The 72,089-nt window shown below is 37.3% G+C and overlaps 3 protein-coding genes, 1 long non-coding RNA gene and 1 pseudogene across 39 annotated transcripts; 2 read left to right on the top strand and 3 right to left on the bottom strand.

The window, feature by feature from the left end:
• The first annotated feature begins 25,698 nt into the window (after positions 1 to 25,698).
• LOC147499619 (large ribosomal subunit protein uL24z pseudogene) lies at positions 25,699 to 26,295 on the top strand (annotated as a pseudogene). Its single transcript, XR_015195972.1, has one exon. The product of XR_015195972.1 is annotated as a large ribosomal subunit protein uL24z pseudogene (transcript).
• A 4,581-nt stretch (positions 26,296 to 30,876) lies between these two features.
• Positions 30,877 to 34,076, bottom strand: PTAC16 (plastid transcriptionally active 16). Its single transcript, XM_086561408.1, has 5 exons — positions 33,492 to 34,076; positions 32,497 to 32,952; positions 32,318 to 32,386; positions 31,792 to 31,850; positions 30,877 to 31,653 (listed from the first exon to the last, which is right to left on the bottom strand). The coding sequence occupies exons 1-5, from the start codon at positions 33,894 to 33,896 to the stop codon at positions 31,119 to 31,121; spliced, it is 1,524 nt and encodes a 507-aa protein (XP_086417534.1). The 5' UTR covers positions 33,897 to 34,076; the 3' UTR covers positions 30,877 to 31,118.
• Positions 34,077 to 38,580: 4,504 nt separating this feature from the next.
• Positions 38,581 to 45,760, top strand: LOC147499617 (uncharacterized). 29 transcript variants are annotated; one of them, XM_086561398.1, is made up of 11 exons: positions 39,636 to 40,071; positions 40,389 to 40,539; positions 40,640 to 40,876; positions 42,117 to 42,245; positions 42,899 to 42,991; positions 43,080 to 43,189; positions 43,663 to 43,881; positions 43,995 to 44,123; positions 44,625 to 45,004; positions 45,099 to 45,240; positions 45,350 to 45,760. In XM_086561398.1, the coding sequence occupies exons 9-11, from the start codon at positions 44,824 to 44,826 to the stop codon at positions 45,366 to 45,368; spliced, it is 342 nt and encodes a 113-aa protein (XP_086417524.1). In that variant the 5' UTR covers positions 39,636 to 40,071; positions 40,389 to 40,539; positions 40,640 to 40,876; positions 42,117 to 42,245; positions 42,899 to 42,991; positions 43,080 to 43,189; positions 43,663 to 43,881; positions 43,995 to 44,123; positions 44,625 to 44,823; the 3' UTR covers positions 45,369 to 45,760. The 29 variants fall into 29 exon arrangements, 20 of the variants coding, with proteins under 20 accessions (XP_086417517.1, XP_086417529.1, XP_086417519.1 ...); XM_086561397.1 differs by having other exon boundaries at positions 44,559 to 45,004; XM_086561390.1 differs by having other exon boundaries at positions 43,995 to 44,249.
• Positions 45,761 to 58,636: 12,876 nt separating this feature from the next.
• Positions 58,637 to 63,631, bottom strand: LOC147499616 (uncharacterized). Its single transcript, XR_015195962.1, has 2 exons — positions 63,496 to 63,631; positions 58,637 to 58,861 (listed from the first exon to the last, which is right to left on the bottom strand). It is a non-coding gene; the product is annotated as an uncharacterized LOC147499616 (long non-coding RNA).
• A 543-nt stretch (positions 63,632 to 64,174) lies between these two features.
• On the bottom strand, positions 64,175 to 71,843 carry LOC147499615 (splicing factor PWI domain-containing protein). 7 transcript variants are annotated; one of them, XM_086561383.1, is made up of 16 exons: positions 71,691 to 71,843; positions 71,521 to 71,610; positions 71,318 to 71,440; positions 71,073 to 71,240; positions 70,919 to 70,990; positions 70,649 to 70,828; positions 69,959 to 70,020; positions 69,785 to 69,832; positions 69,537 to 69,593; positions 68,932 to 69,414; positions 68,721 to 68,846; positions 68,365 to 68,616; positions 68,129 to 68,267; positions 67,843 to 68,040; positions 64,800 to 65,054; positions 64,175 to 64,716 (listed from the first exon to the last, which is right to left on the bottom strand). In XM_086561383.1, the coding sequence occupies exons 1-6, from the start codon at positions 71,709 to 71,711 to the stop codon at positions 70,766 to 70,768; spliced, it is 537 nt and encodes a 178-aa protein (XP_086417509.1). In that variant the 5' UTR covers positions 71,712 to 71,843; the 3' UTR covers positions 64,175 to 64,716; positions 64,800 to 65,054; positions 67,843 to 68,040; positions 68,129 to 68,267; positions 68,365 to 68,616; positions 68,721 to 68,846; positions 68,932 to 69,414; positions 69,537 to 69,593; positions 69,785 to 69,832; positions 69,959 to 70,020; positions 70,649 to 70,765. The 7 variants fall into 7 exon arrangements, with proteins under 7 accessions (XP_086417509.1, XP_086417508.1, XP_086417511.1 ...); XM_086561382.1 differs by having other exon boundaries at positions 70,649 to 70,773; XM_086561385.1 differs by lacking the exon at positions 69,959 to 70,020 and having other exon boundaries at positions 68,129 to 68,276.
• Between the last annotated feature and the right edge of the window lie 246 nt (positions 71,844 to 72,089).

The following is a 72,089-nucleotide window of genomic DNA, read 5'->3' as shown; positions in this document are numbered from 1 at the left end:
ATGCCAAACCGATAGAAAATATATTCTTTAATAAAAAATACAACGGTCTTGTGGTCATTGCTACGGCAAGCTAGGGCCTCTATCCATTTAGACACGTAGTCCACGGCAACTAGAATATAAATGAAATCGTGGGAAACTGGGAAAGGACCAATGAAATCAATGCCCCAAACGTCAAAAACTTTCTACTATCAAGATTGGATTTAATGGCATCATATTACGCCCGTGATTCGGCCCAAGTTGTTGGCAAATCTAATACACGCCTTGCAATGCACTTGGGCATCCTTAAAAAGGGTAGGCCAATAAAATCCACATTGAAGAATTTTAGCGCTGTTTTCATCCCACTAAAATGGCCACCACACTCTCTGTCATGGCGAAACAATAGAACTTCATTGTATTCCCAATCGGGAATACAACGACGACGAATAATCTGATCCGCACAATACTTAAAAAGATAGGGCTCATCCCAAAGAGTATAACTTAACTCGCCAAGAACTTCTTACGCTCATTTCTTGACCAATTATAAGGCTTAACATCAGCCGCTAAATAATTTACAATGTCACCATACCATGGTGTTTGAAAAAATAGCATACGATGCTCATCGAAAAGAGTCCCGTATGGACTCGAATCACCGATCATCGCTTTGTGAGTCTAGATAGGTGGTCGGCAACTACGTTTTCGACCCTCTTTTGTCCTTTATTTCTAATGTGAACTCTTGCGGGGAGAAGGATCCATCGGATTAATCTCGCTTAGCATCCTTCTTCGCAAGAAGGTACTTAAAAAAAGCGCATGGTCCGTAAACTAAGGTTTTAGAACCAACCAAATAAGGACTAAACTTATCTAAAAGCATAAATGACGGCTAAGAATTCTTTTTTCGGAAGTTGAATAATTCCGTTGAGCATCGCTTAATGTTTTACTAGCATAATAAATAACAATGGACTTATTATCTAGTTTTTGTCCCAAGATCGCACTAACCGCGATAGTCACTAGCATCACACATGAGTTCGAAAGGTTTAGACCAATCGGGAGGTCAGTATAATTGGTGCAGAGGTTGCAGGCTGCTTTTAAAGTTTCAAAAGCCTGCTTACGCTAAAATTAAAATCAAAGATTGCATCTTTCAAAAGCAGATTAGTTAAAGGCCAAGCTATTTTCGAGAAGTCTTTAATAAATCGCCTATAAAACCTACATGGCCTTGAAAGGCTCTAATATCATGGACAGTCCGCGGGTTTAGGTAGAGTCGCTATCTTATCTAGTTTGGCCTTATCTACTTGATGCCATCACTAGATACAATGTGACCTAGTACTATGCCCTTTTGCACCATGAAATGACACTTTTCCCAGCTTTAAAACGAGGTCTTTTCTTCACACCGTGTCAAAACCTTAAACAAAGTTAGACAAACAAATTGCGGAAGGAGTCTCCATAGATAGAAAAATCATCCATGAAAACTTCCATAAAGCTCTACCATGTCACTAAATATATGAAGCATACACCGCTGGAAGGTTCCAAGAGCATTACAAAGGCCAAAAGGCATTCGCTTATAGGCATACGCTCCAAAGGGACATGTGAAGGTAGTCTTTTCTTGGTCATCAATATCAATAATAATCTGAAAATAGCCCGAGTAGCCATCCGTAAAACAATAAAACCATGACCAGCTAGGCGCTCGAAAGCATTTGATCTATAAAAGGTAAGGGAAAGTGATCCTTTCGTGTCATAGCATTTAAATGTCTGTAATCAATACGATCCTCCATTTCATAGGGCCTTGTGGTGACAACATAGTCACCCTTCCCATTTCGCACCATGGTAACTCCCCGATTTCTTAGGAACTACATGAATGGGGCTTACCCATTCGCTATCGAGATGGGGTATATGATACCCACATCGAAAGTAATCGTAAGACTTCTTCCCTAACCACCACTTTCATGGTCGGGTTCAAGCGACGCTTGAAGGTTCATGAGAAGTCTTCGCTATCCTCCAAATGGATAATGATGAGTGCAAATATTATTAGGTCAATTCCTTTAATGTCGATTAGGGACCAACCAATCGCAGACCGATGTTCCTTAATCACCCGGATTAAACTTGTCTCTTCATTCTTAGATAACGAGAAGATATAATTACCGGATGACTACCATCCGGATCGAGTTGAATATATTTTAACTCTGGGGGAAGGGGTTTAAGCACTTGGGTGGAAGGAAAATCAATAGATGTTTCGTCGGGGTCCTCATTTTGCATAATGAATACTTGCTTAGGTAGCAAGTCTTCATACTCAATATGTGGAGCAACCGGCGTCTACAATTGGGGTGGACTCAAGGATGGTGTTGGCTTCTCTAAGTAGAGTCATTTACAAAATCTGAAGTTCCAAAAGAAAGGAATTTGTACATATTGTTTTCAGGAAACGTGTTGTTAAAATAATCTTGAGCTAAGCTCTCGATCATGCTAACCTCCCCATCTATAGACGAATCTGGTAATTGTTTCATCATTTTAAAAACATTTACCTCAACCGTAAGATGGCCAAAAGATAAGGACATCTTATCATCGCAGCAATTTATAAGTCGCGCTAGCGGTTGCTAAGAAGGGGCTTCTAAGATGATCGGTACAGAGTCGCTAGCTTACTTCCCTCAGACGAGGATAACAAAATCAGCAGGATAGTAAAAATCATGAACCTTAACAAGCACGCTTTCCACTACACCCTTTAGGATACTTAATTAACCCGTCCGCTAATTGCAACGCTATTTTTTTGTAGGTTGCATTTCCTGTAGACCTATTTGCTTATACAAATAATATGGGGAGTAAGTTAACACTCGTCCCCGTGTCTAATAAAGCCGTCGCCGTGGTAGGAATCTCCTAAGGTGCATTTTACAAAGAGGATCTACCGTGGTCCTTTGTACTTAACGATTCCATTATTTTCGATAAAGTTGAACTGCTCAGTTAAAAGGCGCCTTTAGGTATGTTGGTCTTACGCCTAGTAGTGCACAACTCTTTAAGAAACTTAGCGTGGTTAGGGAGCTTTTAATAGCTTCGAAAAAGGAAGGTTTATCGTTAGATTCTTGAAAACGCTCCTAATCTCCTCAAAGTTTGTATCCCCGTTTAGCATGGCTAACTTCGAGGAAATGGTGGTTTTGCTTTATATTTAGCGTATGGCTCGAATTGATGTGTTACCTTGGCTTTCGTTTCTTAGGTTGTGGTTTAACCGGTACCTCTACAAAGGGTAGGCTCTTCAGTTTCTATTTCGGTATCTAGTTCGATATCCGTGTAGGAGTAATCATGGGATAACTATAGGCATAGTTACTTTGTTATCAACCACTCTTCCGAGCGAGAGTGGTGATGGCATTTAGGTCGCCTACTATTGTCGCTTCCGCACTAGTATTACCGCTTACCCTCAAAGGCTGTGGTTGGTTATTTTAGGGTTTGGTATCGCTTTGTCCCGAAACACGCTTTTGGTTGGGCTTTCTCTTGGGCTAATTGTTGTATGCCCCGATTTATGGATTGTAAGATCCGCTTGATTTGATTGAGTCATTGATTGAAAAGTTGTTGGGTAACCTCGTGATAAAGCGCCGATACGGTCCGGTTGTGTAGGTGTAGTAGTCACGTGGTGGTGTGACCGAACTATCTCACGCTGATTATTTATGGGTGGATTGTGATAGTTACTATTGTTAACCTAACGATACCTCTATTGGTATTATAACTATTATAATTACCCCGACCTTGTGCTAAACCTTGTCGGGTTGGCGCTGGTTGTTATAATTATTATAATTTCCCCAACTTAGTCCCCGGCCTTGCCTAGGTGGAGCTTGATTATAGTTGTTTGCTTTGCCTAACATTTTGGTTATTAGACCCTCGGAGGTGAAACTTGTTGATTGTTTCGCCAACTAAAGTCGGATGATGTCTCCATGGGGCATTAGGAATAGGATAGTTATTAATGGAGTAAACATTATCTTGCTCTAATTGTTGTTGTTCATAGGCTTGAGAGGACAATAGAGTCGTGGTGCTCGTGACTCAAACGGACATTACATGGGTTGGAGTTAACATTCATGACGGGGATAGGCTTTTGTTGAATAGAAATAACCTCTACCTTTTAGTTAGAGATTCGATTAAATTTTTAAGTTCTCGATCGGGTTTCATCTCAAACATACCAAATCCTTAATCTGCCGAAGAAGAACTAGCAGAGCGGGGATATCATCACTACCCCCAATTGTTATTAAGTTTAGTTTGTTCTTCTTAAAATTTGTAAGCCTCCGAGGCTCCTTTACTTAGGAAACTACCCCATTCATTATGTCAAGGACTTTTTATGGTGATGTTGAAGTCCTTTGAAAAGGCACGAACTAACGGTCTTTTACTAGGTTATGGTGTGGACACTCTATAAGCGATCGGTGAAACGATTCCAAGCCCTCGAAAAATGATTCGTGAGGATTCCGGCCGGAAAAATGAATCTTGGAAAGCATCTCATCCGCCTTTAGGGGGGTAAAATGTTCCATAAACAAATGAACAAGTTTAGCCCACGAAGTCCATAGAATTAGGCGCTTTAGCGCTTAACTAAGACATCGCCTTATCGGGCTAAGGTGAAGGGAAATATACTCGCTTTAATTTGTTCCGCACCAACCGTAGGATGATGGAATGTTGTAAGGACTTGTTCAATCCTACGCATGTGTTGGTAAGGTTTTTCATGGCCTAAACCATGGAAAACGGGTAACAAATTAAATATGTTTGTGGGAATTCGAAAATCCCCCACTGGGTCTGCTAGATAGTTGCAAGATTTTGGGTCATTGCTCAAAGCTTTGTAGAAGTCGAAGAGAGGAGTCTCTCTTTCTTCAGCCATTATGTCAGGTATGGTTGGTGGGATAGTAGTTAGAGGTGTAGTGATTGGTATACTCGATATGTTTGTTTGTTGACGGTTAATTACGTTCAATGTTTTTCTCGGACCAGACCTTAATCTCATGCAAGTCTAAGTCTAAACACGAAAACAATCCAAACAATCTTGATATATTAGTATGAACCTCTAACTGGAGATGCGAGGTATGGAAGAAAGGAATACCTGATAGCGCCCTTGCTTCGCTTTATGAATAGCGCCTTGTTTACATGTGTTTAGTGTAAATAACAAGTTAGAACACTGAAAAACTTAAAAATCGGGTTCAAACAAACCTCAGAAATCCGGAAAATTTTGTTGGGGCGGGCGCTTCGAATAATAGCGCGGTCATGCCTCCCTTGTTCAGATGACTTAGCTGGTCGCTACCGGTGTGAGGGCGGGTCGCACTCGTGGTCCAAAGAAAATAGCTGGTCACGGGTCCGAGGGCTGGTCGCGCTCGTTCCGTGACTATAGGGCGTGCGCGCCTTTACAGCGCCGTCGCTACCAAAAAATTTGTCGGTATTTTTCAACGCTGAAACGGATAACCACAAAGATGAATCAAACAAGGGTGGGTGGGTTTAATGGGACTTAAAATGACTAATTCTACTATGAAAACAATGCTAAAGTGCAACTAAGATGGCAGCAGCCCATTTGATAATTGATAAATTTGAATAGCTTACCTACTTAAATGAACGATGAAACTCAAAACGTAAGTAAACTAAAACTATTTATGATCCTATATGCTTATCAAAGATTTCTACTCTCAATCCTATGAGATACAGTGGAGTAGGAAGTTCGCTCCACTCCTAGTGCTCTAGCATGGAATTGTTTTCTAATCTAATTAATCGGTCTTTAAGTCAATGAGAGCTTTACTGGCGGTGTGTTATACTACGATACCTATATGAAATTGATTATGTTGAATCTAACTACTTAATGCTATGGCAATATGATTGTTTTGAATCTAGATAAAGGATTAGAGGGGAATTGAATCCACCTCAAATCCAACTTAATAACCTAGCATAGATTCTTGTATCTCGATTCTTACGCTCTTCTTCGGAAAGAAATTTGAGTTCTAATCCCTAGTGTTCATGGCATTTCTACCGAAAGTACTAAACTAGCATGTGAGGTCGCCCACCCATTCTCATGGCAAATCACTTACCTTCTAGATTGGAATAGACTCTACAATGCTTCTACACTATACCACTAAGTTTTCATCAAGGCTTCATGAACCCTCTAATGGAGGTTTTAGCCTTGAATCATTCCGCAATCATTCCCATATGAATCTAAACTAAACATATTATCAAGATTCAAATTTACTAATCTAATTAAACAATGATTAAATTATAATTAACAACTAAGAAATGGTAACCAACAATAATTAAAACTAGATCTAATAGATTGAAATAACACAATTCGAAATTGATAAAATAACTATTTTATTTATCTAATCAATCAAGAACAATGATTCAAAGACTTAATCTAAAACAAGAATTGAAAATGGGACTAAACTTAATTTTATTAATTAAACTAGATCTAGAATTATCTATATTGTTTTAGGTCTAACTAGCTACCATTAACAAAGAGCTAAGCTTTTGTTTTTATATGTCCAGATCCAAAAATCGTGCATGGGCTTGGAGCCATGTTTTGGGCCAAAGAATCAGGCCCAAAACCCAATATTTTCAGTCTAAAAAGGCCTCTTCAGCTGCAGTTGGCTTCAACAGACTTTTCGTCCACTTCTGCTCCTCTGATTGGTCAAGGCTTGGACCATTGAAAAGCTTTTTCCGAGCTGGTTGTTTTGACATAAGGTAGGCCCCATTCCGAGGTCTGAGTCCAAAGATACGACAATCGGAAGTTCTGCTAACTTGTGTGCTGTTTCTGCCCGTGTTGACTTTTCAGCTTTTAACCGGGCTTTAGGAAGGCTTTGTCTTCTTGAATCTAGGCCTTTAATCACGAAACTCCTTAGTAATCGACCCTTGCTCTTTTATCTCACTAAAGTAGCACATTTCTGCACATAATGGACTTTGAAACCTGAAATGCATAAAAACACGTAATCAGTGTTAACTCTTAATTATTACTCACATAATTGGTCTAAAAGTATGACTGTTATAGGGTTAAAACTATAGTTTTGGGCTCTTATCAGGATGCAACAACTCTGTTGCAAAAATGTGTTCCACCATCACTAATGATGGCTTTAGGAATGCCAAAACGACAGAAAATATACTCCTTAATAAAAAATACCACTGTCTTATGATCATTGTTACGGCAAGCCATGGCCTCTATCCATTTAGACACGTAGTCCACGGCAACTAGAATATAAATGAAACCGTGGAAAACAGGGAAGGGACCCATGAAATCAATGCCCCAAACGTCAAAAATTTCTACTATCAAGATTGGATTTAATGGCATCATATTACGCCAGGATTCCCAAGTTGTTGGCAACGAATACACGTCTTGCAATGCACTTGGGCATCCTTAAAAAGGGTAGGCCAATAAAATCCACATTGAAGAACTTTAGCGACTGTTTTCATTCCACTAAAATGGCCACCACACTCTTTGTCATGGCAGAACGATATAACTTCATTATATTCCCACTGGGAAATGCAACGACGAATAATATGATCCGCACAATACTTAAAAAGGTAGGGCTCATCCCAGTAGTATAACTTAACTCTGGCCAAGAACTTCTTACGTTCATTTCTTGACCAATTATAAGGCATAACATCAGCTGCTAAATAATTTACAATGTCAACATACCATGGTGCTAAAAAAATAGCATACAGATGCTCATCAGGAAAAGAGTCCGATATGGACTCAGAATCACTATTATCGTCGTTTGTAAGTCTAGATAAGTGGTTAGCAACTACATTTTCGACCCCTCTTTTGTCCTTTATTTCTAATGTGAACTCTTGCAGGAGAAGGATCCATCGGATTAATCTCTGCTTAGCATCCTTCTTTGCAAGAAGGTACTTAAGGGTTGCATGGTCCATGTAAACTAAAGTTTTATAACCAACCAAATAAGGATGAAACTTATCTAAAGCATAAATGACAGCTAAGAATTCTTTTTCGATAGTTGAATAATTCCGTTGAGCATCGTTTAAGGTTTTACTAGCGTAATAAATAACAATGGACTTATTATCTAGTTTCTGTCCCATGACAAAGACCAACTACATAATCACTAGCATCACATATGAGTTCGAAAGGTTTAGACCAATCGAGGTCAGATAATTGGTGCAGAGGTTAGGGCTTTTTAAAGTTTTAAAAGCCCGCTTACGCTTAAAATTAAAATCAAAGATTGCATCCTTCAAAAAGCAGATTAGTTAAAGGCCTAGCTATTTTCGAAAATCTTTAATAAAATGCCTATAAAACCGCATGGCCTAGAAAGGCTCTAATATCACTGACAAATCCGTGGTTTAGGTAGAGTCACTATCTTATCTAGTTTGGCCTTATCTACTTCGATGCCATCACTAGATACAATGTGACCTAGTACTATGCCCTTTTTCACCATGAAATGACACTTATCCCAGTTTAAAACGAGGCTCTTTCTTCACACCGTGTCAAAACCTTAGACAAAGTTAGACAAGCAATCAAGAAGGAGTCTCCATAGATAGAAAAATCATCCATGAAAACTTCCATAAAGCTTCTACCATGTCACTAAATATATGAAGCATACACCACCGGAAGGTACCAGAGCATTACAAAGGCCAAAAGGCATTCGCTTATAGGCATACGCTCCAAAGGGACATGTGAAGGTAGTCTTTTCTTGGTCATCAATATCAATAATAATCTGAAAATAGCCCCGAGTAGCCATCCGTAAAATAATAAAAAGCATGACCAGCCTAGGCGCTCGAAAGCATCCGATCTATAAAAGGTCAAGGAAAGTGATCCTTTCGTGTCATAGCATTTAAACGCCCCAGAATCAATACAGATTCTCCATTTCATAGGACCTTGTGGTGACAACATAGTCACCATTTCCGCTACGCACCATGGTAACTCCCCGATTTCTTAAGAACTACATGAATGGGGCTTACCCATTCGCTATCGAGATTAGGTATATGATACCCGCGATCGAAAATCGTAAAGACTTCTTCCCTAACCACCTCTTTCATGGCAGGGGTTCGACGACCGAGGTTCACGAAAGTCTTCGTGGTTATCCTCCAAATGGATGCGATGAGTGCAAACATTAGGGTCAATTCCCTTAATGTCGGCTAGGGACCAACCAATCGCAGACCGATGTTCCCTAATCACCCCGATTAAACGTGTCTCTCTTCATCCTTAGATAACAGAGAAAGATATAATTACCGGATGGCTATCATCCGGATCAAGTTGAATATATTTTAACTCCGGGAAGAGGTTTAAGCAATCGGGTGGAAGGAATGTCGATAGATGTTTCATCGTGGTCCATTTTGCATAATGAATACTTGCTTAGGTAGCAAGTCTTCATACTCAAGATATGGAGCAACCGGCGGGTCTACAATTGGTGTGGACTCAAGGATGGTGTTGACTTCCTCTAAGTAGGAGTCATTTACAAAATCTGAAGTTCCAAAAGAAAGGAATTTATACATCTGGTTTTCGGGAAATGTGTTGTTAAAATAATCTTGAGCTAAGCTCTCAATCATGCTAACCTCCCCATCTATAGACGATTCTGGTAACTGTTTCATCATTTTAAAAACATTTACCTCAACAGAAAGATGGCCAAAAGATAAGGACATCTTACCATCGCGGCAATTTAGAAGCGCATTGGCAGTTGCCAAGAAGGGGCGCCCTAAGATGATCGGTACAGAGTCGTTAGCGACTTATGTATCGAGGATAACAAAATCTGCAGGATAGTGGAAATCCTGAACCTTAACAAGCACGTTTTCCACTACACCCTTAGGATACTTTATAGACCTGTCTGCTAACTGCAACGTCATTTTTGTAGGTTGCATTTCTTGTAGACCTATTTGTTTATACAAATAAAATGGGAGTAAGTTAACACTCGCCCCCAAGTCTAATAAAGCGGTCGTCGTGTGGGATTCTCCTAAGGTGCATTTTACAATAGGACGTCCAGGGTCCTTGTACTTAACAATTCCATTATTTTCGGATAAAGTTGGGAACTGTTCAGTTAGAAAGGCATCTTTAGGTATGTTGGTCTTACGCCTAATAGTGCACAACTCCTTAAGAAACTTAGCGTGGTTAGGGAGCTTTTTAATATCTTTGAGAAAAGGAAGGTTTATCGTTAGATTTTTGAAAACGTTCCTAATCTCCTCAAAGTTTGTATCCCTGGTTAGCATGGCTAATTTCTGAGGGAACAGTGGTTTCGCTCTATGTTTAGCGTATGGCTCGACTTGATGTGTAACCTTGGCTTTCTGTTATTTAGTTTGTTGTTTAACTGGTACCTCTATAGTGGTAGGCTCTTCAGTTTCTATTTTGGTATCTAGTTCGATATCCGGTGTAGGGAGTACGGATGGGGTAACTATAGGCATAGTTACTTTGTTATCAACCACTCTTCCAGAACGGAGAGTGGTGATGGCATTTAGGTCACCTACGATTGTAGTTTCCGTACTATTATTACCTTTTACCTCAAAGGCTGTGTTTACTATTTTAGGGTTTGGTATCACTTGTCATGGAAACACGCCTTTTGGTTGGGCTTTCTCTTGGGCTAACTGTTGTATGCCCTGATTTATGGATTGTAAGATCTGTTGGTTTGATTGAGTCATTGTTTGGAAAAGTTGTTGGGTAACCTGTATAAAGGCGTCGATACGATCCGGTTGTGTAGGTGTAGTAGTCACAGGTGGTGCGACTAGAACTATCTCACGTTGATTATTTATGGGTGGGTTGTGATAGTTACTATTGTCCACCGGAACGATACCTCTATTGGTATTATAACTATTATAATTACCCCCGACCTTGTGCTAGACCTTGTCGGTGGTTTAAGCTTTGGTTGTTATAATTATTATAATTCCCCTGACCTTGTCCTTGTCTAGGTGGAACTTGGTTATAATTGTTTGCTTGCCTAACATTTTGGTTATTAAACCCTGGAGGTGTAACTTGTTGATTGTTTCGCCAACTAAAGTTGGGATGTTGTCTCCATGGGGCATTAGGAATAGGATAGCTATTAATGGAGCAAACATTATCTTGCTCTAATTGTTGTTGTACATAGGCGAGAGGATAATAGGAGTCAGGGTGCTCAGGACTCAAACATAAATTACATGGGTTGGAGTTGACATTCATGACGGGGATAGGCTTTTGTTGAATAGAAATAACCTCTACCTTTTTAGTTAGAGATTCGATTAAATTTTAAGTTCGATCGGGTTTCATCTCAAACATATACGGGCGCCTTAACCGTTGGAGAAGAACTAGCGAGCGGGGATATCATCACTACCCCCACCATTATTGGCGCTTTAGTTTGATCTTCTAAAAATTTGTAAGCCTCCGAGGCTCCTTTACTTAGGAAACTATCCCCATTCATTATGTCAAGGACTTCTTGATGGTGATGTAGAAGTCCTTTGAAAAAAGCACGAACTAACGTGTCTTTTGCTAGGTTATGGTGTGGACACTCTATAAGCAGATCGGTGAAACGATTTCAAGCCTCAAAAAATGATTCATGAGGATTCTCGGTAAAAAAAATGAATCTTGGAAAGCATCTCATCCGCCTTTAGGGGTGGGTAAAATGTTCCATAAACAAATTGAACAAGTTTAGCCTACGAGTCCACAGAGTTAGGCGCTTTAAGCGCTTAACCAAGACGCCTTTATCGGCTAAAGTGAAGGGGAATACCCTCGGTTTAATTTGTTCCGCACCAACCGTAGGATGGTGGAATGTTGTAAGGACTTGTTCAATCCTACGATAATGCCGATAAGGTTTTTCATGGTCTAAACCATGAAAAACGGTAACAAATTAAATATGTTTGGGGATTCAAAATCCCCACCGGTCCGCTAGAACGATGCAAGATTTAGGGCTATCGCCAAGGCTTTGTAAAAGTCGAGAGAGAGAGTCTCTTTTCTTCACCATTATGTCGTGTGGTGGGTGGATAGTAGCTAGAGGTGTAGTGATTGGTATACTCGATAGACTTGTTTGTTGACGCTGACGGTTAATTACGCTCGGTGTTTTTCTCCCACCGCACCTTAATCTCATGCAAGTCTAAATCTAAACACGACAACACTCCAAACAATCTTGATATATTAGTATAAACCTCTAACCGAGATGCGAGGTTTGGAAGAAAGGAATACCTGATTGCGTCCTTGCTTCACTTATGAATAGTGTCTTGTTTACGCGTGTTCAATGTATATAACAAGTTAGAACACTGAAAAGCTTAAAAAATCGAAGTTCGAAACAAACCCTCGCGTGGAAATCCAAAATCATTCAAATTTCGAGTAGCGCTGGTGCTCCCTTTGGGCGCAGGTGCGCTCTGTGTAAACTCAAGTTACAATGTTTGAGCTGGTCACTCGGTTTTGGCGTGTCACTAGTGGTTCCAAGCTTTTGCAGTGTCGTCAATGTGGTTTTTTTTTCGCGGAACTTTTCAATGCTGAAATGGACAACCACAGTATGAATCAAACAAGGGTGGGTGGGTTTAATGGGACTTAAAAATGACTAATTATACTATGAAAACAATGCTAAAGGTAACTAAGATGGCAGCGGTGCCATTTGATAAGTATAAAAATGATAATTTACCTACGAAATGAACGATAAAACTCAAAACATAAGTAAACTAAAACTTAATACGTGCTTAATTTATCAAGTTTTCTACTCTCAATTCTATCGAAATAGAGTGGAGTAACAAATTCATTCCACTCCTAGTTCTTTAGCATGGAATGATCTCTAGTCTAATTAATCGGTCTTAAGTCTAGTGAGAGATTTACGAAGGGAATTCTATACTACAAGGGGAAAACAATTAACAAGTTACTTAATAACGAAATGAGAGAATATTAAGGGTTTGAATCTAGATAAAGAATTAAAGGGAATTGAATCCACCTTAACTCGACTTAATCCTACTAACAAAGACTCGTCGTGATCCATATTGAATGCTTTGCATATCAAAATAGTAATTATAATCCCTAATTATACATGGCATTTCTACCAATTCATAACTAGCATGTGAGCGATTAAACCCATTCTCATGGTGAATTAATCGGTCCTAGAGTGAAATAATTATCACGACGATTCCTAAGTTTAACAAAGATCAAGCGCCATCAAGGCTTCTTCAACCCCTCTAATGGAGGTTTAGCCTTGATTCATAGCACTATAATTTCCCATTGAATTATAACTAGACATCATATAAAAATTCTATCTTTATGCAATTTATCTAAACAATAATTGAAATCTTAGGTAATAACTAGGAATGAATAACAAGTAATAAAGGAATTTAGATCTAAACAATTGTAAATGACAAAAATCGAAATTGACAAACTAACTATTTTATTTATCAAACTAATGAAGAACAATGATTCTAAGAGTTTAATCTAAAACAAGAATTGAATTTAAACTAAACTTAATTTAATTAATGAAAACTAGATCTAGAATTATCTATAGTTTTAGGTCTAACTAGCTACCATTAACAAAGAGCTAAGCTTTTGTTTTTATATGTTCAGATCCAAAAATCGTGCATGGGCTTGGAGCCATGTTTTGGGCCAGAGAATCAGGCCCAAAACTAAATACTTTCAGTCCAAAAATGCCTTTTCAGCTGCGGTTGTCTTTGACAGACTTTTCGTTCACTTTTGCTCCTCTGATTGGGCCAAGGCTTGGACCATTGGAAAGCTCTTTCTGAGCCGGTCGTTTTGACATAAGGTAGACCCAATTCCGAGGTCTGAGTCCAAAGATACGGCCTTCGGAAGTTCTCACGACTTGTGTCTTTTCAGCCGCGTTGACTTTGACTTTTCAGCTTTGACCGGGCTTTAGAAAGGCTTTGTCTTCTTGAATCTTGGCCTTTAATCACGTAACTCCTCAAAGAACCGACCTTTGCTCCTTTATCTCGCTAAAGTGGCACTCTACACATAATGGACTTTGAAACCTAAAATGCATGAAAACACGTAATCAGTATTAACTCTTAATTATTACTCACATAATTGGTCTAAAAGTATGACTGTTACAGGGTTAAAACTACAGTTTTGGGCTCTTATCAAATATGAACCCCCATAGATACCAGTTCAGCAAGAGACCAAACAGAATTTCACTCCTGTCACTAACAGAAATGCTCGAGGTATGAAAAGTATGTAAATGAGCAAAATTCGTTCCAAGCTCTAGTTGAGAGTGAGGATGAGATAGAAGATGATATATCTGAAGGGGTCCATGTGGAATACTTCAGTGATCATTTACCCCTGAGGGATGTGGTGGTAAAAGCTAAGACTCGAGCTCAAAAAAGAGCTGTTGAGCTTGAAAAAGAAAGTGCGAGAACCAGAAATGAGAAGAGCAAGGATATCCACATCAGTGAGATGAAGAAAGGTCGCACCCAAAAGGTCAGGGAAGAAAAAACATTAGATGGGTTCGATGACAAAATTTTGCGCTTGGAATATCATAGGGCTTAATGATTTCAAGAAAGCGGATGAAATTTATAGTTTCATTTTGAAGAATAAATTATGTCTCCCCGGGTTTGATGGAAACTAAAGTAAAGGAGGCGTAAGAGTAGCATTATTAGTAGTAGGTGTGCACCTAACCGAGTTTTGTTAATAACTACAAGAGCAACCTTAACCGGACGGATTTGGGTATTATGTGATCCGAATCTTGTATCAGTACACAAGCTGCATAAAACCTCTCAGTTTATCCATTGTAAGGTGTCAGTGCATTGTAACTCCTCCAGCTTTTTTGCAACTGTTATCTATGCCAGTAATAACAGTCAGGATAGGGTGGGACTATGGATGGATCTTAAACAGCTACACCAAAGCATCTCTGAACAATGGTGTTCTTGGGTGATCTTAACAATGTTCTTTTTTCTCATGAAAGGATTGGGGAAGCTATGCAATCGAGGGAAACGATACCTTTTGGGGAATGTCTAGCTGATACAAGGCTGTATGATTTAAAAGCATTAGGGTGTTTTTACACTTGGACTAATTATGGGTCTGGCAGTAACAGGAAATGGTCAAAAATTGATAAAGTGCTTGTAAATGTTGAATGGTCAAAAGTATTTGCATATGCCACGGCTGAATTCTTAACTTAAGGTATCTCGCACCACTCACCTATCTTTGGGTGCATCCGGGTTGAAATGGAAAGGGGGAGTTTCGCTTCGTTTATGCAATGTCCGACACTTCATAAAGAGTTTAAGGAGGTTGTACAGCAAGTTTGGGATGTTGAAGTGGTTGGTAGTCCGCTTTATATCCTGGTTCATAAGTTGAAGTTGCTGAAAAACAGATTGCGCAGATGGGCCAGAACTCGCATGTCGGACATACATCTTAAAATAGAGGCAGCAAGAGAGGAGTTGAAAGAAATACAAAGAAAACTTCAACAGTTCCCTCAGGATGCTCAGTTAACTAGGCAGGAGAAAGAGGCTAGAGATAGGCTCTGTACCTTGATAGAGATGGAGTATATGGATTTAAAATCCAAGGCAGAAAATGATTGGCTTGATTATGGGGATAAAGGAAACAAATTCTTTCATCAAGCTATCAAGGAAAGAAAGAATAAAAACTCCATTTGGGTTATGACTGATATGGAGGGTGTAAAACATGAAGGGGGTCAATGTCTCAAAAGCTTTCCTTCAGTTCTATCAAGGTCTCCCTGGGTGTTCAATCCCAAGCTATGTGCTCGATGCTTTGTTACAAAAAAAGATCCTATCGTAAAAGTGGTGGATCAAGAGACAGCAGATATGCTCTCTAAAGATATATCAGATGAAGAGATTACGAAAACTCTTTTCTCCATGGAAGATGCAAAAGCCCCGGGCCTGGATGGGTATAATGCTTTTTTCTACAAGCAAACATGGGATATAGTGGGTAGTGATTTCCTCAGAGCTATCCAATCTATCTTCAGGAATAACAATATTCACAGAGGTACAAATACGACTTTCCTGTGTTTAATTCCAAAGAAAGCTATTGTTTATAAGGTTGATGAGTATAGACCGATTGCTTGCTGTAATGTTACTTATAAATGTGTTGCCAAGGTTTTAAGTAACATGATGAAACATCATCTGGAAGAGTTAATAGAGCTAAATCAGTCGGCTTTTATCCCTGGAAGGTGTATACAACACAATTTGTTGCTAGGGCATGAGCTTCTCAAAGGATATACAAGGAAGCATGGTCCCCGAGATGTACAATCAAAGTGGACATTCAGACACCGCGGTCACCGGGAAACATTGATACTAATCCTTAAAATATTTGAATTTCCCGAGAAGTTTATCAAATGGCTTGTCATGTGCTTCACCTCTCCTTCTTATTCTATATTGGTGAACGGATGCCCGCAGGGGTATTTTGAACGCAAGAGAGGGCTCAGGCAAGGAGACCCAATATCTCCATATATGTTTGTGTTGATCATGGAACTGTTGGGGGGCCTCTTAAAGTAGGGTTTGAACTCACGAAGTATTATTCCATATTCAAGGTGTCGAAGACTTGCCATCACTCACTTGAGTTTTGCAGATGATGTTCTTCTTTTCTGTAAAGGGGAAACAGCGTCTATTACCGCAGTAAAGGAGTCCATTGATTGCTTCTCCAAGCTTACAGGTCTCAAGATTAACTCCATGAAAACTTATATGCTCACTGGTAGCATGACAGAGGACTAGTCTTCCTGTAAAGTACCTCGGATTACCTTTTATCTCTGCGAGAATAAGTTCCAAGGACTGTCTGCCTTTGATTGAAAGAATATCGGTTAGAATCTCAAACTGGAAGAATAGAGCTTTATCTTATGCGGAAAGACTACAGCTTATATAGTCTATTCTTTCTTCTTTCCACATCTACTGGGCTAAGACCTTTATATTGCCTATGAGAATTCTTGATAAGGTGGCCAAGTTGTGCAACCAGTTCCTCTGGGCTAGAGTGTCTATGCAAAAAAAGATGCATAAAGCCAGTCATGCAAAACTGAGATTACACAAATCTGAATGGGGGGTTAAGCATTATGGATCCGCGAGTGTGGAACAAAGCGGCATATTGTGGTCTAGTCTTTAAAGTGGCGAGAGCTTTATCTTATGTGGGAAGACTACAACTTATACAGTCTATTCTTTCTTCTTTCCACATCTACTGGGCTAAGACCTTTATATTGCCTATGAGAATTCTTGATAAGGTGGCCAAGCTGTGCAACCGGTTTCTCTGGGCTAGAGTGTCTATGCAAAAAAATATGCATTAAGCCAGTCATGCAAACTGAGATTACACAAATCTGAAGGGGGGGTTAAGCATTATGGATCCGCGAGTGTGGAACAAAGCGGCATATTGTGGTCTAGTCTTTAAAGTGGTGAGAGCTTTATCTTATCTTGGGAAGACTACAAAATTTTATCTGATCCCTATTCTTTCTTCTTTCCACATCTACTGGGCTAAGACCTTTATATTGCCTATGAGAATTCTTGATAAGGTGGCCAAGCTGTGCAACCGGTTTCTCTGGGCTAGAGTGTCTATGCAATAAAAGATGCATAAAGCCAATCATGCAAAACTGAGATTACACAAATCTGAAGGGGGGGTTAAGCATTATGGATCCGCGAGTGTGGAACAAAGCGGCATATTGTGGTCTAGTCTTCAAAGTGGTGAGTAAAGAGGAATCTTTATGGACAAAGTGGACCTGGGAATATCAAATAAGGAACAAGCATTTTTGGACCATGAGGATACCGCATGACTGTTCTTGGACCTGGAGATGCATTCTCAAACACCGAAAGACAGCTCGAAACTTCATACGATGTTTGATAGGAGATGGTGAGGGGACTAGCTTGTGGCATGATCCCTGGATGTCATCAAAGCTGTTGATCCATGATAATCAAGCTCGAAACTTACTGCAGGATTTTCCAGATGACGCTAAAGTGAGTGAAATGATTACCAATGGTAGATGGAATGAGGTGGTAGCACAGTTACTAGAAGGAGAGCTGAAAGAGAACATACTGCAGAAGATCATCAACCCAAACATAGGGAACGATCTAGTTGTGTGGACTCCTTCCAGCAGTGGTAAGTTTACCTCTAAATCTGCATATAAGGCTATAAGGAAGGTCAGAGAGAAAGTCAAATTTCACAAGCTGGTTTGGGGTAAGTTCACAGTCCCAAAACACTCGTTCATAACATGGCAGCTGTTTGCTGGGTGCCTAGCCACTCAAGACAGGTTGATACAATGGAGGATTATCACCACTTTGAGTTGTTGCTTCTGTGAGGCCCATCCCGAAAATTTGAAACATCTCTTTTTCAACTGTGAGTACACACACAGTGTGGGCAACAGTAAATTAGCGTATGGGGTTACAAGCCACTATTAGTGATTCTACTTTAGAATGGCAGAGTATTTTTCGGTTAAGTCGGCAAAGTTCGGTGAAAAGTGAGATAATCAAAGATGTTGTTTGCGCCACAACATATGGGCTCTGGAATGAGAGGAATAGCAAGAAGTTCAAACAGAAATCTCATGCAGCTGCCACACTCTCTAGTGATATTATCGAAAGGATGCGAAGCTACCTCCAGAGAGTGATAAAAGAAGCAGAAGATACACCGAAAACTAGGAAGATCATTGCCAGTATCGGAATTGTATTACCGCTGAAACAGAGTACTCCAATTATAGGACAATGGGTGAAACCACTTCTTGGAATGATAAAGGTTAATACTGATGGAGCAGTAAATGCTGAAGGAACGGGATATGGTGGAGTTCTAAGGGATCAGGAAGAGGTACTAGTTATTACCTACATGGGCCACTCAAATCTAAGATCGGTAATTATCCAAGAGCTAAAATGAGTTGAAGCTGGGCTTTTAGCAGCCCAATACATGAACTGTAAGAACATATTGGTTGAATCCGATTCCTTGAGGGCAGTTCAAGTGATCAACGGGAGGGAGATATGTCCTTGGTATTGTCTAGAACTGGTTCTTTGTGGATCGAGAACCATGAGGAAGTTTGAGTCCGTTGTCGTCTCCCATGTGTTTAGGGAGAGAAATAGAGTGGCAGACTGGCTGGCCAAGGCCAATACTGCTATGGGTAGTTGTCATCCTTGTGAGAGTCAAAGCACCTTATATAGCATGCCTCCTCTAGCGTATGAGTTAAATGTAATAGTGGAGGAGGATGCTAGGGGTATGATGTACCAAAGAAGTTACCTGATTTTCTAATACAGGTTGGGGCCTGCCTAACCCCTAACTAATTCAAAAAAAAAAGGCTTTGTTGAGTTTCTCATGTATTGAGTAGGAATACTTCAAGTACAAAGACTATTCCATGCTTAAATACTGTTTTTACCATCATTTCTACGTTGATTGTGAAAACCTGTGAAAGCACGCAAATATAATTATTTCACAATTATTAAACACATAATTAATTAACCAAAATGTTATGTCTCTATGGGATTTTATATTATAGTTTTGGATGATTATTAGTCACAAAAGACCCCCCACTCCACCTCGAAACTACTAGTTTATCATTTGCTTTTTCAAAATACCAAATTACCCTTATTGGAAAGCGGGAAGACTTTGGGTTTCCCCCCAAAACAAACAGTAAAGATTAATTATAATAAGTATGTTAATAAACCCCTATTTGTTTGCCTTAACTTTCTCTATCTCTTTATCTCGACGGCGGATGCTTCTGTGTGTGTCTCTCTCTCTCCCAATGCTCTCGATTGCTGATCGTCACTACTCTTCTCTCTCATTGCTCTCAAACGTGTTGCTATTCTTCTTCTTTATACGTTCCAATGCAAGCTTCGTACTGGTACTAGATTTGGCTCGTGTCATATGATACTAAAAAGCCCCAGCAGAAGCCCGACAAAAAAAGCCCAACTACCCACCCAAAAAGTCCAGCCACATTTGTTGACTTCAAACAATGATTCAATACTCCTGTTGCCACTTATTATACTGTCTACGCCCTATAAGCCCTAAGATCTACCACGTCATAAGCATTATAAGTAGATCCAAAGGTTAAGGTTGCTTTGTTATATAGAAGTTACAGTTATTTTACCCGAATAGTTTCAAGATTTCAACTTTCTTCGATGGTTTTGTTAAATTTGTACTTAAGTTCAAATTTGTATGCATGTATTGTAATTTTATTTTGTTACTGCTCTACTATATTGTTATATTAATTTGTACTCAGTGTGAAGGTTGTTGTTGTGTTGTTTAATTAATTCAGAGAGATGGTTGAGCTAGCTAGGGTTCAGGGTTCTTAGGTTTCATTATGGTGGGAGATGGGAAGAATCTGTTAGGAATGGGGTTGATGTATCATGTATGTACATATGTGGGTGGGAGAAGACATGACACTGAGTTGCTTGATGGTGATAAAGTAAACATGCTTGATATGATTAGTTGGTTATCAGAAAGGATTTCAACACCACCTGATCCAGTGTTTGATGCAGGAGAAAGAAGATTAATGACATATGATCATGATTTGTTGTATATGTGGATGCAGCAGGGTTCACTCATTTGTATGTTAAGGTGATTGTCATTGAGGATATAAGTAGTGATGAGGATGAGGCAAAGAGTGGATGTTGAGAGTGATGAGGAGTCTGAAGGATATGATATGTTTGCAATATGTCTGAAAAAGAGTTTGAAGATTTCTCATATAGACGTGTGAAGAAAGGCCAAGTGTTTGATCTTGATGACTGGCCAACTATTGAAGAAGTGGATAAATTGTCCAAGTTGGCAACCTGTAAGAAGCAAAGGCTTTTCGAATATAATATAGAGAAGCCTAGGAATAAGACATTGACTTTAAATGGTGGGCATGGGACTTTATAGTGTGGGAAACAAGTTGGACATGGAGGGGACCAGTTGGGGGCAAGCCAAGAAAAGTCTAAACAAAGCAAATAGAGCACGTAGGGCAAGGGCAAAGCCACTGCTGAAGGTATATTGTTTGCTCTTTGCCCCTGTGATTTTCATTTCATTTCATTTTGGAAGTTCATAATCATTTATGTATTGCGATGAATCAAAATTTGGAGATGATTTTGAATCTTTTTTAAGCTTTTGACCTTCTTCTTATACTGCTGAGGAGGTGTTTGGTACCAATGGTAATGGTAAGATATAGATTTAAACAAAATTTTAATTCCAATTTAATGGTTGTTGTCTATCTATAACCTTGCTTTTTGGATTGTAGATCTACCAATCTTGGGAGTTAGTGTTGTAAATGTGGATCAAGTTGATGATGAAGAGTACTACCATAGTGCAAGCTCATCAGATGAGGAATACATCCCAGATGAAGGTGAAAAGCTAAGTGATAGTGAAGACATAGATTTGGTTAATGAAGACAGCCTGAATCAAGGCAAGTAATTAGTTCTTGATGATAACTTAGTGGATAAAGTAATACAAAGAACCTTTGAAATACCAACTGATGAAAGTGTTTGTGTTGTTAATGTAGGGTTAAAGTTGAAAGTTGGTTAGCTATGGACGGATAGATATGAGGTTGTATGCTATTAAAAACAAGTTTACTTGGAAATACAAGAGAAATGATAGTGATAAGCTTGAGTTCATATGTAAGGTTGAGACTTGCAAGTGGAGTTGTTATGTGAGGGTCACAACAGATGGCCATACCATGAAGCTTAAGAAGTTGAATAACATACATACTTGTGAAGGGGATGCATAAGATAAGAACATATTGGCAAATGCAACATGGATTGCAGATGTGATTGAGGAGGATATGAGACAGCATTGTAAGAGCTATAAGACTTGTGATATTCAAACAATTATGATGAGTAGGTTCCAAGTCAGAGTCAAGTACTGGCAGACATAGAATGCAAGGAACCATGCCATGGAGAAAATATATGGAAGTTATGATACTTCTTACTCAAAACTGCCTAAGCTGTGTATGCAGCTTTTAAAAACCACCCGTAGAAATATTGCAAGGAAATCTAGACATGAAAACTTCAAGAGTTTTAAGTAGGTGTGTATTTATTTCAAGGCTTGTTTGGATGGATTTGTGCAAGGTTGTAGGCCTCTCTTAGGACTTGATGGGTCATTAAAAGTAAGCATGGAGGTGTATGTCTATTCATCATTTCTTTGGATGGTAACAATGGCTTGTTCCCTATTGCCTTCTTTATATGTGGTTCAAAAAACACAAAATATGGACCGAATTTTTAGAAATAATAGAGCCATACTTGAGTAACCATCCTGCAAGACTTACGATTATCTCAGATAGGCATAAGGGGTTGAATAATGCAGTGGGCAAGTGTGTTCCATTACTGCAACCGAGATTTTATTTCAAGCACATGGTAAAGAACATGAAAACTAGGTTTAGAAGATTAGAATGCAGCCAAGGAATTTACACCATCCGAGTTTGAGAAACTAATGGATGTGCTTGAAAAAAAAAAGTTAGAGCCAAAAAGTATCTGATGAATGAAGATCCAAGATTATGGGCAAGGCCCCATTTTGATCATGTTGTAAAGTCTGATCATTTGTCTAATAACTTTACAAAAGCTTGAAATAGTCACATTCTAGAAGCTAGAGATAAACCTATTGTGAAGATGATATTTCAGTTATTATGGTTTTACAAATAAAACTGTTGTATGATAGGAAAGAGAGGTTTATTACTTTGATTGATCCATTTGTGCCAAGGGTGATGGAAATTATTAGGAAAAGAGAAAATGAAATTAGTGATCTTCATGTGGGTGGTTCTAATAATGGGAAGTTCTTAGTAACTCATACATTTGACAAATGGTGGTACGTAGATCTGCAAAGATAAATATGTAATTGTAATGAATGGCAAGTCATAGGGATTGTATGTGTTCACGCCAGGGGTCGTCATCAAGCCAAGGAGATTGTCGTATGTTCAATGAGTAAAGTTTACCTACATTATTTATGCTTGCTTGTTACTTTTATGAATAGTTGTTGTTACTTGAGTTACTTTTATTGTTTTTAGATATTGTAGCCTTTACTTCATTGTAGAAACTTATAGAAGAGCTTGCAGTAGTCGCATCACCCCTTATTTGCATGAAGATGAATGGCCAGTGGTGAGTACAATCTTTTGCTTTTTTGTTTGTCCTTTTAATATGTTTTATGTTTATCCTATCATTTTTAATTTTTTGTGATTTAGACAGAGGCAGCCTGACATGCCAATGATTAATAGAAGAAGAGGTGAAGATAAAACTACAACAACAAGGTGCTCACGCTGTGATGGATTTGGGCGGCATAATGCTAGAACTTGTCAAGATGGTGAGGTGGGTGGCAATATGAATTTACCCATTGCAGGAGGAAGGGGTGGGAGACCAAGAGCAAAGGCAATGCTTAATCCTTTTATACATAAACCAATTAATGTTGAAGATGAAAGCCAAGTACTTCAAGCTGCCAAAGAAAGGGGAAGGGTTAGGGGAAAAGCAACTGGTGAGACTGGAGCCAATGCTGGTGAGGTTGGGGCTTATGCTGGTGAGGCTTGAGCCAATGCTGTTGAGGGTGGGGCTTATGCTGGTGACAATATAGCTAATGCTGGTGACAATATAGCTAATGCTGGTGAAAGTAGGGAAAATGATGAACTGGAAGAGGAAGGGGTAGAGGAAATGCTGCTAATGCTAGGACCTATGCTAATGAGGGTGGAGGCAATGCTGGAGAGGGTAGGGGAGGTGGAAGAACTAGAAGAGGAAGGGGGAAAAGAAATGTTGTTGAGGCTGGAGCCTATTCTGGTGAGGGTAGGGGAAAAGGAAGAACTGGAAGAGGAAAGGGTAAAGCCAATAGTGGTGAGGGTGGGGGAGGTGGCAGAACTGGAAGAGGAAGATGTAGAACCAATAGTGGTCAATGTGAGGGAAATGACACAACTGGAAGAAGAAGGGCCATAGTCAGTGCTGAGACAGGTCAATCAAGGCAAACACATTCTACCATGACATTTCAGAGTATTGAACAACCCAGTCAATCAAGTCAGTTACAACCAATTGAATCTCATGTAAGGCTAGTGTTATAGATACCAGCCATGACTCTTATGCCACCTATAACACCAAGTGGAAGGCCACTAAGGCATCTTGTTCTTTTTGTGGACCTTCAGAGGCAGAGACTACACAAAATAGTTTAATTAGGTCTTTGCTGTTATGTTTTGGAAGCATTTTGTATATGTCGTTAGTGTTATGTTTATGCTTTCACTTAAACAATTTGACAATGCTCGCTTTTGAAGCACTACTATGTCGTCTTATGTTTTGATTGCTATGTGTTTTTTGATTGTATAACACTAGTGTCAATGCTATGTTTGGATCTTCAAGTTTGGTTTGTTGTAAATTTTGTGCATATATTGCTATGTGTGTATGACAAGTATTAGTAGATCACTTGTAACAATAAAGTAGGTCACTTCCATTAAGTTACATTAAAGTGATAGCTTTTTTTCAATTTCAGTAACATCAGATACACTGCCTTTAATTTGCATCTTAATACCACCAGGACCATCAATGCTTAGCTTCACTTCCCACCTTCCATGGGGTTCTCCACCTCATTTTTTTGGCAAGCCTATTATAAATAAGATCAGTAACTCTTTGATGCTAGCGAGGTTCGAGCCCCAGACCTCTGGTATCATCACCTAAAGGTTTTATCGACTTTGCTAGTCGGCACCTGCCTCTCAACCTCCTTCACAATGCCTTTCATAGTTTTATCCTTTACAACACCTTTTATAGCAACATCATCAACCCACATGAAACCCTTACACCTTGGTGCTCCATTGCATCCAATAAGGAACCTCTTTCCTTTGCTATGTTCCTGCTCATTCCAACGAAGCTTCGTAGTTTCTGGACATCATGGTTTAGGACAACGGATGTCATGCCAAGGACAATCAACCTTCCAATGATCAGATTCCCCACAATTAAAACAACCCTTTTTGCTTCTCGATGACATTCCTTTCTCGTAACTCATTGGTACCTCAAAAATCAGAACAACAATAAAACTTTATTTCCCAAATTTAGTAAAGCATTTTGATTTTACTCAACTGACCAATTCGAGTTCAGACGAATCAAGGAAATAAGATGACAAATGAAGGAAGTGAGAGGTAAGATGAATAATGCAAGAGAATGTGAGATGGATTAAGTTGATTTGACCTTATCAAAACCACGGCCATGAGAGAGGATTTCAGCACAATTGTGTGTTTGGTGAGGAATAAGTCGTTGGTTGTTTATAAAGGATGTATAATGGTAAAATAGGGATATAATCTTAATGACTAGTTGTAAGGGTAAATTTGGTATTGAAAAAGCAAACGATTACCTGACAGTTTTGAGACGGAATCAAGATGGAGTGGGGGGGGGGGGGGGTGTCTTTTGTGACGATTGTTACTTTGGGGGGACGGGGGGTGGGCGGGTTTATGCTTCAACCCAAGTCCTAACCCGACCAAAATATGTGAGCCCAAACCCAACTCGGGTTGGTATTTTTCTCGGGTTTTTAGGAGATAAATAACATCAAAATTGTAATATTATAATGAAATCAAAGGGATTTGATTATTTAAAAAGAAAAATAATTTGTATGATTCTATTATTCTCTTTAAAATGGATATTTTCAACCTTATTTTTGTCAAAAATATATCCCTATAAGAAAACAATATAACGGAATAAAATGAATGAAGATATATGCACACGAGCTTGGGTTTTTCAGTTATTTGATATTCTAGCCTAACCCTTATTTAATTTTATAAGATGAAGCCCAACTACGGAACTGAAATGTTAGCCCAGGACCAACAAAAGTTGGGTTTTAGCTCATCGGGCTTGGGCTAACCCGACCCAAATTTCACCCCTAGGGTTTAGTCAAAATACCCATAAGAACAGCACATCCATCACACTCTGAATCTCTACGAGTAAGCCCAAATAACAAAAGCCCAAACAAACATCCCCTAACCCTAGAGATGAAACCAATATAAAAACATACTTATTTCGTTTCTTCATTTTCTCCCCTGAAGGAAAGCAGAGCAGAGCAGCGGCAGAGTCACCAGAACAATGAAGTTCAGTCCTCGAGTGACGAGTTCCCGTCGCAAGAACCGCAAGGCACATTTCACGGCACCATCCAGCGTTCGCCGCGTGTTAATGTCTGCCCCACTATCAACAGATCTCCGTAGCAAATACAACGTTCGTTCTGTCCCAGTCCGCAAAGATGATGAAGTCCAAGTCGTTCGTGGTACATACAAAGGACGTGAAGGTAAAGTAGTTCAAGTTTACCGTCGTAAGTGGGTCATTCATATTGAGAGAATCACTCGTGAGAAAGTCAATGGGTCAACTGTCAATGTTGGTATTAATCCATCCAAAGTTGTTGTCACTAAGTTGAGGCTTGATAAGGATCGCAAGTCTCTTCTTGAACGTAAGGCCAAGGGTCGTGCTGCTGACAAGGACAAGGGGACTAAGTTTACTACTGAGGATGTTATGCAGAACGTCGATTGATTGACTCACTCTGGTTATTACTTTTCATGTTTTTACTTAGATGTTTTATTAATTTTGGATTATGTGCTGCTGTTATTTTAATCAATTATGTTGAATGCGTAATGGATGATAGTGTTATTATATTGATGTGATAATGTAGCTTTATATGTTAGTTACAAATGATCTAAATAATAAGTTGTTTAGACTTCTCAGTTATCCGATGAAATGATTGTACTTTGTGGCGTTTGATTTGGAGAGCGGAAACTGGAGAGATTAGCCTATCAGGTAATGGTGAGCTTACATTTGCTAGATTGGTGAGTAATGCTGGTGATGGGAAAAACTGTATATGATTGGAGGAATCGGAAAACATGGAATATTAAGAAGCATGAAGTTGTGGGGTTTAAGAGGAGGAGAAACAAGAAGAGAATGGATGGAGATTGGGAGTTTGTTAGAGATATGTGCAAGAAGTTCATGTACATTTGCTCCCATAATTATCAGCATGTTTACACTACTATACATGGCCAAGAGGCTTTGTGCTAGGCAAACTTGGCATTGGTTCCCAAGTGCCCCTTCTTTGCCGGAGAAGTGGAGTTGTGGTTTCAAGTGGTTCTCTTTTGGTATGAAAGAGCATTAGGTTTTAGTAATGATCAAGTGATTGCTATTTTAATTTTGTATCGATTTCTGTTGTGTTTTCTGCAACTTGATCTTTGGTCTGAATGCTTGCTTATCTCTATTAAGATTTTACCAACTGGCTGGTCATAATCTCCAGATCTTTGCTTCTCTGTTGATCAGCTCCCAAAATTATAGAACCAGTTGGTTTTGATTCAGGCTTCACTTCTAGTTGAAGGTTAATTGATTGATGGTTTTTAGGTTCTAGACTTTAGAGAGCAATGCTTTGTGTAAAATTGACATGTGAGACATTTTTGAACACCACCAAATTTTGAATATCCTCTTCTTCCCTTTTCTAATATCGTAGTGTTGTGTTCCCCAAGAACGATTCATTGGCCAAGGTAGCGTCGTAACAGTGAATTGTTCACAAGTAGAAGAAAACAATTATCTTAAATTGTTGACTAAGGGAGGCTCGTTCCAACGGCAGAGCTGAACTTCTTCAGGGAAGTCGGCAATTGTAAATGAAGAGAGTTTCTTTCTCATTTATGAGATTTGCGATTTTGTTCTTCTCTGTATGAGTGAGAAATTGAACAGAGAAACTGTTGATGAAGACAGAAAATAGTACTCAGAAATTGAGATATTAATCTATTGTGAAACGAACGTATATTCAGTGTTATTCACTCACTCGACCACTTAGAATACGCACATTCAGGTCGCGAAGTTAATTTACATTTCAATCTAATATAACTCACAGGCACAGCTGACTGTTGTTTTCCTTTGCTATACGCATTCCATTCTTCCTTCTAGGCCAAAGCAAACATTTGGGAGTACGTATCAAAACACATTTTCACAAGAAATTATTTACAACGGATTGCCAATTATACATATACACAATGGATTCATCTGGTTTTATCTTCAGAGGCCTTTCCAATCAAGCCCTCTTTCAAAGTCTGAGCTGCCAGAATCAGGAGCTCTTGTAAATTGTAATGTTGGAGAGCCTACTCAAGGTTCTCACCAACACATCTCCAATTGAGGGTGTAAAATTACACCTCCACATAGGCGCCACTTAAGTGTCATTAGGATTTTACAACTCTAATTGTAAATTATTGTAGAGTCCATAAATATTCACTCTCTATTGTTTTCAATGGAGAAGCGTAAAAAAATTCAATTTTAAACTCGGATAACACTTGAAGTGACGTCTCTCTTTAAATTTAAGTGGGACGTCACTTCAAGTGTCGTCCGAGTTTAAAATTTTCAAATTGTAACTTTAGAAATAGATAGGGACGACACTCCAAGTGACGTCCAAATTTTTTTTTACTCAGACGTCTATTCGAGTGTCACCCGGGTTTTTTATTAGCTGATAGCGAGAGGGAAAATTTCCCAGCCTCTCTATCAACTAATACTCTATTACCTACGGTAGAAGGGCATCTCCAATGGAAAGTATAAACCGTATAGAGTAAAAAAATTACACCGTAAGTGTCAAAAAACTCTATCCAATGGGGGTGTTAAACCGTATGTAATAGCCTATCAGTTAATAGAGGGGGTGGGAAATTCTCCATCCCACTATTAGTTGATAAAATAGCCCGGACGACACTCCAACACACGTCCCAAAGAAAAAAAAAATCGGACGTCACTTGAAATCACGTCTCAAGATTATTAAATGGCTTTGCCACAGATCCGGTCCGTCGCTATGGGTTTGAGTGAAAATAGAAGTCACTTCAACACATTTCAACATTTATTTAATATCATTGCGATGGGCCAAGTCTGATACTCTTCTTTATTTTTAAATAAACGACAATTTAAGTCCGTCGCTATCTGTTTTTACACATTTTCTTCCACCTACCATTAAAAGAGCTATAAAGTGTAAATATAGACCTTATTTACTTAGGAGGTAGATAGAGTATATAATCCTAATGGCATCTATGTGGAGCTTATGTGGATGTGAATTTTACACTCTCTATTGGAGATGCCCTAACACCCCATTGAAAGAGTTTTTGGCATTTGGGGTGTAAAATTTCCACTCTATAACGGTTTACACCCCTATTGAAGATGCCCTTAATACAACCAATTACCCTTAGCAAAAAAAAAAGAAACAGGAGCTCTACTATCTCAAATCCAGCAGCAGAAAGAGAGTCCAGTTTTTCACTATTGGAACCCCACAACCATCTGTGGGCTCCAAGGCATGAGTTTCACCAATTGGTCCAGTGTCCGCTTCAGCTAACGAGCTAACAGGAAGAGAACTCCCAAGAGCTGTCCTTACAAGTTTTGCTTCGGTGATAATGCCATCGAGGGCTGCAAGTGTGCTAGAAACAAAGCCTGATGACGTTGAGGAATCTTTGGCCTACATAATGAGTGTCAGGCAGTTTATAATTTATATAACCTACTATTTTGGGAAAACGATGAAACTAAGTTTGCACACAAAAAAAAAGCTTCGCTATTTCAACTACCAGTGTATAAAACCAGAAATGAGCTGTGCCTACAAAGTTACTATTCATTATTCGGAGAAATTAAGATAATTAATTCATCTCAAAGGTAACGGAGAACATGTAACAAATGATGCTAGCCATGTCAGCTCAAGACAGTTACAACAGAATCAGAGTTAGTTAGGAATAACAAAAGGTCATAATCAAAATCAGTTAGGTGTAACAGAATGTCTAGTCACCAATTTATGTAGTGATTGTAAAAGTAGTATAAATACAAGAACTGATGTAATAATCATAAGTTTTTCAATTCAATTTTTAGTTTTCAGAATATTACTCATTTTCTTCTTTAAAAGGCACTACTTCTTTTCAATGACGGGATCATTTCGTAAAGGGGAAAATGCCATAGAGAAATTACCTTCAAGAGCGACAGGGGAAGCCTATGAACAGAGGACGTCAAGTGATCCATACTCTCTATACATTCTTTAGGGTTGCATTTTCGATCTTCATCCTACAACAGAGTTTGATTAGAAATAGAATAAAGGGTTAACTAGTATTACCCCCCTACCAGATGAGCAAATTAGGATTGCCCCAACTAGATGGGGAAATTAGGGTTTTCCCCTAAGTACACACAATAAAAAAAATCAACTTGGGTTGACCGTGTTTTTTTTTTTTTTTTGACCTAGATTTCCCCATCTAATCGGGGAAAAAATCATAATTGGCTCATCTAGTAGGAGTAATACTAGTTAACCCTAAAATAAATAACTTTAAGGAGAGAGTGACTTCTCGCTTAAATTCTTTTGATCGAAGAACTCTTTAACTAACTTATGCCTAGAAAGGGTTTCTTGAGCACAAAATAAACCGAAAAGTAACTATCCTCAAGGAAATTAACTTCAATCTGGCTGTCCCCAACCACAAAAAGTCTTGATGTTTGTTTACCTCAGAGGCTCTTTTTAAGCATCACAAAGACACGTTGTTCAACGAATTACATGTTTATGCTCCTATTAAAATATATCATATATGTAAAGTCCCATGTTTTTATAAGTGTGAACATCCATATCTAATAATTTGGTTATTTCACACCTAAAGTAGGAACCCAAGCAAGTATAAATGTGTAACTCTGGATAGAGAACAATAATTCAACTCAATCACTCTAACTCTAATCAATCTCCAATCTCTCAATCCATTGTTCTTTTTCTTGGTTTCTCTCAATATATCAATATCACAACTCTTTTAGCATCACCACTAACATGTAATTTAACAGTTCTATCACACATGGTAGAAGTAGTTTAATAGCATGTACATGCATTCATTAGACATGCCTCCATCGACAGCTCACAGTTTAGTATGTACCTGGCTCCTTCTGTAGTTGACATGGCACAGTATCTTTTGCCTCTTAGGTGTTTGGTCTGTTCGGGGGGGAGCAAACCAGTCCAACACTCGTTGACAGGGCACATATAGACGTTGATCTACATAGGAAATATGCAATTTGCTCCATCTTTACTAAAAGTGTTTCCACTCCTTATACACTAATACCGACGCTTTTTCAGTGACAAATGACGTCTCGGTCTGTTTAATCAACCATGAGATAGCAGAGTTGTTGGACTTTAATGTGTTCAGATAAGCTTACCAGAGCTTTAGATGGTGCAAATTATTACAAAAACTCAACCAATGATTGCTGCTCAAAGTGATATTTAATGTCTTAGTCATTTAATCGTCTATCTCTTCTTTTCACAGCCTCAACAGATGGAACATCTAGAGACAGACCGATAAAATAAGATCCATTACAAGGAATAAAGATATCATCTTCGTGAGAAACATGAACAAATAAATATCAAAACCAACATTTCCAAGACATTTTAGACCCTCTTGGACCATTTTAAACAAAAATAGCCTGCACAAAACATACTTCATTCTTTAATCGTCGTCCATGTAGAAGGTTTCTTGCTTAAACAGACCACCAAACACATTCTTCACTTCCTTTTTGGGTTCTGTTGGTGCTGCTTTTGATTTCAGTTCTTTCTTTGGCGTCAAAGAGCGCAGTTTAGGGGTGATTTGTTTGATGACTGCCTTCTTGGCTGGCAATGTGCGAGCCTTGGCCTCACCTCGTACAGTGGCAATCTGAACTTTTGGTTTTTCATCAGGCGTTTGAACAGCAGTTGCTATCTGTGAGCTGAATTCTTTCCAAGAAAATCCTGCACTCATATCTTTCGCTTTGTTGAACAGGTTCTCAACAGAGGTCCCTGCAGCCTCTGCCTTCTTTCGAGCTTCTTCTGCAAGGCTACTGGCTTTAGCTTCTTGTTCGGAAAGCTTTTTCACCTCTTCTTCTAGTTTCTTTGCTGCCTCAGCTGCTTCACGGGCTTTCTCAGAGGCTTTTATTGCTTCCTCCTCCGCCCTGGCTTTTGCCAATTCTTCAGCATAAGCTTGCCTTCTCCCATCCTCAGGAATAATGCTGTAATCATGAGGAAGATATTAAACCTCTTCCTAAAAACAAATAAATAACCAATACTGTAGCAGACACACACTTGATGGTTTGTGTAAACTTTTCCCAATATAGTAATGATTGAAGGTAGTAGGTAAATGCAGTTACCTGAAAAGTTGATCCACAGGTTTTGATGGTGCTGCTGGATCAGTAGAAACTTTGACAACCTGAACAAACATTATTGAAATCTTAGCATTCACTTCATTTTAGAAATAGCATACGTATGCATGTAAATCAATTAAAATCATATGACTTTTGAGATTGAATTCTTTATAAGAGAAACATATTAAAGGTATACTAAAACATACATGAATGAAAATATATACGAGATGGGAAACAAACTGGTCCATAGTTAAGGCGTATGCAATGGTGCTCACAATTTCTTTAGCAGATACCGCAAGACATCTCCAAATGTTTTCACAATAAGCTCTATTAATTAGTAGTCAGAAACGGTTCAACTTGATTCCACTTGTAGAGATTAACAGTATATATGTCATAATAGGAATTTTCACCATGGAAGCTTATGCGCTTATCCTTCAGTCTTTTTTAAATAGGGTTAAATTGAGTTATGAATGAGGACTGTACACTTGGATTACCCAGCAACTTATTAGGGATTGCTATAAGTTAACATTACCTTGTTTTCTGCCACAGCAGTATTGGAGAAGACATCAGCCACAAGTGACGCTATCTGTGACTTGGATACCTATACCAAAACAGCACGATTATCAGTCTATTAGATGAAACAAAATAAATAAATTAGTTAAATATATAAAAAATAAAAATTATTAATCATTGTCGCATACATTACATTACTTTGAAGTCGTTTACACCGTAGGTCCCTTCAGCCGATACCACGACATTATAGGAACTCTCCGGGGAGAAATCCTCTGTCAAGTTAGTCTTTATCAAGGTGTAACTCAAATCTGTTTCCACCACTTTCTCCAGAAACTCCGTTATTGTTAATGGTTGAGACTTTGCAAACATATTGCTGAAGAATGACGAAATCCCACCCAGTACACTGTACGTGGATGGGGACGAATTGGATTTACTATCATAAATAATTGCCACATGACCAACACCTGCAAGCTGAGAGGCTTGGATGACTTGTAGGGCATCGGCAGTGGTAACTTCGGAGCTGGGGCCATTTTCTGTGGGACCAATTGTTACCACAACTTTGCTGGCGTTGCTAATGGCTTTCGCAATGGCTTCTGCTTTTTCATAGGTGGACTCCACGGCAAACAGACGTTTCGATTCGTCAGGAGATATGATCTGCCATAATGAGAAATTTGGAAATGTTAAAAATAATTTGATGAGTTTTCGAACTCGTTGTTCTGCATTTTCGTAGGTCCACAAACTATTGCACCACTTTCCCCTTCGCCTGTTTGCTATTGATATGACTTTACTTCGCAATGATCACTCATCAGGCTATCAGCTGGTCCAATCTATCTTATGTACTACATGATCCTCCATTTGTCCTAAATGCATACCACATTAGCTAGACAGTCCTTTCAAAGACAATGACATTAGCCAAAGAGCTACCTAGCACCTCACTTAGGAAACATAATCTGTTAATTGAGTTGATAGCAGTTGTTCCAAAAGTGAAACTTATCTCGTCTTAATATGCTATGAGTTATATATGTTATGAGTTGTTTAATTTCTCGTTTATGCTTAACTTTGATTTACATGTTTTTCGTTTTTCTTTTTCTTTTTTCGAATACTAAGTCAGATTAAATTAAATAAAAGCTAATTGCGCTGCGCACAAATTCAGAACTGCTCTTAATCTGAAATATATTAAGCGCTGCGCTAACCTTGTATTTGGAGGCAAGAAGAGCAAGTTCTTGAGCAGCAGAAAGATCAGGCACACCAGCTCTAACAGTGAATCCTTGACGCAGGAGAGTCTGCGCAATACGAATGCCAGCTTGACCAGTTGCACCAGCCACGAACACTGTCCCCCCATCCTTACGTCTAAAGTTGCCTAGAGGAGATGACTTACTAACTGGTATCAATGACTTGACATCAGATATCTTCCCTCCCAAATCCTGAAAGACTCCATTAACATTTTCTAGTCCTTGTTTCTTGCCAAGACCAAATGATGCAGAGGGAGAAGGCCTACTTCCTTGGGCAGATACCCTTAGCTTTTGGTTCTTGTGACTTGGTTTTGAATGAGGAGTGGTGATGAAGAGAAACGAATTGGACGTGAGACTATGAGCCATGAATACTATGGTTAGAACAAGTTTCAAGTGACGTGAATTAATTTCTGTGCTTAGATATGAGTGGGAACAGATGTGATTTCTGTGCTTGAGATTATCTGGATGGAGAGTGTGGTTTGTGAACCTCTTAAATTTGGCCACGTCATATCATATATTATCTGCTCCAGCATGAGAACCAACAGTGATGCATGGTACGAACATTGACTTACAATACCCAACCAAAGTCAACTGTTATCTTTTTGGTCAACCCCCCCCTTCCACCCTCCCGAATTTAGGCCAATTAGCTTTATCTTTCATCTAGATGTTTCCAAGTCAATTGAGTTTGACCGTAATACTTTTTGTCAATATAAATGAAAAAACTCTAATACTTTTCAGGATAATTACATAAATACCCTGTGACTTTTAAAGAAATACAAAATTCAAATTAAATCATCTATGACATGTATACGCTGATCTTGTGAACTCTATCCGACATTATACACCACTCTCTAAGGGTGTGGATGTCATTTGATAAGGATTGGTATATAACAAAATATATAAAATATATAATTTATTTATTTATTTTTTATTGTATAAAATATTATATAAAATCATAAAATAATAATATAAAATTATAATAACAAAATAATAATAATAAATGATATATATATATATATATATATATATATATATATATATATATATATATATATATATATATATATATATATATATTTATACTAGTTTTTATAGTGGTAAAATGAATTATTCAAAGCAAATAAAATTTTAATTAATTTTAATTCTCGGATCGGATATTATCCGATATCCGATTCAGATAATTTTTTTAATATTCGTCGGATTTCGGATACGGGTTCGAATATCGGTATAAATTTTCGAATTCAGATTCGAATACAACCATATCTGTAACGCCCGTATTTAAAATACGTAATTATTTATTAATTAATTAATTTAATTATTTATATAAAATCTGTTGGATTGGATTTGGGATATGTGGGCCCCGGTTTTGGGCCGAAGTGCGTGTTGAGCTTGGGTTTGAAAGATATAATCACATTGTTCTAGAGAATAGGGTTTTTAGAGAATAAAAAATAATAATAATGGTGAGTAGAGTTTATCTCTCACCACTACTAAAACTATAATTTTTGTCTGTTTAGAATTTACAAATTTCATAAACTATGATTTTCGTCTGTTTAGTATTTACGAATTTACTATCGAGTGTTTCCGACCAGTTTTTATAGTTATTTAGTTCTGTCGATATCTTTTAGTTTTTATTTGAATTGTTGAAGCTCGACAGAGCGTCAATGCGGCGTCGCGAGTCCCACAGCAAGAAATCGCCCAGTATCTCTATTTGAACTTTTAGTATTATGTTATACTGTGATAATGTGCCTTGGGACTGTGGAAGCTTGGAGGCCGTTAATGGAGGCGCGAGCCCCATGAATCGTACGACCAGTTTATTTATGTTGTTTGTATTGGTGGGTGTTAGAGTATTGGAGAGTTGGGTAAACTGTTAGTGGTGCGGACGAAGCTCTGGAAAGGCGTTAATGGCGTCGCCAAGCCACAGGAGCAAATTTTCCTGATGGATTTGTTTGAACACTTTTTATACTGTGATGTTAAATAGTTGGTTGTTGATGTATGGTTGAAGGTTGGATTTGGATGGGGGGCTGTCGGAGGTGGTAGAAGCCATTAATGGCGAACGGTCTCAGATCTAGTTTTGGTCGAGATGTTGAATTCAAGAATTGAGGATTCACGTTTTTTAAAGTGGTGGGGGTTTGTACCCTCTTCATTTTCGGTTAGTTGAAATGGGTGGGCGAGTGGAGATTGTGGTGGTCGATTTTGGGTGGTGGTGGAGGAGAGAACTGATGGAGAAGATGATCGGTTTGGGCCTTGGGCCGAACCAATCAGTTACTTGGGCCGGTTTAAATCGTTGGGCCAAACCAGTTTTGTTAAGTTTGGACCAGTTCTATTTGTTTTGTTTGGGCCCGATTCTATTTTAGTTGTTGGGCCCGATTCTATTTTGTTTAGTGATGGGCCGATATTAATCTTTTTGGTTGGGGCCGTTCTAATTTTTTGTGTACATGGACCAGTTCTCTTTTTTTTTTTTTTTTTTTTGTGGGCTGGGCCATTATTGTTTTAAGTGGATCTGTTCTCTCTAGATATTTCTAGTTGGGCTAAATCTATTGTTGGGTCGGTTTCTAGTTTGGTTTTTATGTTGAATCCGGCTAACATTATTTGAATCTTTGGTTGAGTCATAGGCTTGGCTAGTTGGGTCCGAACCATGACCATAACTATTACCTTAGTCATGTGCGAATGAAGTGGGACGACTTTGCCTTACTTAAAACGAACCCACGGCTACATGGCTAATGAACCCATTGAATAATGGAAACGACAGTTTGACTTTGACAATGATGTGTTGACTTTGACCGTTGGCCGTTGACTGTTGACTTTGACCATTGACCGTTGACTTTGACCATTGACCGTTGACTTTGACCATTGACCGTTGACTTTGTCCTTTGGCCGTTGACTTTGACCGTTGACTGTGGAATGTTGACTTTTTCTAGATTTTCACATATTTAAGAATATAGACAAATGTAGTAATAAAATATTGTCGTAAATTGTATAATTTGGTTGGTCATTATCTAATTAAGATTTGACGTGAGTAGTGTGTAAAGCATATAATATATTGGCACGTAACAAGCGGGGAATTTTTATAAGACTTAGATATATATATTTTTTATGAGTATTAAATTATATCTGGACTTAGATTCATGGACTTTAGATTTTTGGGATTTGATTGTGGACCGTGGGGGACTGTTTAATTGTCTTTACGTTTTATGTTGTAAATTGTATGGACAAATCAAATGCTAAAATCTTTGTGGAAGCTTGTATAAATTTGGTTGTCATTATCTAAGAAAAGATTTGACGTTGATATTGTGTATATTTTGACACGTGTGAGATAGAAACTTTAGGAGATATAATATTCCTAAAACGCTATAAAAATATTATGCGATACGTTTTGAAGCAATTGTGACATTATATAATATGTTGGGATATATATATTAAATGCAATAGTTGTGGAGAAATAAATGTATAAACCCTACATTATTTTATCCGAGATGCTAGTAGAGTATTTGTGGATATTTCCCACGGAGTGTGGCGTTATCAGATGATAATACATTGGCGTGAAAGAATGAAAGTGGTTACTGAGATATAATTGAGATATTTCTAAATATTGTAGCTTAAATGCAATAAGGTATTTGACCTCGCGTGATATAGTGGAATTATTATGAGTTATAAAGGTATGACACTTGAATAAATTACGTAACAAAAATCCTAGAACCTAGCTACCCAAACTCATGGGATTTGGCCCTTCTGGCGTTTCAGTGAATCTGAATGGCCCTTCGGGCGTAAGTAATGTGATTGGCCCTTCTGGCGTTTTAGTGAATCTGAATGGCCCTTCGAGCGTAAGTAATGTGATTGGCCCTTCTGGCGTTTTAGTGAATCTGAATGGCCCTTCTGGCGTAGCCGAATAGTGACTTGATTATTCCGTTCACAAAATTAGAACGAGACGCACGATATTTTATGCCGAATAATGGCAGTACTTACATAATGGCTTTTCGTGTGAGGGTTACGGTGTCGCGCATCCCGCCCGCGAAGTAGTTACGCACGGAGTGGTTCATTATGTAAGGGGAGGCATGTGGATGTACATGTTCAGCGTTGGGAAGCGATTGTGGTAGCCAGGGAAACTAGGTAAGACATATATACGAAGTGATTTTAGGGACACACAAAGAAAGCCTTAATTAATATAATTATGGTAATATATTGGTTAATGATATATCTTTAGACAGATGATTGTATATGGTTTTGCATAAGGGTGGGTCAAACTAATTACTTGGGCAAAGACGACCCACTTTGTAATTGAGCATGAAATGCGGTAAATATAGAATATGCTTGGCTGGTTATTAGTTTAGTTAGAACCTAAGGCGCCTCGTGGAGGAACTAAATGCCTTTTTATTATGCGTATGGTTTGTTGTGTGGTTAGTGGGAAGTTAACACTACACCATTTGGGTGAATTGGCCACAGTTAGAATTTATCATTAGTAACAGTTACACATCCGTTACGAAGTTAATCACACTTATAATCCGTTAGCAATACTCTCAACCGTTGCTAAATTAGTTGAATTATTTTCTAACATTTATGCAGATATTTAGTGACGTTTAGAGATATGTTAGAAACTAAGAAAAAAACAAAGAAATACGAAAAAAAAAAATGAACTCAAGCGGGAGTTTTTCACTTCTCAGCTCATCCAAAAATAGGAGAAAACAATGAGCTTGACGAGTTATTCCTCACTAGCGGGTGAGTCGCCCTCTCCACTTCTTCCCTCTTTGTTCAAATTATTTAGGGTTTTGATTTTGTATGGCTAGGGTTTCGATATTTTCATTTTAGGGTTAATTGTTCGATCTATTGAGCAAATGATCTCTTCCAATCGAAGTAAGTAATTGTTGGTCACGGTTTTAGGGTTTTCCTTATCTGAGAGCATTTTAATTTTTGGTCGCTTGTTTTTAAAGAATCCAGTAAACGATTGTTTTTAAAATGAAAAAAAAAATGACATTTTGATTAAATTTAGTTAAAGATTGATATCTAAGTTTCTAAGTAACAAGTTTATCTCTGTTTCTTAAGGTTCTAATTCAGATATCAAGCAAGCTTGTAGCTTTTCCAGTTCTCTGTTCATAAGGTACCAATTTCTCTTATTGGTTGTTGCTTTGAATTTCTAATGCTTTGAATTCATGATTTGGGGTTCAATATTCTAAAATTTTGAAGGTGCTTGTTGTCGTTGCTGTTCTTGCTTCTTACTAAGTGTTTGATCTACTCAAGGTAACAACCCTAAGGTAGTGTTTTTGACATTAAGATTTTAGCTTATGGGTTTGGTTAAACTTTAAATTTTTAAGTAAAATATTGCATCTTTATAGCTTCATATATGGTGTTCTCATGTTCAGTTTATTGTCAGGTTTTATAATCAGTGAGGTTTTTCTAAATAATATTGGCATTGTTTGATAGATAATATAAGCGAAAAAATATTCTTGTAGCTTAATGTAGGACTGTCTTGGACTAGAGCATTAGATTCACATCAAAAAATAAAATCATCGTTAGCAACTAGTAATTACTTGTGCTTCAACTTTAAGTTCAAGCTTCAGTTAATGAAGTATAGTTTTTGTGTTGGTGTGAACGGCTTTTTTTGTTTGGAATGTGGTTTCATTACTCATGCTAAGTCTTGCATCACATAACACTTTGTATATTATTAAGGCAGATAAATTGTCATCTTATTTTATTTTTCTGTGGACTTTCCAATATAAAACTTTTGGTCTTTGATGTCAAGGTTCGGATTTGGATCAAATAGCTATGTATATTACTTGATATTATTGTGCACAGGCTTATGCATTTATGGGGTTGAGATATTTATCTGATGTGTTATATGCACATTAAACAAGCTAGGTCTTCTTGTGGCCTTCAGTTTGGTAGTGTCTTTTGGTACTAGGCTAAAGTTTTTTTTTTTCCATTGTTTTGTTGCTTATCCATTCTCTTGAATATAAGTCCTTAGTTTCTTTCCAGGTAGTAAGATTGTTGCTTAGTGGATATTTGTTTAGGCAAGGATATTTGTTGCATTATTGTGAAATCATTATTGGATATTATATGGTGGCTTATTTTTTTTTTATATTTATTTGATTTTATTGCTTAAGAAATAGGTGGTATGATGTAGGACCACTAGTAAAGAAATGGGCTTTGTGACTGTTGCATCTAGAACCGTCACAAATCCTTTTTCTAGGAAAGGGTTCATGTATTGACGATTATATGTGACTATTCTCCCAAAACAGTTACATACTCCCTCACATTATGTCATCGTCTTATATGACCTATTTAGTTTTCGGTCCCATGGGCCACAACTCCACTAAAAATAACTACTTGGATACACAAACGCGTTTAGACTCCTGCTTCCTTTGCAAACCTAATTCACCCCCTTCCTGATAATTCCTACAGTTTCATCTCAGCCACTTGTCCCCATCCATCTTTAGTACATATTCTTTCCATCTCGATCCTGTCCTCTCCACTTCATCTTCTCGTTTTCAACAAGCCATAACCATTCTTCTCACTCGAACTCGAATCCGAATATAAGATAGTGGAATGGGTAAGTTTTGATTTTCTTCTCTTTGTTCATCTCTTCATGTTATTGAACTCCAACATATCCAGTTTTTTTTTTTTTTTTTTTTTTTTTTTAATGGGTTGGGAATTTCAGATCTATGGTGTTAAGCTTTGATGCCTGGCTTATGTTTTGTTAGGTCTTTCTCAGTCTTCACTAGCTAATTGAACCATAAATGAAAGAAACCAAAAGGTTTCAATTTTTTTGTGAAAAACTTGTGGAAAAGAAGACATTGTTGTAATGAACATTACAAACTCCAAACTTATCTTGCAATGAACATGTGGCTAATACTAATTTGATTAAAGGTTGCTGGAGGTATATGGGCAGACACAGTTGGTGGGAAGTTTGTATTGGGATTTGCCGTAATCTGGTGGTCTATTGCCACAGCTCTCATGCCTATTGCTGCTAAACTCGTTTTGCCTTTTTTGCTTGTTGTGCGTGCATTCATGGGGATTGGTGAGGCCAGTTTTATAACTTAATATTCCTCACATTTTATTTTTTGCTTTAGCATAAATTTCATATCTTATAGTCTCGTTCTGTTTGGCGCTATGTTCAGTTAATACCTTCAGGGTGTTGCCATGCCTGCAATGAATAATATTCTATCAAAGTGGGTTCCTGTAGCAGAAAGAAGTCAGTCGTTAGCTCTTGTATATAGTGGGATACTGGGATGTACCTTGGTTCAGTAACTGGCCTAGCATTATCCCCTTTTTTGATACATAAGTTTGGGTGGCCATCAGTATTTTACTCCCTTGGCTCTCTTAGAACCGTGTGGTTTGCTATATGACTTAGTAAGGTAAATTCCATCTCGAGGGAATTCTGGTCCTCTTAGTTATTACTTAATTATGTTTGTCATCAGCGTGTTTTTTCACCAAGTCTCTTGTGTTGCATATGGATATTTATAACATATCAAGTTTAGCTTCCTAATAATCTAATAGAAATCCTCACAATATATATTTCAATCAACAAAACCTCACGAGTCAGCACCAATCCCTATGGATATTTTGTTGGCAGTATGTTTTTTCAGTAAGTTTCTTGTGCTAGAATATGGATATTTTTAGCATATCAAGTTTCATTGGCTTCATAGTAATCTAACAAAAATCCTCAGAATATCTATTCCAATCAAGAAAATTTCACAGCTCATGGGTCATCACCAGTCCATCTGAATATCCCTTCCAAATAATAATAGGCCGGCATTTAAATAAGAAACAGAAATCATAAGATTTAATGTTCAAAGCAGATAAGGCCACTAAGCAGATGGGCCACTAACCTATGAAGCACGGACACCGACACGCGACACGGATATGACATGACACGGATACGTGGACACGACATCATTCAAAAATTACGTGGACACGGATACGTAGGACATGGATACGTCATGGACACGTTAAAGAAAATTTATATATATATTTTCATGAAATTTAACCCTCTCCACTAAGTTTAAATCAAAATATGAAAACTAGTTTTGAACATGTCTAACTCTAAAAGATTAAACAACATACATGTCCAAAAATGCAAGCTAATGCCAACGAAAGAAATAACAATTACAGAAGATTCATAACAAATATATATAAAAACTTAAAAAGAACTTGGCAATCATCAAAAGTGTGCAGTTGTGCATTGTGCCTCCTTATTTCAAGAGTGAAATAAAACTCCTACCAAGTCATGTTTTCTTTTAAGTATTTTAATCACTTTTTTAAAATTTAGAGTAAAATGTAGAAGTGTCCCCCGTGTCCCCAATGTGTCCATGGAGTGTCGGAAATTCTATAAATTAATTAATAAATCCGACACTCCAAATCGAGTATCCGACGTCATGTGTCGGAGGCGTATCGGGGAGTGTCGGTGTCGGATACGTGTCCGACACGGATACATTACCCTTAGAGGAGTGTCCGTGCTTCATAGCCACTAACGAAAAACTATTATGTCATGGTCTCATGGATAGCTTATATAATTTACAAAATAAACTTGTACCATGGATTAGCTTCACTATTTCCTTTCAATGACCAGGTTTTAATTTGGCTACTGATGCATAGGCACACAGCTCACCACTAGAGGACCCTCAACTTAGCTTTGATGAAAATAAGCTTATTGTCGGTGGCAATGATGCGATGGAGCGAAATACTTTCATTCTTCTCATGTCGATGCCAACGTACTATAACCAGGTAAAGCTTTTATATTATTTCTAGGTTCATGCTTGATTTGGTATGTGGTTATGAAAACCACTGAAGCTAAGCATTTAGGTAGGAAGTGTGGAACATGGACCCTCTTAATCACCTATTTCATGTCTAGCTTTCAGAAAAGATCACTCAACCATTGTTGTTTGTGTTGGTATTTTTCTTTTTTCTTTTATGGGGGAGGGAAAAGAGGGAAGTGTTGTCAAAACTTCATAAACAAAGCTAAGAATGTCATGAAGCTTATAACCAATGGACTTGCTATTTGAATAATGTTCTAATGATACACTTTTACTTCCCCTGTCCCCTAACCTAGAGAGGGAGGAAATGGGGCAATAAATAACTGTAAAAATCTTGGGAAAAAAAAAATCATAAGCTGTCACTAGGTTTGGCCCTGGATGTCTTGATGTATTACCTTGGCAATCTCGGCCTTTTCAAGTCTTATAAGCCTTTTCTCTGTTGTGTTTTGCGTGTTTACCGCACAATCGCATATATTTTACTTGCTATATTCTAGGTAAAGCATTTCTGAATATATCTATCAGCTCTTAAATTGAGGCAAGCTTGCTTATTGGCATGGTCTGAGTTTTAGTAGACTTGAAACCTAGAATCACCTGATATGTTCTGTAATACTTGATTGATGCCAGATTTATTATCTGCTGGTATAATGTGATCTGATTTGTGTAATGAGAACTGAGAATCTAAAAGCCGATAGAGCTGGAAGACGATCCCTTCTTTTGGTACGTGGTAGTAATAGTCTGCCTCTAGCTTAGAATTTTAAAGTATCACTCTTTGATGAATATAAGGCCTGATGATTTGCACTTGTAGACTTCTGGAACAGGGTTAGTCCTCTGCTGTTTGATAGCTACTCTTTCATTCTATTTGAAGGTGCTGGTACTAAAGTTATTTATGTTCTAAGACTCCTTTTCTTGTAAATGGTTAGCCTTCTTCATCTATTTGTTGTTTGAGTGAAATACTTTATGTATCCAATCTATTTTGATCATATCTATTTGTTACTCTATATTCAATGCAAGTTAGAAAGAGAGCACTGAATGGCCAATCTTACGGGAATTTGAGGTTGTCGTTTAATGATGATATGGAAAATTGAAGTGACGAGGATGAGGAAGATAACATTAAGCTTTTCTTTTCTATTTTTTTGATACAATGTCTGTTAGCATTGCTCAGCATGTATACTTGTAACTTGTGTACTTGTAAACTTGCTTGTTGTCTATTCTGATATGTATTTTTCAAACTAGTACGAGAGAACTTTGAGATTAAGATTGTGCACTCCATACATGGGGAAAGTAATGGATATGAAGGGGCACTGTTTACTGACTTGTAAAAACGTGCTTTGTCAATGCTTCATTATGCATGTTCTTGATTGTTTGGTTACATTGCTAATACCATATAGAATCTCGGCGGGGTCAACCAAATGAGTCCCGTGAGTCGGAGTCGTCTAAATCTGTTGGTTGGAACACAATAAAATCATCAAGTGAGTCCCCTAGAACCGGTAACTGGAATTCATTGGAATCTCAGGAGACTCCCCAGATGGAGCCTTCTGATCCAAGGGTTAAAAAGGCTGAAGAAACAAAGGCAGGTGGCTGGAGTGGAAATGACAGACATACTCAAGGTAAATATATTTACAAACCAGAATGATACTACTAGTTTGATCGAGTTTATTAGAGTTATGGTCTTATGGCAGGAAATTTTCGATTATATTTGATGGTTGTTTCTTTTGGACAGGTATTGAATTGAAAGAATAAGAATTTAATACTTGTGAATCTTGGTGGTGCAATGGCGGCGAATGTTACAGGACAGCCATGCCCATTACCAATGAAGCGGGCGACATCTGATCTAGTGGAGTATTCCACGGTGATAATCCTCTTCATTTTTCACTCCCTCTTATCATTTTGCAAATATGTCTTGTACTTTTCGTCTCCCACTCTTGCGCTTCTTCTAAAGCCTATGAGACAGCCTCGTGTAATCGCTGAGATTATTGTAAGTATTTTCTGTTGATTTTAATTACATTACCTTGATTTCTATTCTGACAATTTTTAAGAATGAAGATAAAAAATTACTGGGTTGACAAATATGCAATTAAATTAGGCGAGTTTTCCTAGTCATTAGCCAAGTCAAACTTGAATAATAGTGCATTGATGCTTCTTGAAAGCTAAAAGCTAAAAGCATAATACATGTATGATTGACATATATCTCTATTTGCTGTTAAAATTGTATTATTTGATGGAATTTACATAATAAAATACTTTGTTTTCTTTAATGTTAGATGCTTTCTTTACGTAATGCCAGGGAGGTGTATTGCTAGGACCATCAGTGATAAATCTCATTTTCATCATGTTTTTCCTGCCAAGCTAGAGCCTCACAGTGTTGGATACTTTAGCCAACATCAGTCTTCTCTTGTTTCGCTTCCTGGTCGGCGTAGAATGAGACCCAAAGTCCGTACGTCAAATTGGAAAGAAAGCCTTTGCCACTGCTGTTGCAGGGATTAGCGTACCATTTGCTTTAGGAATTGGAGATTCTTTTACTCCCCGTAAAACTATTTCCAATGGTGTAGATGTATGAACACCCTTTACTGATGGGCCTGCACCTTTTTGATGGTAATAAGCACCATCGTCGCAATCTTTCTATTGGAACTGGTTCTGTTCCCTCCCCAATTCACTCCCACACCTATGTCAATCAGAATTTCATGATTCCGACATCTTCACCTGGTCAGAGTAGTCCTATGACGCAATTAGGTAAGCATGAACAACAATTAAGGTTCTACAAACTCCTGAAGGTAGGAGCACATGTTACATTTTTTTTTTCTGATGCCATCTTGTTTACTTGCAGATAATTGTGCAGTAAGCTGTGCGACTTCCTTATCCTTATCCACTATTGATGATAACGTCTCAAAGCCTCAAGCCGAGTTAGATCGTGGGGACAAAGATACGGAGGAGAGCTCCAAGCATGGCGACAATAACACCCATGTCAGGTAATAATGTAACAGTAAATGATAAAGATTGAAGAGTTTCGTTTTTCAATCCTTGCTTTGGCAAATCTATGATCTCCTATATTATTTTGTGACTCTTGTTTCTATGTAGGGTACTTATAATTTTCTGAGATGGTCTTATTGTATTATGGGGACTTGAAGAAAGTAAGGGAATTCTTCTTATGGGTGGAAACATGCTGTCATAATCGAATGAAACAAAGAAAGTTACTTCTTCATGTTGGGCATGCCCCTTTGGAAGTAAAGTCGTTGCTGGATATAGTAATGGAGAAGTATACCTTTGAAGTGTGCCGCCATTTTCAAATCCAGGTGCAATAATATCAGCAAATAGGGAACTAACTTCGCCGCAAAATGTCCTTTTGTGTAAACTTTGCTATTTTACTTGGTTGGCGGGGCGGGGTGTTTAGAACATCTATGTTGTTCTTCATTACTTTTCGTTGTGGATGAATAGAAAGAATTTAATTGTTAGATTGAGTTATTGATGAATGAAAGAATTTAATTGATACATTGTAGACTGAAAAGAGTGCAGGTGACCTCACATAAAAGGGCCAGAAAAACCATTTTTTTTTAATAAATGAGAAATAATTAGTAACGGATAGAAAATCGTTAGGAATGTAAATAATTAGTAACGGATATATAACCGTTAGTAATGGAAAATTAGTAACGGTTAGTAAATGTCAGAAACGGAAAATACCAACACTTTATCAGTTGCAAACAAACGTTGGGCGAAATTAATAAACGTTGGAAATGAATTGTAACGGTTTTTATATGTCACTGAAATTAATTTCAGTAACGTATATTATCCGTGACTAATTTTAGTAACGGAAAATAAACGTGACTAATATCCGTTACTGTAGATTGTCACGCTTTTGTGTCAACGCAAGATAACCGTTACTAATATTTTTAGTGACGGATGCATATCCGTTACAAATCAGTCCATATGGTGTAGTGTAAGGCGCCTCAGTGGAGGAACTACCTGCCTTACTTATTGTAGTTAAGAATGTTGTATTAGTTGTTAGAAGTTAAGGCGCCTCGGTGGAAGAACTAACTGCCTTATAGATTGTGTATGTATATGTAGAAGTATATGTTGTATTCTAGAGCTACTCACACCAAGATTTTTATAATCTTGACCGATTTGCATGTTTGCTTATCGGTCTGTTTCATTAAATGAACATAGTTGATAAGTCTTGACGGGTTTCATGTTGAAGAAGGGTTGGTTCTTGATTGTGGTTTTGCTTTAGCGTCGCATTCGGGATATGTTTTGTTTTTTTCTTTAAGGTGTAATAGATTTTTAGTTGAGACAAATGTTGTTTTATATTTTCAGTTGTATTTAAATAAAGAGTTATTGAAAAGAGATTTGTAACCTAATATTATTTGTAAATTTTTGTAATGAAGAGGACTTTTGTTTAAGTTAAAATTTTTATTGGTTTTTAATTATCCGCATATTTAAACTGTTTATGGGTTTTTGGGAGTTGAGAGTGCGTCACACCTCGAAGATCGAAGAGTCGGGAACAAATATTGTTTTTTCGAATTCTGTCGAAATTCGGGGTGTGACAATATCCAAATCCGAACCTATCCGTTTGCACCCCTAGATAGTAGTGATGGTGTATAGCCGACGGATATAGTTCACAAGACCGTGACATGTGTCCTAGATGATTTGAATTCCAATTTTGTATTTGCCAAAGTCACAGGGTATTTATGTAATTATACCTAGAAAAGGGCATTAGAGTCTTTTCATTTGTCTTGACAAAAAACATTACGGTCAAGCTTAATTGACTTGGATGTGTTGTGGTCTTGGGGGGGGGGGGGTAAAACTAATTGGCCTAAGTTCTGGAGGGCAAACCTCTAGATGAAATAACTGTGGGGGATAAAACTAATTGGCCTAAGTTCTGGGGGGTAAAGCTAGAAAACTATTAAAAGGGCAAAGGGCAATTAAGTTTTTTTACATGCATTGACCAAAAAGATAACAGTTGACTTGGATGTGGTGTGATCTTAGGGGGGGCAAATCTCTAGATGAAAGAACTTGGGGGTAAAGCTAATTGGCCTAAGTTCTTGGGGATAGTAAAGCTAGAAAACTGAAAAATAAAAAGCAAAATGGTCAATTTAAGATACCCCTGTTTGAGAAGTCTTTTTTTTTTGAGATACCCTGTTTTGAAAATCGAGAGATACCCCTAACTAACATCTCCCCAGTTAATTAATATTTACTGACCAAAACACCCCTCTAAAAACTATTTGAGATACCCTCTGTATATAAACAATCATTATTCAATCATTGTTCATACTTAATTGAGGATTGTTCATACCTCAATATAATGTAAGATCAGTAAGAACATCTATTAGAGTATGAAGAATGATTGTTCATACCTCAACATGAGCTATGAACACTCATTGTTCACACTGTTCATATATCAACATAATGTATGATCAGTAAGGAAAATGACATGATCAAATTGAGGTATGTGTAGAAACCGTTATGGTTTCATCGAATGGTTTACAAACCGTGAAAACCCATGTGCAGCGGAATAAAGGGTGTTCACGATTTTGTTTAGAAATCATACCTTTTGATCAGCTGTGATAACTCTGAGAATCAGCAACCTCTTGATCTTTTGTTGTATTCCTATCCTTAGAATGGACATTGTGTGGGCAACGATCTTCCAACCCCTTCTTTCTCTCTTGGTCTCTCTCATTCTCTTAGTTTAGAACCGAATTTATGAACTAACTTTTCTTGAGCAAAAACTGAGTGGGTCGGCCAGAGAAAGAGGGGTTTCGATCTTTATATAGGCTACAACAGGGACTATGAAGAGAAATTAGGGTTAGGTCTCCTGACGGGCTTGGGCTTCCCATGTTCGCCCAGAACACATAACCCAAGTCTGTCAACAAATGGCTTATTCCACTAAAGGCCATTGTTGCACTACCTCCCTAATCCCAAATTACGTTTATGGGCTCTATATTATATGCTCGTTGATCTCCCCGTGTTTAAGATATCGAATGCTTGTTTATTAAGTCAAGTTACTGACAACTACATTAATCAACTTCTTATGTCCTTGAGTAGTACTACTTAACCTCATTGTCATGTCTAATTAAAATCCACCTGCAGGGTTTACATGATAATCATTATGAGCTCCTCAATGGGACATCATCAGCTCGACTTCTTGCGGGTCACAGATTTCTTCTATAATCAACAGCACACCTTACATACAATGTCATTACCCAATCTATCGAGTTTGTTGATTCACAAATGAATCTCACTCATTGATGATTTAAAACAATGTACAATGCACGTAAGTGCCCGTTATTATATCTGGATTAAGAGGACAAGCATCCATAATAACAGAGGTGTTTGTTCTCTTATATAGTCAGTATAAAGAGAAACAACCTCATTTGGTCATGTTCAATACACACAAAGTGTACTAGTGTAATCTTGTAGTCAAGATAGACTAATACCAGATTATACTACAACCGTACCAATGGTTTGTCCAAATCTATCTAGGTTATGAACATTTAATTATACTTTATAAGGTACTGATGATATGATCTTCTGTGTGTCACCACACACCATATCATCTACAACATAAAATATTAGACGCATGCATATAATTAATAACATATATAATATGCATAATATTTGCCCATATGATTCTCATTCAAAATATAAAGAATTAGAGTTAATACAAAAGTAATGCTTTTAGTATATAAACCCTATCAGTATGAATAACAGTTCTCACAGGAGGGGTTTCACTGGGACAGAGTATGACAAATGCTGATTGTTAAAGATGATGTTTAGGATGATTATATAAAGGTACTTTGCGTATTTAAATTGGATGGTGATTCGGTATTTGATGTTTGTGACATTGTTGATTCGGTATAGGGTTATGTATGGTAATGCAGGTACACACCAAGAAACGATCTTATAGGACAAAATTATTGCCATATTATAATGATTTGTGCAAGATATATGGAAATGCGCTTGCGGATGGAACATGCGACCAATTAGGTAACCATGAAATTTTTCCATGTTAATTTCTCAAGAACAGGTAATGCTGAAGCATCAGGAGATCTACAATCTCCACATACACTTAGTGTAGATAGATATTTGGTTAAAGGTTCAGAGGATTCATCACATTCAGGAGAGGATATGGCGTGGAGGAGCATAGACGAGGTAATGGACATTTCTCCTTATGAAATAAGAGTGAGGGAAATAGAGAAGAATGTTTGTGACAGACTTGTCCCTGTTGAGGTTATGTTTGCAACTGAATCAGTACCAAGTATATTGCAAACATTAGGTGGTAATCGTTCTAGGGTTACTTGGACACGATCAATGATTCGTTATTATGTTAACCTTCTGCTCATGTTGATATATGAACAGTGTGAACAATGAGTGTTCATAACTCATGTTGAGGTACATCTATTGGAGTATGAACAATGATTTGGGGTATGAACAATCATTGTTATGATTGTTCATACCCCAAATCATTGTTCATACTCCAATAGATGTTCTTAGTACTGATCTTACATTATATTTAGGTATGAACATTGATTGTTCATACCCCAAATAGGTATGAACAATGATTGTTCATACACAGGGGGGGTATCTCAAATAATTTTGTATGGTAGGGGCGTATCTCAAATATTTTTTAGAGGGGTGTTTTGGTCAGTAAATATTAGTTAACTGACGAGAGACGTTAGTTAGGGGGTATCTCTCTCGATTTTCAAAACGGGAGGGTATCTCAAAAATAACTTCTCAAATAGGGGGTATCTCAAATTGACCCAAAGCAAAACAGAAGAGACTGATTTTCAATACAAGAAATTGGTCCCATGGACCAATTTCGATGCAAAACAACTCTAGAGGACAGAGTTTTTTTTATAATCACTCACAAGGACAAATTTCGGGTAAAAATAATCATGAAAACCAATTTTTGCTTGAAAATTAGGGGTGTGCACGGGTCGGTTCGAGTTGGTTTTAGAGTAAATCCGACCACCGAACTGATCCTGTCGGTTTATGTGCTACAAGAACCGAACTGAACCGATGTTCTAGATTTAACCGACCTGAAACCGAACTGACCAATTTCTAATCTAACCGATATCCGATCCGAACCGATTGTTTGACGGTTTTAACCGACTCGACAAATATGTGCTACCAATCCTCTTGATGAATTCTGAAAGTTAAATTAAATTCTCTCAACTTGTCGACCGAACACAGTTAAAATTAGATAGAGAAAAATAAAAATAAATGAGATAAAGAGAAAAAAAAAAAAAGTGAAATAGATGAACTAGAAAAGAGAAAGAGATAAAGGAAAGTAGAGATTTGTTAATGGTGATGAACTCATGGCGGCTAGATAAGAAGTAAAAGTGATCAGGGTTATAAGGGTTATATACGGGGGTATAAGGGGAATTATGCTTTATTTTAAATTTGGGTTGGATTGTGGTCAAAAAGTGAACTGAAAAGAGTGGACACGTGGTGACAAACACACGAAAGTGCAAAACTTGACATTGATGTTAGCTTCTTTATTCATATTAGCATCATGCACATCATGCATGATGCATTATTAACAATATAGATTTGTAGATCACGGAGCCTGATCACGCTATTCTGATAGAGTTCGGTAAACTATACTTTCATTAAGACAAAATAATTACAAAGTTGATTTCACATGTACAAAAACACAAAAAATAAACGTAAGTATAGAAACATCACAGACAGATACATTAGCTGCAGGCTACTGCCCCAGTCTTCTTTACCACTTGACAAACTTCGGGTAGTGAATCGACCATATCAACCTAAAATAGTACCACATATCATTTTCGGAACAAACACACAATTGCATTACGAAATAGTAGTTTGCCTTCATTCCGACAGTAATATTGAACTTTTAGGTACCAAGTTTCCCTGCACATTATATATCCAACTGCTTTCAGAAAAAAATTGGTGAAATGCTTTCATCAGAAAATTTTGATGAACTGATTTCATATGTAGAACCACATATGCCCAACTGAAATGGAAATATGTTGTAAGTTATACATATAACACCTGTTTCATTATATAGTGGAGGTTAAATAATACCGTTGGAAATATATTGTACCTCATTGACACAAAAGTTAATAGTGGAGGTTCGACAATAATCGATTTCAAACTAAATTCTAATAGTGTACTTTAGAGCCTCTTGTTTATGTTATAAACTCACTTCGATTTGTATGCTCCCCCAACATGGGCCAAGAGACCACTCACGGGTAATAAGGTAGCATCGAGACAATTATGGATTCCATTTCAAATGACCAAGCAACGTAAACAGTATAATTTAGGGAATGTCAATTGAGGGATTCAGTTGCAGTTGGCATCATAAAACTAAGACAACAATACGCTTTAGTTTATTCATTTATGGAGCTAAAACTGAGACAACAATACATAATGTTGATATTAAATCGACAACAATAGAAAAAATAAATAAATAACACTGTTAAAATTCTTGATGGTTTAACACTATTTTCTCCCAAAAACGCAAAGAAGGAAAAGTCGGAAATTGACCGAGGTAGAGGATAGCAATTAAATACACGGTCCTAGAAAAATCACAAAATGTTAAGATTCTAGAAAATTGCCTTAGCTCAATCTAGCAATAGTGTCAGTTTCTTCTCAGCCTCCTCTTGAAAGTCCCAGAATTGTCATATCTACTTCTGGATAAGTGAATATATAGCATAAAGAGATTAGTCTCACGGAACAACTTGCTAAGCATTATGTATAAATAGGCATTATATATAAAACAAAATGTTCCTACTTGAGTGATTAGGTTCTGACATTGGTAATTCATGACAATTTTTAAACATTCTAATGTAAAAAAAAAAAAAAAAAAAAAACTCAACTATCATTTTCCTTTCTATGATGTATGTAATGGTCTAAGTATACATATACGGCTTACCTGTATGACAATAGAACCTATAAGTAATGTTCCTTGAACAATAGCATGTAAAAAATTGCATGAATTAATTACATGTCATCTATGGGTAGACATGAAAGTATATAGTTGTATTTGGATTCCACTCAACAAACAAATCACACATAACTAGTTCCTTCTTAGCCCATCCTCCGACACTTCAAAATTTATTCAAGTCCAGTTCTCACTGAAATTGCACACCCTAGGAGAGGGAGACCAAAGAAGAAGAACTTGCACACATTAAAGAGGAAATAATCGAGATATTTATCCTTAGACGAAGAGCTTGAGAAGAGAGAATGGGGGAGACGAAGTGAGAGGCTGAGAGCAGAGAGAATATTCGAAAGTTTTGGGGAATATACCCTTAGACAACCAAAAGACCAAAATGTCCCCAAAATAGAGAGCGAAAAGACGAAAATGCCCCTGTGACGTACGTGAAAAATACTGTTCATTAGACCTCAGATTTTTCTAATATAGTAAGATTGGTTGCTCATACAAACACTTTGAATGCTGAAAATCAAGAGCAATCAGTAGAAACTCAAGTGAATGAGAATGGGGGAGACGAAGCGAGAGGAAAAATCGAGAAAGGGTCGAGATAATACCTTTTGATTAAATTCCATTAGGCAGTGAAATTACCAAAATACCCATGGTACCTACACCAAAAAAGTAATGTTCCTCGACCACCGCATTTTTTTTTTTTTATAGTCAAGATGTTCTTTGCACTATCTTGTTATAATTCATGCTCTGATCAAGTTAGATTTCTCCTGAGAACAACTCCTCCGTACATTATTCAACCCCAAAGAGCTTCCCAGTCCCCATGTATCTTACTAAATAAACAACTATTAGAATAAAAAAAATAAGTAATATTTAGTAAAGACTAAGGAACAATGAATTCAGCACAGGTATGTATGGTAGACCCAAAAGTAGTTGTATTCAATATATAATTTATGTGAAGAACATTAGAAGATCAAAATATAATATAACAAAAAACATTGTCATGCATTTACTGTCACTCTCTTTGCAAAAAGCAGACACAGACACAATCAAAAGTCAACTATTCCCACCAGACCAACAACTCGAATGCAGGGTTGGTATATTAAAGGGTCGTGATTCTAGTTCAAAGAAAAGAGTACCTGTTTATGATGTTCGCAACTTTTGTAATTTGCAAATTTAGATATAGCTGCAGCTGTAGACGACAAAATATATTCGTGACAGTCTAGACAATCAATTTATGAATCACCAAGCCGTACAAACATCTATTAAGCTTACTAGCATTTTGGGCACGCTCTATGAGCGTGAAATTGAGAGTTGCCCAATTAACCAAGCCATGAAAGCAAACCCAACAAAAGCCCAGTCCATGTGGTAAGATTGATTTTAAAAAGATTGCAACCGAAGCCCACTCAAAGCCCATCGAATTCCAGCCCAGCCACCACTCTAGTTAGAGTTGAATTTTATATTTACCCCTTCACTCTTATCAAATATAATAAATTACAAATAAAATCAAATTATAGTATTGTAAATAGAAATTTGGAGCGAGGGCAAAATTGGAAAGTAGAAAATCCGGTTGATGGAAATAACACTGTTGCTTGGGGAGTTTTCCTTATAGGTAAAAGATATAGATTAGAAATCACTATATTTATAGCTGAGTATGTGTGTTATAGCCGTAGTCATTCAGTGAAACAACGATCACCAGAAGGCGCGAAAGATGTTGATATGATCAAAATTTTAGATAACAATCTAGACAGTTTATCATTGAAACCATAAAGCTTTAGATCAAGTTTGTTAACAATACTAGACAAAGCAGTATCTAATTTGGAAACACCAGCCTGCACAAAAAGGTGCCGAGGATTCATGAAGAGCGGCAATGACAGTATAAGCGAAATTTAAATGTAATCCGGATTAATTGAACTCAGGATAAGTGAAATTTAAATGTAATCCGGATTTCCATGAAAGAATCAATCATAGCTTAATTTGATAAGCATCAATCAACCCGTAAGAATTCCATAATAAATCTCAATTCATGGTTAAACCTCTATTACCTAGTTCAATGATATGTTGCGATTGATTAAACTCTTTCAAAACAGATATTACTTTATTTCAGTACCAGCAGAGTGAAATCATTTGCCTTCTTTTGAAATTTAAAATAAATATTCCATTCATGTAGATATTACTATTCCAAGATTGAAGTTAAAGGAAGAAGGTGAAATCACACACACGGAGAGGGTTCCAGAACCATGGAGATAATACCTTATACTTTGAAAAGACTAAAATACCTTCACATTGAGATAACAAAAGACGAAATTGTGCCTGTGACATTCGTGAAAACATTGTTCATCGAGGCCCCAAAATTTTCTAATATAGTAAGATTTCATGGTATATGTACACATGTGCGGGTCGGGTCAGTTATTTTCAGATTTTACAAATTTAAACCGACAACTGAACCGACATAATTGGTTTTGCAAATTATAAAATCGAACCGAACCGAACCGATACTAATGGATAACCGACCATATGATTTCGGTTCGGTCGGGTCGGTCGGTTCCATTGGGTATGGTAGATTTTTTACACGATACCCTAGTGAAAATAACCCTCAAGGACAAATTAGCCGGATTTAAAATAAATATTTTCCGATTTTACTCTTTATGTCATTTTACTATGAACAATGAGTGTTCATACCTTCTACTGATGTATGAACAATGATTGTTCATATCCAAATAGGTGAATGTACCTTATACAATATATTGATATATGAACAATTATTATTCATAACTCATGTTGATGTATAAACAGTGATTGCTCATATTCCAATAGGAATTCTTACTGATCATACATTATGTTAAGGTATGAATATTGATTGTTTATACTCCAAATAGATATCAACAATAAGAACAATCATTGTGCATACTCCAATAAGTGTTCTTATTGATCATATATTATATTGAGGTATGAACATTGATTGTTCATACCCCAAATAAGTAATGAAACAATAATTATTTTTCATATATGAACAATTATTGTTTATACCCCAAATAAGTATGAACAATGATTGTCATTGTTCATACTCCAATAAGTGTTCTTATTGATCATACATTATGTTTAGGTATGAACATTGATTGTTCATACCCCAAATAGGTAATGAACAATGAACAACGATGCTTCGTGTTGATGTATGAACAATGATTATTCATACCCTAAATAGGTATGAACAATTATTCTTCAGACTCCAATAAGTGTTCTTATTTATCATACATTATGTTTAGATATGAACATTGATTGTTCATACCCCAAATAGGTATGAACAATAATTATTCATATGAACAATGATTGTTCATAGCTCATGTTGATGTATGAACAGTAGTGAGTGTTCATACCCCAAATAGGTATGGACAATGATTGTCCATATTCCAATAAGTGTTCATATTAATCATATATTATGTTGAGATATGAACAATAATTGTTCACATGAACCTCATGTTGATGTATGAACAATGATTGGTCATACCCCAAATAGGTATGAACAATGATTGTTCATAAACAATGATTATTTATACTCCAATAAATATTCTTATTGATCATACATTATGTTGAGATATGAACATTAATTGTTTATACCCCAAATAGGTATGAACAATGATTGTTCATAGCCTATATTGAGGTATAAACAATGATTGCTCATACTCTAATAGGTGGTTTTACTGACCATACATTATCTTGAGGTATGAACAGTGATTGTTTATATGAATAATAAGTGTTCATAGCTCATGTTAATGTATGAACAGTGATTGTTCATACTAGATACACCGAGTTATTTTGGTTGGATCGGGCCGTTTATTATTTCGTACTAGGGGTATACTTGACATTTCATCTACCAGAGTCGTTTTTAATTTTGCGTCAAGTGTATACTTGACCTTTCATCTACCCAAATTTTATGAGTGATTAAAAAAATGTGTCCTCTCGAGTTACTTTTTTCCCCTATTTGTCCTCTAAAAGTTACTCTCTATTTTCAATATTTATTGCACTTTCACGAGTCACGACTCACGATTATAAAACAAAGATTTGGGAAGACTGATTGCTCTCAAATATAAAAGGAATTATTGCCCAGGAAGTTCCATGATTGTTCGGTTGACAGTTGACACCAAGGCCAAATTTTTCCATATCGACGGATATATCGGACCCCAAAAACTGGAATATATCACTGTATATCGATATATCAAAATATAGTGATATTAATTTTTGTGAAACAATCAAAATATCAATATATATATATATATATATATATATATATATATATATATATATATATATATATATATATATATATGGTTATATGAACTCCGGATTTATAAATAACTCCAAAATTACTCCACTCAAAAAATGAACTTTCGAAAATGGTGAACTGAGGACTAATTTTTTGTGGATGTATAGAGCATCTCATGATGGAGAACATATTCCACCCCCTTTCAAAAATCAACTCAATGAATATGTCTAATCTTGTCAAAAATTGTATCGAAATTAAAAAATGCGACCGTTGGATAATTTCCTAACTTTAAATGATTTTGATGAGGTTGTACATCTTCAAATGAGTTGATTTTTCCTCCTGGGATGATCTCTATTGTATGGAAAACATCTCCACCAAAAATCAGCTTCTAGTTCATTGAGTTAAGTGATGGAGTTCATTTGGAGTTCGTTTTAGTGGAGTTCATATAACCATCCCCTATGTTAAGTGATCTATATATATATATATATATATATATATATTGACCGCTTATCTTGACAGCTTATCTTGACATCCAAAACCTAAAAGTGAATTTATACATTAAACTAAGGGCTGATTTTTGGTAGAGAAAATCTTTCTATCTTGAATAGAATCTCCACCAAAACTCGTCTCAATTGGATATGTCTAGCTTTATTAAAAAGAGTGCTAAAATTGTGGACCGTTCGATAAATATTGAACTCAAACACAACTTTTGACAATGTTAGACATGTTCAAATGTCTTGATAATTTATAGAGTTGATCTCTATTGTATGGAGAACATATTCCCAAAAAATCAACTCTTAGTTCATTATGTAAGTTGTAGATGTCAAGATAAGCTGTCAAAATAAACTGTCAAGGTAGCCAACCCATATATACATATCAAAAATATTATCAAAAATGTTATATATCAAAAATATAGGTCAATAGTCAACAAAATCAGTCAAATTGTTAAAAAATCTAACCAAGTCAATCAATATATATCAAATATATTAGATATACCACCAATATATATCAATATATCGAAAAACATGATATATATTGATCTAAAAATAGGTCAATATATTTAACCAATATCTCAAATTATTTCCATATCGAATACCTAAAAAACCGCAATATATCAACCAATATTTTGGGCCTTGGTTGACACAACCAGGTACTCATTTTTTAAAGAGAAATGAAAACAAATCTAAAACAAACATACAAAACTCTCACGCTTACGAATAACTGCTAATGACCTAGTGGTGGAATGTGGACGGAACTAGCTCTGTTTTAGCCCCATGTAGAAGTGTAGAACCCATTTTCTCTTAATTGGTCTTTGAAGAGTCTAGTTAACTCCATTACAAGAACTAGTATCAGTCTTAATGCACATTTTGGATGGTTTCTCTCTTAGTTGGTCTTTGAAGAGTCTAGTTAACTCTATTACAAGAACTGGTATCAGTTTTAATGCACATTTTGGATGGACTAGTAAGAAGACCGAAGATATTATGAGTGGCTCCTTAAGGCTAATCAGTATTGGTCCTTTATCAAATTTCACTGGAAACCTTGATTGCGTTCCAGACTTCCAGGTGATGTTGACTAAAGTTAATAAACAAGGTGTGGTTAGCAAAAGACAGAAAAGGACTTCAGACTCGAGCAAATTCAGGGATAGATTCATGAAATAAAAAACGTACACGTCCTATTAGTACAACACATTTGAAAAGAACACCAGTGTCTGCATACTCAGACTTAGCCACCACGTCCTAAACTTTCTTTATTCATGTACTACAGTTCTGAAAGTTTGCTCAAAGAGAAGCTTTTGTAACAGAAGAAATTTGTAAGCAAAACACATTGGAATTGTAAGAAAGCATCAGTCGTCCCTCTTAAAAATACATCTATCAATGGCAGACGATGTCCTATCAGCAAAGTGAAAAGCGTGCATATTAACCATATTAAGGGGTTTTAACATAGGGTACATACCATTTGGTTCGCCAAAGGCGAAGATAACCAAAGACTGCTGAAGTGCAAATACACGAAAGTGGGAATATTTAGCATGGTTGTATAAGTTTTCCCGTCATAACTCTTAACCACATTTAGTACGTTATCAACCTCTGCCGCCCTTAAAGCAAACTCGAATACAATGACTGATTTGAATATGGATAATCCTACTACCTCTGTCCAAGACTACTACATGTCTTAATTTCTTAAAACCCTGCTACCTCTTCCCTGTTAAGGGTTTCAATTCCTCTTTCTTCCTATGTATCGATTTTTGCTTCAGTTGTCTTGGAATATTTAGTAGCCCTAACCAGCATAAAGCTTTGCATATTACAGGTGTCCAGAAAAACAACATTGGAGCCCAAGTAATTCAACACAATCATTCTGATAAAGTAAAATAGATTCTGAAGGACTCATAACCGTTGTCAGAAGATAACTTCAGGGTGCAACAATGAAACTGTATAACACATTGTAGAATAATGAAGTTCAGGAATCATTCTTAGATAAGACAGCCAACTACAAGACTTGTAACAAGGAAACCTGCAATTCCACTGTGGGTGAAAACAAATCACTCGTTCGACAAGCAGAATAGATATTACTAATAACAGTTTCTTTCAGAAGCCCAAGTAAGGAGTGGACATCAATTACTATTAGAATCCAGAAGTCGTCGCAGAAGTAAAAAAGAAAGCAAAATGGTACAATGAGAAATAAGGATTAGACAGATGCAGTGGAAAAACTAGCAAATTGAAGGGAGAAAAGAAAAGAAAAAAGGGTACGTGGAAGGCAGCCGAACAAGTTGTCAAATAAATAGATATAGAACCAAAGAATATGACAAAGGATACCTTAACATGAATCTGAAGAATCAACAAATGTAGCAACAACGTTTCCAACGTGTAAATGCATGGGAAATTTCCACACCTCTAAGGTGTTAATGACAAAGATACTGTGCTTTGCGCTTCCTTTCTAATAAACTCTACTTTAAAAAACACAAATGCAAAAAACAAAACAAAAAAACACTTACCAAAAGTTGACAATGCTATCAATAGACAAAGAATATGACAAAGGATACCTTAACATGAATATGAAGAAGCAAAGATCAAGATGCTTAAAGTATTACTTTTGGTTTCGTCAAAAGAAAACAACTCCAAGATCCATTGTCACCAAACTAACCATGACGGGAAGTATAAAAGGAAATGAGGTGGTCAAAAAGAGGCACTCCAAGATCGAAAGGTGGTCAAAAAGCTAACAGTTTCTCTTTTCTGTTCTCAAACCTGCAATTTACAGCCCTGGTCTAAGAGAAGTCCTTGCTGCAAGAGAATCAGCTGAACAAAGGATTCAGGTCAGTCAATTCTCTGCATTACTCTCTAACAAAAAAGACCTGATCCATATCAGAATTTTCAGTTATGCAACATTTTTGCCAGTGCTCAAGGCTTACCTAATGGTAGAAATGTTAGTGGTTGATGCATGGCGCTTTGACTATTAAACACAAAGCGTATATGGCATATCTGCCGTCCAAAGGATCAACATCTAATGACATTGATAAGACTAGCCAGTCACATCATTGATGATCCTACTGTCAAGAGGATCTTCAAACATGAGCTCAAAATAAAAAGGCCTAAAGGCAACATCCTACCTCGCATTCCAGGAGTTCAGGCAAACATCCTAATAGGATGATAAGTATACTTGGGGTGTGTTTCATTCGTAGGAATCCATTTGTGGAGTCTTATTAGCTTGATATTTTCTTAGTTCATCAGTCTTTGGCGGAACTTTTCCGGCTGAGAAACTCAGGTCCTCCCGAAACCCTGTCAATTGCACTACCTCCTTGAACTTTCTCATGCCTCTGAGCTATTTAAGTGGTAAAGATCCAAAAAAAATCAAGATTTCGATCGTATTCCTACACATGAGAATGGAAGTTTCCTATGGCCCTATGGGAATAATTTCAACAAATCAAACACACTCTTGATCATAGCAAATTCCCTTGACATCTTCAAAATGTTACTGCCACATATCATTGAGACTACCACTTTAGACAGTCAATAACTGATGATCTTACATGCCAGAGATGGTCTTCAAACTATATGATCTCAAAAATGAAAAGGCCTGAGCAGAATCCTAACACTTGCACTGCAGGAAAATAACATTATGACTACTAAGACAGTAAATTTCCTTGGGATCTTTGAAACACTACTGCCACGCTAAAGACCAAAACATATCCAACCAACCATTGCAGTTCTACTCTCTCTGCTTCTGGTAGTTAGCCTAATTAGAGCAGTTTCTATATTACATGGACATGCCATATTTTAGCAAAAATCCATGTTGGATACGTGTCAGTGTCGGATTAGACACATATTGTATTTGATATACCTCGATGTCTGATATATCGTTGTGTCAGACACTTCGTATCTGTGTCGGGATACACACACACGTAACAATGTAACTTAGGGTTCAGGTTTTAACTGAACCAGTACTTGGGGACAACTTGAACACAGAGGATTAGTCAACACTTAGGCTTGGAGGCCATAAAATAGGAAGCACCTTGCCCCATGGGAAAAGCAGAGCCCACTTAAAATGCACCTAAAAGCTAAAAGCAATCCGCTGATGTGGCAAAACTACCTCATGCTCCCGCCCCTCAAATTACAAGGCAGACGACTTGCAGTAAAGCTTCATGTATAAAGAAAGAGAGGACCAGCTAGTCGCCTATGAACATATGTTTTACCTCATGAAATTTAGATCAACTTCTCATCAATAGTTGCCTTGAGACTCTTCGTCATTCCTCTCTCCACCTGCAGCCCTTTTGTCTTTCTTCCCTACTCAATGCCATCCTCCAACTCTGAACTTCAAACATGCCAAAGACCTCACTTGCAAAAAGAAGTAATGACCAAAACAAAACCCTAAAAAATATACTAGTATCAGTTCAACAGTAGCCATCCCTTTGTCCAACGTGGACTACTAATATTCCTAAATCTCAAAAAAAAAAGTTTAGTAGCCCTATGCCATCTTTATCGAGCAAAAACCAAACCTTAATCTGATAAAAAAGTCCAACAAACAGACTTACAGCAACAAAAACGCCAAATTTGTTCCTTCAAAAAATCCCAATTGTGCAAGCAACAAATATTGTACCTTAGAAGGCAAGCCAACACAATCCTTTATTTAACAAGCATTTCCATCTTCTAAGCAATCAAAACCCTGACCAAGAACCTTTCCCTTGCTTTCCTCCATATGTAATCAACCGTCATCTTTGAAAACCACTAAAGAACAATTTCTCTCTTCAATGGGCCTGCATCTTTGAAAACCACTAAAGAACAATTTCTCTCTTCAATGGGCCTGCAATGGTGCAGCCACTTTCCACCGCCACTTTCGCTTCCTTCTTATTTTTGATGATTAGTCTATTTCATAACCCCTTCAATTACCTTTTTTGGTAATTGCTTACGAAACAGAAATTTATTTTTTGCTCTCCTTTGGTTTTATATTCCATTCTAAAGTATGGCTTTCAGATACCATATTACTCCCTCTCCTTGCTTAATCGGTGTTCCAAGCAACCTGAACAGTTCACCTCCGGAGAGCCACTCACAACAATTGCTACCAGCCCACATTACGAGATTTCGACCACTCCGACGGACCTTGAAGGATAACTAATACAAAATATCTTATATTAAAAATGCACACATGAAGAACCTCTGATGCACTAGTGTGCAATAAGGATATGAACGTGGACGCTGAAGAATCACTTAATTGGTTGCTTGTGAGCCACTACGGCTGTTGTCTTGCGACAACCGGACTTGAAACCCACAAATTTGAGAAGGAGATGACAAGTTATCACTTGTAATCACCATGCAAATGAGAACACACAAAGAGAAAACCTTTCTCACACATACACAAAGTTTATTAATCAACAATTAAGTATGGCCAATGGCCTACAACTCAATTTATAACTAAAGAAACCAATGAGTTTAGAAACTAGCTTTCTAAAGTTAAAAATAAGTAAGAATAACTAATTTTCGGAATTAAAAAATAAACCTAAAAATATCCTATGCTAAAAACACCAAAATAGCAGTGAAACATCTAAAACCACTTAATAGTATTGAACCAATGTGGGACAACAACAAAGGGTTGACAACCCTATAATGCATCAACCTCCCTCTGTGAGTTCTTGGATCTTCCCTTCCCTATGGCTCTAAGATCCTTAGCCATACCCCTCACAGTGGATATCCTTAAGGCACTCTTTATCATTATCATATTCTGAAAAATACCCGGTCTTACACCTCATTCTACTCAATATCGGTAAAATAAAGTGACCCCTCACAGCAAGTGAAAATCTGTTCGATATATTAATGGTTCATAGGGGGACAGACAATTGTTAGAATCCCTCGTCTTGTAAACCTAAGAAGTTGATAAAGGTGTTTCAACATTTGTTAGAAAACTGCCTTACCTGGGAAACCATTCTCCCCTCTCATTCACCAAATATAATCAAATTCAATAAAGTTGGATCAATTGATGTTCATGTATGATGAATGAATGATTATAACGACAATAACAATAGTAAAAATGTTAACAAGGAAAATGAAGGACTGCATGAACTACTTATGAAACAAGGATAACTCAATGATTAGACTCCCTTTAATAACGTATAATTCAGGTCTTCTGGAAAAAGTCCAGATTCTTTGGCAAACACCAACAACTATAAGGAGTTCGACTTGGACATCCATATAACTACAAACAATCCTAGATGGTCTTCCATTGAAACTAATGAGTAACGACACTTCGCCAGATAATTTCGATTATATGAGCATGCTTAATGAGATTATGGCAATGCAATCGCTTCTATCACCATTAATAATCAAAATATTTCATTCAAGAACAGTGCCTAATGATGAAAACAAACAAACAAACAAACAAACAAACAAACAAACAAACAAAACAAACAAAAAATTAAAAATTAAAAAGGAAATGGAAAAATAAATAAATAAAGTCACATACGCTTCTACTGTTCTACAGAACCTATCAGCACAATTCATTCATGGTGATTGGCTCCACATAGATAAAATGGCTGACATCAAGATCAAGACAGGATGAGTCGGAAGCTTATTTCACCTTTGGTGTATATTAAAACAATATCCCCGAAGCAACTGTCAAACTGCCAACCATGTAGAGATTAAACCAAAAGATACTTCAACAGTATTTGTATGGAAAGGAAGTTTTAGGCAACCGACACTGGACTCGCCATTCTAGAAGCCCATTTAAGCATGTTTGATAATTCACCTGATTTGTTGTTCAAAAAGTGTTTGCGCACAAGGCCTGCTCAACCAAGTCATCTAGAAGTATTCTCATCTATCATCAACCACAAAGCTGATTTAGTACATAATTCACATTAAACATAACTATCCAGACCTTCAGCAGATTTTTATTTTATTATTTAGCATCAACTTTTTTGTAATATAACAAGTTCCAAGTTAAAGTTTTATTGAAAAGAATACTAAGCACATCATAGAGCATCTAAAAGTTCTCTCATCGGAAAATGGCACATAACCCTAGTAGTACGATTCTAATTATCTATTGATTGCTGATAATATGGACTGCGCAAATAAATAAAAAAAATCCTACTATCCTACATATATAAATCATCCCAGTAAAGGGGAGGCAATTTTTACCAGTAATTCTAGCAGCAAGGTCAGCGGAAAGTAGCACATCAAGTAATCCTCATTTACCCAGTTCAACTGCCAGCAGTAAACACGCACTACATTAAACAATCATGCATTATAATAAGAGAAAATCACACTAGACAAGGTATCTCATTTCTAAAAACAATAAAGTAGCTCAATATCAGGGGTGCTATTAACTACGAAATGAAAAACAAAAATTAAAAAGAAAAAGGAAAACACATATGTTCCAAGGCCAGAATATATGATTTAAGAATTTATAGCCTTCTTTGCTCTTAGAGATTCAAGAGCCTTCTTTCGCAGCTCTATCTCTAACTTTTTTCTCTTACGGACTCTATTTCTTCAAGGCCACTTGGCAGAGAGTCATCACTTCGGTTCTTCTCAATATCAGAAGGCAGGGTCACAGTCTCCTTAGTCTTGGCTTTTTGCTTCCCGGCACGACGTTCTTCCTTCCTACGGTGTCTCTCTTCACGCCGCCGATGCTTTTCCTCTTTCCACAATCGCTTCTCCTCCTTCCTTCTCCTTTTTGACTCTTTCCTCTCATCCATATGAGAGTCATAACTGTTGTCATCATCTGAAGAAATGTGTTGTCTATCCTTCCTCTTATGCTTTCTCCGCTCCATGTCTTTTGATTTGTTCTTGTCATTCTCAGAATCTAAAACAAGAAACAGATGTTCCATTAGTAGAAAAACAATTAACCCTCCTCAATTAGTTCCTTTCAACTTAATGTTTCCTCACCTAAGCCACTTTCTAGAACATTGCGTGAACGGTGATGCTTCATCTCACCAAGCTTGTTATCTCTTGTATATGTTGTACTTTAACTTTTTTTATGAAGGAGAACTTGGCTGCTTAATGGATAGATGTTCATCGGGAGCATTTTTGGGCAAAGACCGTTCGACCTTCGTATTACCAGGACCATATGCAACTTCCTCCATCGTAAGGCGTGACTTTTCAGGACTAATAGAGCGACCCGTCGTGAACGATGACTTTTCACTGCCAAGTACAATAACAATACTCAACAATTCTGTATAAAGACCGAAGAATAATGTCATAGCATAAGGTTATTAAAAACAAAGACAAGGTTATTGGATACATGGGTAAAGAAGTTGCAAACATAAACATAAAATTAAAGTGAGAAACAAACACAATCAGAAAAACAAATACAGACAGACAAAGATAATAACAATCATTAACAATAACAATATGCACAATTCTAATAATTACAATAAGAGGAACAGTAGCAATATGTATTTTAAGTTTTATTTTAATAACTACTGTTATTAAGATAGCAGTAGTAGTAATAACAATAACATCTCCACTAACATACCAATAATAGTAATCACAACAAAAATAAAGATGATACTACTAATAATCACAAAAAATAATAGTCCCAACAATAATAATTCTTCAGTACCCTCACAGCCTTGCTTTTGAGGGTGCATTTTACCATTAAATCTCAGATTTGCATCTCAAGAATAATAAATGAATTTGAGTTTATACTCTCCTGGAAGGGCACATTTGAAAGAAAAAAAATAATAGACAGAGAACAATATTTGGTGACAAAAGGAGGAAAGAGAATGTCTTCTTTCTATTATATGCTTATATCAAAATTTGACTTCTTTACTGCCATTCTTCTTGATATTTTCCCTTAAACTTCAGCTTTGTAACTTTCTTATCTCTCTGATACCCAATTCCAAATTCAATTCCTCTACCCTAATGATTAGAACTGGGCAAAATCAAACCCCATCACTACCCAATCATTTCCAATCAGCAAACCCGAAAAAAATAAAATTGGCGAAATAGGCAAATTGCTCACTGTGTCACTTTGAATTGAATGCATCACTAAGGATTACAGGTTGCCCTTTCCTCACCAAATATAGTTCTCTCGCTTCTCTCTTCATCTTTTTCCAAGTTTGCCCTTTAAGGAGAGACAAACCAAATTCAATATCTTATTATCAAGAAGCAAATCTAAGATCTAATGGTAAAAGGGAGACACTAAAAAACAAGGCCGTGCGCTCGTGAGGTTACCCTCTTTGAAGAACTAATAGTTGATGTTGTTGTTGGGTTCAAATAACTACTACATTAAATTTTCTTTCAAGTACCAATTTCACAAGGCAACTACTAACAGATATTACTCTGTATCTTAGTAATTAGAAATACATTATTGACCAAATACAAGTAAATAACAAACAAAAAGAGCTGTACAGCTGAAATTTCTTAAATAAAGTATGTGTTCTAAGACTGTTTGCTTTCTTTTTGGAAATTAGATATGTTACATTACTAAAATATAACTAAAAAGTCAGACCCATCCTAATTATTTTCATAGCAGGCAAACAACTAGATTTCTATAAACGTGAATCCCCTTCATTAGATTACAGAATGAAGATACTTAATATACATGATGTACTAGCCACTTTTGTTAGCGACCAGTACTAATCATTCTTTCTTCGGACATTTTACTTGATAAAAACCATGCTATACTTTGAAAATAGATGTGGCCGATCCTAGCAACACCAATGAGTAATCTCATCATTGTGTAATGAATTCCGGAGTACCATACTTAAATAGCCAACCAGTTCTAAAATAGTTTTGAAAAATAAAGCATACTAGGCACTAGGCAGCAACAAAACCTCTTTCATCTCGAAAAAAAAGTCTTGAAATCATCTCAAATGATATGAACCGTACCTAAATTTACATGATAAAACAAAACAACCATACAAATCTAAACAACGGTCGTGTCACTTTTCGTCAAAGAACAAAAGGCGGTTCCATATAACCAGGCGATGCTAAAAAGGACAAACTCCTGAGTCCTTGAAGAACTTCGACCCCCACAATAGAAAGGCATTGATAGATAAGATAACCCCCTCAGTCACAGAAACTCCCTCAAAGTGTGTAGCTTCCATTCAAACCATATACCCCAAAATTTTGCAAAAGGTAGAAGCACCTAAGTCAGAGACCTAGATAAGGAAAGGACCAAAACGACAATATGTAAATCCAAGCACCCTACTAGAGCTCACCCAAGTGAAAAGCCGAGAAACTGAACACCACAGCATAACATGATTCACGGACTCCCCCATCCTCCTACACGACTAAAAATATTTATATATGGAATTCCTCATCTTCCTATGACTGTCACATCCTCCAGATGATCACATCATGCAAACTAATAATAAAACTACAAAATTTTATACTCCCAAGAAATATTACAAGGAACATCAAGACTGGCAAACAAGAAATAGAATAGGCATCTATGAAATAATACAAAATTAAGATGATTTATTAGAAACGACATCTTTCCTACTTGGGCACCACGTTCATCAATTCCATAGAACCATTAACACAAACACAATCATAAACAGGGTACACTCACATACGAAAACAGTAACAAAAGCAACAGGAGTAACAACAATGATAATATAGAACAATAAAACCAGATACAACAACATCAATACCATAATTAGAGACAAAGATAATATTAATACTCACAAATTAGCAACCTTTCAAGTTTCAACCAATTCACCAATGAAATTATTATTCATCACATGATGAACCTAAGCATCAGACATTCAGTTTAATACGTAGAGTCCGGTCAAAAAAATTCGTAATGTGAAAAACAAAAGCACCACAATACTTTTCTTACTCGTGGAATTCATCACAAAATAAAAACCGTGCATTAGTGAAACAAGAAGCCTGCATATTAGTGAAACTGTGCATTCATAGCAATTTACGGGCTCTTCACTAAATCATGTAAGCTTACAGTTACAATTTTATTTCGCCATACCTCTTTTTGTCTCGATCATCCCTTTGTATCTCTACGTCATCTAGAAAATCCTCAACTTCCCTTAATTGTTGGCCGCGTGGTCGCTCAGGCAAATACTCTTCGATATGGGATTTCTCCTTACGAATGTTTCGACCACCCGCGGTCGGTGAATGCGTGATTCTCTTATGAGGAGATTCAGCTCTCTGTCTCGCATTAGCCCTAAAACATTTGATAATATGCAGAAGTTTCAAACAATGATCAAAGTTCGAAGCAATAAAGGAGGGACAGAAGTACTGAAGTATCTAACCTCGAGTAGCGAGTTCCATCCTGTTTAGCTACCTCAAGACCATCATTAAGCGCAACCAAGTCTCCTCTTTCCCTCGCAGGACTTTCCTTGTCAGAGTAAATTACCCTCCCTCTTATTCCTAATAGGACCCTCAGACAAACTGAAAATCCTTCAAAATAACAGAAATAAGTGTAGAACTTACAGGAAAGGACTGAAACAGCCTTATAAAAAAAAAGTATAAATGTGAAGATGCAGACCTCTTGTTTTTACGAGGACTTGATCCTCCTGTGTGTAATGAAGACCCCGATTGACTTTGAGAACTTTCACGGGTGGGTGACGAACCAGACCGTTTCTTCCGAACATCACTTCGATCTCTCGGTTCCCGCTGGGGTGACCTCAAAGATGTTGGTGGTTGACTTGGTACAGGATCTAGTCCCTTGCGTCCTTCACCAGATTGTTTAACGCCCTCTCTCTCAGAAATCTGGTCAGGAGAATTATTTCCTTGCGCCCTGTACCAAACAAAACAGTTTCAGCAGATGAAATTTCTATAAAAGCTGCTATTCAAAAACCAAAACAAACTACATCATAACAAAGGTATTGTAGTATAAGCTACCTATCAGACTCATATTCATCACTATATCGCCTTGATTGCACACCATTAGTTCGAACCTCGTCATCCCTACTCAAGCTCCTCTTCCTCTGATATGCAGGGCTTCGGCTCCTAAAAGGACTGCCACTCCTGAACATGAGCAATTCAATCAAATATGAAAAGACACAGAAATGAATCATAGGTAACATAGCTCAAGTAAACAAATGTCAAATACCTATAACTTCGCCTAGGAGAGCTTAATAGTGAACCTCTGGGCGCTGATTGGGGATCTAGGAGGAGATCTCCTCCTCACAGGGGATGGAGACCTCACGTCCGAGGTGATGGAGACCTTCGACGACTAGAAATAGGTGATCTCCGTCGAAAAGGGGAAGGAGACCTGCGACGTAGGCGAGGAGGAGACCTACGGCGCAAGCGAAGTGGAGATCGACGTCTTGCAGGAGAAGGTGACCTACGTCTCCGAGGAGAGGGTGATCTACGTCTCCGAGGAGAAGGTGATCTACGTCTCCGAGGAGAAGGTGATCTACGTCTCCTAAGAGAGGGTGATCTGCGCCTTACGTATGGTGATCTCCTTCTTAAGGGTGACCGAGATCTCCGTGGGGAATACTTGTGACGAAGAGAGGGAGAACGGTACCGCCTATCAGGTGATATGGATCGCCTTCTCGATTGGGGAGATCTAGAAATACTCCTTGATCTCTGGCTGTTATCAAAACAGAAGAAAATCAATGTCAATCTTATGGCACGTCAACAGTCATTAAAGCAAATTAGATAATGGACACAGTAGTGTTATGGCACTGAATAAAGGAGAAGTAAAAAATATACTCTGAATAACTCCTGGAATTCGAAATGATTTGCTGATTGACCTAGAACGCGGCGACTCTGCAAGAGGAACAGAAAGGATTACATATGAACTTAACATTTTTAGTACATCATGTACAGAGAGAGTGAGAGAGAGAGATGTGACTGCACAGTGTATCTAGATCAGGTCACTACAACACAAACACATGACAATTGGAAGAGCGTGAATAAAAACTGAATGATTAGAGGCAATAGAGAGAAGGAGTGAGTACCGATCAGCCGAAGAGGAATGCTCTGCTGAATCTGGTGACCTAGAACTCCTGAAAAGATGAGAGGGAACCACGTATTGTCTATGAAAAATATATAAAAGATGCATACTACCAATTTAGTGTTAAATGTCTATGGCCCATCCTAATTAGTGACCAACCAAAACAACCGACTTTTACCTCAAAACACCAGTGGCAAAAAGCAAATGCTTAGAATATCAATGATGAAAAACTCCTACATGCTGAAAGAACACTTATTAGAACTACTGACAAACTAATGAACAGAATGAACAAATAATCCCACAGCAACAATTGTCTGATAGTGCGAAAACTACTGCAAGTGCAAACCAGGGGAAGGATTGAAAACCAACAGCAAATTATAAACCGGAACCATCACATGGTGCAAGTCATAACAACATCAACTCAGTAGTTTGCTTTCATTGCTAACTACATGAGGCTAAATCATGAACAAGAACAGCTGACAAAACATTCGTCCACTCACAACAAACTAATGACATGAATTCTTCATTCATTGTTTCGATTCTCATGGAACTAACTTTGACTTGTATAATGAATCAGGTGATCTATGTATCAAAGGAGCATCAACATGTATGTCTAGCTGCTGAACGTACATAAACAGCTAACGACAGGGGATGTCTGTCATAGTAAAATTCAACCAAACTCCACTGCAACAGTGATGGCCTATGGTTCATAATTTGCGGATTAATCGAATACATAGTACACAAAAGACCAACATATCTATTTTCAAGAACAATGTAATATATTATAAAACACGAACTAAAAGTTAAACAACCAATGCAAAAAAAAACCTAATAAAAGAAAAAAGAAACACTTAATCTGTGTTCTAACCTGTTTTTGCCTCTCAAACCATTCCGCTCGCCAGATCCTTTGTCATCTTCAGGTTGAGCAGTAGAATGCTTCAGAGCCACTTTAGACGCATCAGCCACAGCCTTTGCAGCACGAATCTCATCGTCCTACAGTAGTTTGAGGTAAAGAAGGACATGAACCCAAATAATTTGCAGAGGCAAGCTGAACGCCAGAACAAACACAAATGCAGTCAACACAAAAAAAGTCCTACTCCTATAAATATAAAAACCGGCACAGAACAAATATAAATACCATCTTTCTCTGCTTCTCTTGCTCTATCTCTTTTTTCTTCTGTATTTCAGTGCTAATCCTATCCGACTCAACCTACACAAAAACATACAGATAAACACCAACAACAACAAAACGCGAAAAAACAAAACATTAATGTTGTATTTATTCGTCAAACCTTCTTCTTCCTAATTTCCTCTTCCTTGGCATCCAAGAACTGCTGCGGAACCCCACTAGCATTCTTCTGCGCACTAAGTAAAAGAGTCCAAAGCTCTTTCATAAACTTTCCAGTATTCTTCTCCATAAACCCAGTTATCTGAATCTGAATCTCTTTCCCATTAACAACCTACAAATTCTAAAATAGTAAAAAAAACCATAAAAAAAAAAACAAATTAACTGTAAAAAAAAAGGAATAAAATATACCTTTCCTTCTAGAAGGCCGTAAATAAAGTTAATAAGAACTTCATCCTCAAAACCAAGAAGTTCCGTCACTCTATTCGCAATCCACGGTTTAATTACATCCATACTCACTTTACTCACATCCACCTACAATCAATAATAAGAATCAATTAATCAAAATTTATTTCGATAAATGAATAAATATCGAGGAATAAATGTAAAATTACCAGCGTATCCAATTCAGGAGCAAATTTCTGTGATTTTAATAGTTTAGCTTGTTTATTTGAAAACCGTGTGTCTTGATCCGCTGACGTACCCTAGAGATAATAAAAAGAAAATTTACGTAAACGTTATTTTATAATATAGTATAATATTATAAAGATGAATTATTACGTACCCTGAAGAAACCGCCTGACATGCTTGTTTGTGAGAGAGAGAGGGGATTTGGGGAAATTATATTAGAAGTAAGGAATGTGCATCGTCATCATCTCTTAAAGTAAAATTGATTGTGGGAATGAATGAGGGTTTGGTTTTGGGATATGGGAGGGGGAATTAGTAATGGGCTGGTTTTCTATTTGGGCCCAAAGGAACTCGATCAAGGAAGGCCCAATTGTTGATGCTGTTCGGGAGCCCAGGCGGTGGCACGTGGGCAAATGCACGTGAGTTTTTATATGGATTTTTTAGAGTTTAGTCTTTGCTTGTGAGCACGTGTGTAACACACTCACACGAGTATACTAGCCATTTCAAAAGAGCAAGCAACATAACCACAGTCAACTGAGTTGACTAACTGTTGTAG

Source organism: Coptis chinensis, chromosome 5 (assembly GCF_015680905.1).
Source record: "Coptis chinensis isolate HL-2020 chromosome 5, ASM1568090v1, whole genome shotgun sequence".
NCBI classification, from domain to species: Eukaryota; Viridiplantae; Streptophyta; class Magnoliopsida; order Ranunculales; family Ranunculaceae; genus Coptis; species Coptis chinensis.
This window is presented reverse-complemented; position numbering and strand designations above follow the sequence as displayed.

Bases quoted from the DNA above. Each gene is read 5' to 3' on its own strand.
- LOC147499617 (XM_086561391.1), top strand. From the start codon at position 44,824: ATGTATGAACACCCTTTACTGATGGGCCTGCACCTTTTTGATGGTAAT. The intron at 45,005-45,098 runs GTAAGCATGAAC...GTTTACTTGCAG, and splicing joins TAGTCCTATGACGCAATTAG to ATAATTGTGCAGTAAGCTGT.
- LOC147499615 (XM_086561379.1), bottom strand. From the start codon at position 71,711: ATGTCAGGCGGTTTCTTCAGG. The intron at 71,441-71,520 runs GTAATTTTACAT...TATTGATTGTAG, and splicing joins CTCCTGAATTGGATACGCTG to GTGGATGTGAGTAAAGTGAG. The intron at 70,991-71,072 runs GTTTGACGAATA...GTTTTTGTGTAG, and splicing joins AGGAAATTAGGAAGAAGAAG to GTTGAGTCGGATAGGATTAG.
- PTAC16 (XM_086561408.1), bottom strand. From the start codon at position 33,896: ATGGCTCATAGTCTCACGTCCAATTCGTTTCTCTTCATCACCACTCCT. The intron at 32,387-32,496 runs GTAATGTAATGT...GTTTTGGTATAG, and splicing joins ACGGTGTAAACGACTTCAAA to GTATCCAAGTCACAGATAGC. The intron at 31,654-31,791 runs GTAACTGCATTT...TCATGATTACAG, and splicing joins CCTGTGGATCAACTTTTCAG to CATTATTCCTGAGGATGGGA.